Source organism: Lytechinus variegatus, chromosome 4 (genome assembly GCF_018143015.1).
Source record: "Lytechinus variegatus isolate NC3 chromosome 4, Lvar_3.0, whole genome shotgun sequence".
In the NCBI taxonomy this organism is placed as follows: Eukaryota; Metazoa; Echinodermata; class Echinoidea; order Temnopleuroida; family Toxopneustidae; genus Lytechinus; species Lytechinus variegatus.
In genome coordinates this window covers 5,677,112-5,749,200 of record NC_054743.1, presented here as the reverse complement: position 1 = coordinate 5,749,200, position 72,089 = coordinate 5,677,112, and the positions used below count along the sequence as shown (strand labels likewise).

Here is a 72,089-nt window from a genome sequence, read left to right as displayed (position 1 = left end):
GGAATTGCGAACCTGGGTGTCGTAAATTTGGTCTCAAAAGATGCGCGAGACCTAAAAGTATAGACTGAATGAGTGGCGCGGTCAAAAAAATTTGTGCGGAGGAATGATCGCAGAAAATGTTGAGGGGGGGGGGGGGGTGATTCAACGGGGTCCACCCGCCAGTCATAAGGACCACTGGACATAATACCCGCTAGTTATAAGGACCGCTAGTCATAATAGTCATAAGGGTCGCTATTCATAAGGGGCTTTGTTCATAGAGGTCGCTAGTCATAATCAACGATGGGGGTCGCCATTCATAATCAAACATGAGGGTCGCTAGTCATAATAAAGGAAGAGGGTCGCCAGTCATAAGGAGGAAAAAGGTTCGTTGATCATAAGGGTCGCCATTCATAATAGTGGATGAGGGTCGCCAGTCATAATAGTAGAAGGGGTTCGCCAGTCATAATAATGGATGAGGGTCGCCAGTCATAATAATGGATGAGGGTCGCCAGTCATAATAGTGGATGAGGGTCGCCAGTCATAATAATGGATGAGGGTCGCCAGTCATAATGGATGAGGGTCGCTATTCATAATAATGGATGAGGGTCGCCAGTCATAATAATGGATGAGGGTCGCCAGTCATAATAATGGATGAGGGTCGCTATTCATAATAATGGATGAGGGTCGCCAGTCATAATAATGGATGAGGGTCGCCAGTCATAATAGTGGATGAGGGTCGCCAGTCATAATAGTAGAAGGGGTTCGCCAGTCATAATAGTAGAAGGGGTTCGCCAGTCATAATAGTGGATGAGGGTCGCCAGTCATAATAATGGATGAGGGTCGCCAGTCATAATAATGGATGAGGGTCGCTATTCATAATAATGGATGAGGGTCGCCAATCATAATAATGGATGAGGGTCGCCAGTCATAATAGTGGATGAGGGTCGCCAGTCATAATAGTAGAAGGGGTTCGCCAGTCATAATAATGGATGAGGGTCGCTATTCATAATAATGGATGAGGGTCGCCAGTCATAATAATGGATGAGGGTCGCCAGTCATAATAGTGGATGAGGGTCGCCAGTCATAATAGTAGAAGGGGTTCGCCAGTCATAATAGTAGAAGGGGTTCGCCAGTCATAATGGTCGATGAGGGTCGCTATTCATAATAGTAGAAAGGGTTCGCCAGTCATAATAATGAATGAGGGTCGCTATTCATAATAATGGATGAGGGTCGCCAGTCATAATAGTGGATGAGGGTCGCCAGTCATAATAGTAGAAGGGGTTCGCCAGTCATAATAGTAGAAGGGGTTCGCCAGTCATAATAGTGGATGAGGGTCGCCAGTCATAATAATGGATGAGGGTCGCCAGTCATAATAATGGATGAGGGTCGCCAGTCATAAGGAGGAAAAAGGTTCGTTGATCATAAGGGTCGCCATTCATAATAGTGGATGAGGGTCGCCAGTCATAATAATGGATGAGGGTCGCCAGTCATAATAGTAGAAGGGGTTCGCCAGTCATAATGGTCGATGAGGGTCGCTATTCATAATAGTAGAAAGGGTTCGCCAGTCATAATAATGAATGAGGGTCGCCAGTCATAATGGAAGAAAGGGTTCGCCAGTCATAATAGTGGATGAGGGTCGCCAGTCATAATACTAAAATGGGTTCGCCAGTCATAATAATAGATGAGGGTCGCCAGTCATAATAGTAGAAGGGGTTCGCCAGTCATAATGGTAGATGAGGGTCGCTAGTCATAATAGTAGAAAGGTTTCGCCAGTCATAATAATGAATGAGGGTCGCCAGTCATAATAGGAGAAAGGGTTCGCCAGTCATAATAATGGATGAGGGTCGCCAGTCATAATAGGAGAAAGGGTTCGCCAGTCATAATAATAGATGAGGGTCGCCAGTCATAATAGGAGAAAGGGTTTGCCAGTCATAATAATGGATGAGGGTCGCCAGTCATAATACTTAAAGGAGTTCGCCAGTCATAAAAGTAGAAGGGGTTCGCCAGTCATAATGGTAGATGAGGGTCGTTATTCATAATAGTAGAAAGGGTTCGCCAGTCATAATAATGGATGAGGGTCGTATGCAGTCATAATAGAAGAAAGTGTTCGCCAGTCATAATAGTAGATGGGGTCGATAGTCATAATGGTAGCTGAGGTAGATGGTAGATTTTGCGTATTGACCTTCAACCCACTACATTTAGCAAATGAATCCAAAATATTTAGTACATTACAGAAACTGGCAGCTGTACCATCGAGAAATAAAACTGTGTCATCCGCATATTAAAGAACTTTGTATTCTTTTAAGCCAACATAAATTCATTTGACAGAGTATGAATTTTGAATTAACAACCCATGAATTTTAGAGCATAGCAAAAACGAATCTTAATGTCATTTGCCCATTGACTATAACACTAGAAAATGCATTCTGATAAAGTATTTTTATTCATGTCATGAAAGATTTGCCAAATTAAAAATGGAAAGCGTTTAAACAAAAAAATCATGAAAAATCAGAAATCAGGAATATGTTTCTTCTCCGTATACACAATTAAATCATACAAAATTTTCCTATTTTCACCAATAAATCGTCCAGACAAGAATCCTGATTGATTAACATGAATAATTATATGGTAATACTTTTTAAAGTCTGTGAGCAATACAACTTTACAACAGTTTATAAACAACATTCAACAATGAAATTGATCTCTAATTTTTGATGAAATGTCTTACTTTGTCACCTTAATGAACTAATGTTATCAAGCCATTATTGTTTGTGAGATGGATAATTTTCCAGAAATATAAGCAAAATTCATACTTCGTACCAAGAATATACCTAAGTCCTGAAAGAATGCTTTAAAAAAAATCAGTTGAAAATCCATCTCGTCCAGGAGGCTTATTATTTTTCATATTTTTTTAATGCTAAATCAACTTCACTGTAAGATATTTCTCCTTAAGAAGAATCGTCTTCCTCTGTAAGACTATGGAAACTCTCTTCTCTAATAAGATAAAAAAAAGTTCTTCAGCATCACTATTTGCATATTTATATAACTGTTCATTATATGAGCCAATTTCTCTTAAAATGTCTGTTTGTTTTGCAATACTGTACCATTATCATGAATCAATTCAACAAATGTTTATTTCTGCTATCCTCTGCTTTTCAAGATAAAAAAATATTTAGACGGTTTTTCTTCATATTGCATTATTTGAAGTCTTATCTAAATTGTTCTAATTATTTCCTAAGTAGCCTTAATTTTTTGTAAATTTTCTCTAGTATTTATATTTTGGTCTAGAAGTTTTTCTAAGTTAAGTATTTCAATTTCGAGGTTTTTTTCTACACTTTCTTCTTTTCTCTTCTCTCTTATTACATACAATATAGTCGCTGCTCTCAACTCCATCAACAGCAGGGGCGGATCTAGCCTTCGCCAATAGTGGGGGGGGGGGGCGGATTTTTTTCAGACATATTTTCCCCGATCGGCCACTAGAAGATGATTTTTGGTTTCTTTGAAGGGGTAATCCTAATACTCACTTCTTAGCTTTATTCCTATGAATAAACATTTATAGACAATATCATATCTTTATTTATATAATGTGAGCGCGAAGCGCGAGCTAATTTTTTGGGAAATCTTTTGTATTTTTTCTGAAAAAGATGTGCATGCAAATGAATAACTACTACAAACGTGAAGCACGAGCAGAAATGACTGAATGGCTGATTTTGTGGACAACTCTCCATTTGTTTTGTACACATATTTTCAGATTTTCCCCTTTATTTTACATATTTCACATTATCACCTCCTGACCTCCTCACTATTTCTTTTGTATTTTGTTAAATGAAATATGAAATATTTTTATTTTGTCGTCATTGTCTGTGAAATGAAGTTTCATTCCTCCCTGAACACGTGGAATTCCATTATTTTAACATTTTGTGCTTCACGCAAGGAGGACGGTCCTAATCGTCAAATTCGAAAAAATTGAAATATTGTATAATTCAAAACGATAAAAAACAAAAGAAATAGTGAGTGAGTGACATCATCGACTCTCTCATTTGGATGTAACTGGCTCGTTCATATAACTATTTTGTTGAAAATAAGCGAAACTTTGAAATGTCATAACTTTTTTATTTTACATCCGATTTTGATGAAATTTTCATCATTGTGCTTGTCTGATTATTCTCTATTTATTTAAATCAACATTTTTCTGAGGTGGACTTGACCTTTAATATAGCGAGCGCAAAGCGCGAGCAGAAATTTTTAATATATACGTTTTGATGTAATAAAAAATGATCTGTTAACGGCTGCTTGCAGTTAGCCTAAGAACGTTATATATTTCAATAATCAAATAATGCGAGCGCGAAGCGCGAGCTAAAAATTTTGACATTTCTACCTGAAAAACAAAATTCTGAGCACTTTTTGTCATCGTAAAAAGGATAAGTATGTAACTTAACAATTGATGCGAGCGCGAAGTGCAAGCGGAAAAATTCGAGATTTACACCAGTGGCGTAACAGGCGGGGGGGGGGGGCAGCGGGCAAGCTGCCCCCCGGCGGATTTCACCGGGAAAATAAAAAAAACGGGAAAAATAAAAGGGATGGAGAAAGAAAGGGAAAGGGAAGGAAAGAGAGAAAGGAAAGGAGGAAAAGGAAAGAGAAAGGGAAAAGTGGAAAGAAAACAAGGAAAAATGTATTTTTTTGAAATAGAAAAGGAAGGAAAGCGGGAAGAAGAACGAAAGAAAAACATTTGAGAAAGAACAAATCATTCTGAAATAGACCTATAGAGTGCAATAGCATGATGGGAAATAAATTAAAAGATGGCAAACAATAGCGGGAAATGAAGGTAGAATGGAATTAGTCCAAAGCTAAATTGGAAAACAAAGAAAAGGGACAAGAAATAAAAACTTAATAACACGACCGGGCTGACGAGGATAGAAAATAAAGAGCGGGAAGAAAGAGGAACTGCATACAACATTGTGCTATTAGCTTGCTAAATTTTATGCAAAAAAAGCTACCGGGGCTTTGCCCCAGACCCCAAGCAGTAGGGGCTCTTCATCTATGACCTTCAAATGGCTCTATTACGCCCCCCCCCCCTTAGTGACCCTTCCTACATTAAGCTTTACGTTCAATCAATGGCGTACAGGCGCGGGGGGTCTTGGTTCAACACCCAAGAGGAAATAAAAGAATTTATGGGAGACAACGTATAATGAAATGAATGGAAACAATGAAATGTGTTATTTGCTGAATATAATGGAGAAATTTATCACATAATTAGAATTTAATTTCAATAGGCAATTTTTTTCCAGCTAGCTTTGCTCGCTTGCGACTTCCCTCCCCCCCCCCACATTGCTATGTTTTGCCCCCTCAAAATATTTGGTTCAACTGGGTTGAATAAATGTGTTGTGTAAAAGCTATATTCTGTATATACCCGCAATTTGATTAAATAGCGGCAATCTGCGAGGTTTAAATGGCTTTGAGATCAAGAAGTTCCGGGGGCTCCGCCCCAGACCCCAACCGCATAGCACTGCCGTATATGAGTATGGAAGGGTTGGGCCATGGTCCCCAAAAGTTTTACCATGTAAAAAAAAAAATCTCAAAGTTAGATTCTCATGAAAAGGTGATTTTTTTCTCGCTTCGCTCGCTCGGGACTTATATTAAATAGCTTTTTAGCACATGCGCCATACTGCGCACCTTGATTTTTGTTTTGTTTACTCTGCACGCTACTGCCGCAAATAATCCTGTTAACAGTGGCGTACAGATCACAAAAAAGGGATGGAAAGAGAGAAGAGTGAAATATATTCTCTGGATATCATGTCAAAATCTATCACAAAATTGGATTTTTGTATTAAAAATGTCAAAATTTTTGATCGCTCGCTCGCATCGCTCTCTCGCGACTTTTTTTTAAAAGATAAATTCTGCCTGATACACAATGTCTTGCCCTTTCGAAATCGTCGCCTAATTACACCATTGCGCCTGTTTATACCATGATATGACCGGGAAATTTTTGGCTCTTGCCCCCCCCCCCCCCTTGGCCACCGACCCCTGTTACGCCGCTGTTTACACCTAAAAACGGGACACTCCATTCATGTTTTGTAAATCGTGAAAAGGATGAGTAATTGGATATCTTTCTACATCGATATTGCGAGCGCAAAGCGCGAGCACAAATTTTTTATATTGTGGATTAAAACTGGATAATGATTTATACAGAGCACAAGCTGCGTATCTGAATAAACGCGCGCGTGTTTCAGATTTAGACCTAGAATCTGAGTGGGCATTCTAAATACCTTTTTTGATCGTTAAAATCGATAAAGTGAGCGCGAAGCGGGAGCTTAAAACATTTGATATTCCGATCTGAAAAGGGTCAATTTAAGCTTTGTATTTCAAGCACTTTGTAGGAAGAATTGTGAGGTGGGTATGGATGACATTAAAAAAAAAGAGTTTCATTATTTTAATTTCATTCAAAAGTTTCATTATTATTACTTTGAGTTTTGACATAGGACCAGGACATTCCAAGAGCATTATGTCATCATATTAAAATTATGACTATATCTTCTTATTTCTCTTCCTAAGCGCAAGATAAAACTTGTCGATATTGCATTCTGAAAAAGGGACAATTTGATTCTTGAATTAATATCTTATTTATTAACCTAATAAGCCTAATGTGAGAGCGTGAAATCTATTAATATTATGGGCTGAAAACTGTACATTTAAAGCACTTTTGTATTTATGATTTATGAAGAAGATGCGTGAGTTGATAGATTTTCAACAATCAATGCGAGCGCGAATCGCGAGCCGAAATTTTAAAAAATTCAGACCATAAAACAAAAAGTTTTGCAGAGCACTTTTTAAAAATCAATTTGTAAATCAAACAAAATAATGAAAGTACGATTTCTGAGCTGAAATATGTTTTCTATGTTGACTTCAAAATTTGATATTTCAATCTCCATATTGATATGTAAATCACCTAACATGCAATGCGGGCGCGAAGCGCAAGCGATTTTTTTTATAGTGACATTAAGGATTTTAAAAATCATTTTTCTAGGCTTCCCCTCATCTTATTTTATTCACTCGTCTTCCTCTTCTTCTGTTTCCCCTTCTTTTTTCTCCTCTCTTTTCCCTTCTTTTTCTTTCTTTCTTTCTTTCTTTCTTTTCTTTCTTTCTTTCTTTCTTCCCACTTTTACTTTTTTTTTTTGGGGGGGGGGTGGGCCCCTCGGGCCCCCTAGATCCGCCTATGAGCAGTGTATAAACAAAACAACTGATATTCAATAATAAATCTGAGTTTCTCTTTTCTAACAGTTTCAAAAGCTTTATCATGAAGACAATCAATATCAAGATACTGTAAAAACATTCATCTAACACAGTCTCTAAACTGATCATTGTGTGATCGGTACGATATCCTAAATCAATATCACATTTTCTAACCAAAGAAATAATATCTGAAGATATCAAAAAATAATGTTTTCTACTTTGCTTCAATGGTGTGGACTGTCTCCAAGTATAACATTTTGAATTTGGATTTAACTGACGCCATGGATCAACTAAATTAACTCACTGACTCAAAACTTTGGACCAGGTTCCAATCACCACATAGGATTTTATGAGGATCATCATAGTCCAATAAGATATTTTCTATACATCTAAAAAATTTAGGGTCATTTTGCCTATACAATGATATCAATGAAATAAGCAACATAGTTTCCATCAGTATCGCATTTTACTCTCTTAATAACAAGTTGTATGTTTTTATCAAATAATATAGCATTGCATTAGATGATTTATATGAGAAAAAACCTTCCTCCCACTCCATTAATATGTTTTCTTCCAAATCCTTTACAAAATGAGTGTCCTGTAAACAATAAATATTTGGGGTTTTTTCCTTTTCAAAAAATGAAATATATAATATGAAGGAATAATTTCATGCTCATATCATATTCAACATCAACTAAAAAAAAGTATAATATAGATAGAAAAGACATTTTTCTGTAAAAAAAACCAACCTGAAAAAAGGCTTTTAGAAAATACTCTGGTACAGGTTTAGGTCAACACTATCTTAAATACATATATTCAAAGAAGATTTCCTTGTTATTGGAATTATTCACAATCTACACTTTTCGCCTAAAGATAATTTGATTTTTTAGGGGAGGGTATCATTTCTAACAACTTCTGCTGGTTATGATGAAAAAAAAATCGCCGTAGGTAAAAAAAAATGCCCTTTTTCAAAAGTAAAAAGCCTTTTGGCGAAATGAAAAGTGCGCTTTTTTCAAAACTAAATACTGTTCTTGAAGTCCAACATAAAACATTTCAGGATGGTCACAAAAGTAATGTCAATAACATGAGATAATCTATCTTTTTAAAGGGTGTCATTTTTAATAGCTCCTGCTGGTTATGATTAAAAAAAATCCCATTTTTCAAAATAAAAATGTGCTCTTATTCGAAATTAAATACCCTTCTTGAACTACAACATAATACATATTAGGCTTGAAAATCACCTTTTTTGTGTTCTCACGCTTTGCGCCCACCTCAGCTATTATGTAGTAAAGTTCCCTTCTACTGACATGCGAACCACTTCCACTATCATGGCTAGCAACCCTCTTCTACTAATAAGACTAGCGACCCTCATCTACTATTATGACTAGCAAACCCCTACTACACTGTAAAAATGAATTGCTAATTCAGCACTTACAGTGCTTGTATAGTGACTGCACTAGTAGTGCTGATTTTCTAGTTCACATTTAAACTAGAAAATCAACACTCCCAGTGCAGTCACTATACAAGCACTGTAAGCGCTAGATTAGCACCTCATTTTTTACAATGTACTATTATGACTGGAGATCCTCATCCATTATAAATGACCCGCGAACCCCATCTACTATTATGACTAGCGACCCTCATCCATTATTATGACTGGCGAACCCCATCTACTATTATGACTAGCGACCCTCATCTACCATTATGACTGGCGAACCCCTTCTCCTATTATGACTGGCGACCCTCTTCCACTATTATGACTGGCGAACCCTTTCTACTATTATGAATAGCGACCCTCATCTACCATTATGACTGGCGAACCCCTTCTACTATTATGACTGGCGACCCTCATCCATTATTATGACTGGCGAACCCTTTGTTCTATTATGAATAGCGACCTTCATCCACTATTATGACTGGCGAACCCCTTCTACCATTATGACTGGCGACCCTCATCCATTGTTATGACTGGCGACCCTCATCCATTATTATGACTGACGACCCTCATCCATTATTATGACTGGCGAACCCCTTCTACTATTATGACTGGCGACCCTCTTCCACTATTATGACTGGCGACCCTCATCCATTATTATGAATAGCGACCCTCATCCAGTATTATGACTGGCGAACCCCATCTACTATTATGACTAGCGACCCTCATCCATTATTATGACTGGCGAACCCCTTCTACTATTATGACTGGCGACCCTCATCTATCATTATGACTGGCGAACCCCTGCTACTATTATGAATGGCGACCCCCATCCATTATTATGACTGGCGAACCCTTTCTTCTATTATGAATAGCGACCCTCATCCACTATTATGACTGGCGAACCCCTTCTTCTATTATGACTGGCGACCCTCATCCATTATTATGACTGGCGACCCTCATCCATTATTATGACTGGCGAACCCCTTCTTCTATTATGACTGGCGACCCTCATCTATCATTATGACTGGCGAACCCTTTCTCCTATTATGAATAGCGACCCTCATCTACCATTATGACTGGCGAACCCTTTCTACTATTATGAATAGCGACCCTCATCTACCATTATGACTGGCGAACCCCTTCTACTATTATGACTGGCGACCCTCATCCATTATTATGACTGGCGAACCCTTTGTTCTATTATGAATAGCGACCTTCATCCACTATTATGACTGGCGAACCCCTTCTACCATTATGACTGGCGACCCTCATCCATTGTTATGACTGGCGACCCTCATCCATTATTATGACTGACGACCCTCATCCATTATTATGACTGGCGAACCCCTTCTACTATTATGACTGGCGACCCTCATCTACCACTATTATGACTGGCGACCCTCATCCATTATTATGAATAGCGACCCTCATCCAGTATTATGACTGGCGAACCCCATCTACTATTATGACTAGCGACCCTCATCCATTATTATGACTGGCGAACCCCTTCTACTATTATGACTGGCGACCCTCATCTATCATTATGACTGGCGAACCCCTGCTACTATTATGAATGGCGACCCCCATCCATTATTATGACTGGCGAACCCTTTCTTCTATTATGAATAGCGACCCTCATCCACTATTATGACTGGCGAACCCCTTCTTCTATTATGACTGGCGACCCTCATCCATTATTATGACTGGCGACCCTCATCCATTATTATGACTGGCGAACCCCTTCTACTATTATGACTGGCGACCCTCATCTATCATTATGACTGGCGAACCCCTTCTACTATTATGACTGGCGACCCTCATCTATCATTATGACTGGCGAACCCCTGCTACTATTATGAATAGCGACCCTCATCCACTATTATGACTGGCGAACCTCATCTATTATTATGACTAGCGACCCTCATCCATTATTATGACTGGCGAACCCCTTCTACTATTATGAATAGCGACCCTCATCTACCATTATGACTGGCAAACCCCTTCTACTATTATGACTGGCGACCCTCATCTATCATTATGACTGGCGAACCCTTTCTACTATTATGAATAGCGACCCTCATCTACCATTATGACTGGCGAACCCCTTCTACTATTATGACTGGCGACCCTCATCCATTATTATGACTGGCGAACCCTTTGTTCTATTATGAATAGCGACCTTCATCCACTATTATGACTGGCGAACCCCTTCTACCATTATGACTGGCGACCCTCATCCATTGTTATGACTGGCGACCCTCATCCATTATTATGACTGGCGACCCTCTTCCACTAATATAACTGGCGACCCCCATCCATTATTATGAATAGCGACCCTCATCCAGTATTATGACTGGCGAACCCCATCTACTATTATGACTAGCGACCCTCATCCATTATTATGACTGGCGAACCCCTTCTACTATTATGACTGGCGACCCTCATCTATCATTATGACTGGCGAACCCCTGCTACTATTATGAATGGCGACCCCCATCCATTATTATGACTGGCGAACCCTTTCTTCTATTATGAATAGCGACCCTCATCCACTATTATGACTGGCGAACCCCTTCTTCTATTATGACTGGCGACCCTCATCCATTATTATGACTGGCGAACCCCTTCTACTATTATGACTGGCGACCCTCATCTATCATTATGACTGGCGAACCCTTTCTCCTATTATGAATAGCGACCCTCATCTACCATTATGACTGGCGAACCCCTTCTACTATTATGACTGGCGACCCCCATCTATCATTATGACTGGCGAACCCCTGCTACTATTATGAATAGCGACCCTCATCTATCATTATGACTGGCGAACCCCTGCTACTATTATGAATAGCGACCCTCATCCACTATTATGACTGGCGAACCTCATCTATTATTATGACTAGCGACCCTCATCCATTATTATGACTGGCGAACCCCTTCTACTATTATGAATAGCGACCCTCATCCACTATTATGACTGGCGAACCTCATCTATTATTATGACTAGCGACCCTCATCCAGTATTATGACTGGCGAACCCCATCTACTATTATGACTAGCGACCCTCATCCATTATTATGACTGGCGAACTCCTTCTACTATTATGACTGGCGACCCTCATCTATCATTATGACTGGCGAACCCCTGCTACTATTATGAATGGCGACCCCCATCCATTATTATGACTGGCGAACCCCTTCTACTATTATGAATAGCGACCCTCATCCACTATTATGACTGGCGAACCTCATCTATTATTATGACTAGCGACCCTCATCCATTATTATGACTGGCGAACCCTTTCTATTATTATGACTGGCGACCCTCATCTATCATTATGACTGGCGAACCCTTTCTACTATTATGAATAGCGACCCTCATCTACCATTATGACTCGCGAACCCCTTCTACTATTATGACTGGCGACCCTCATCTATCATTATGACTGGCGAACCCCTTCTCCTATTATGACTGGCGACCCTCATCCATTATTATGACTGGCGACCCTCATCCATTATTATGACTGGCGACCCTCATCCATTATTATGACTGGCGAACCCCTTCTACCATTATGACTGGCGACCCTCATCCCCTATTATGACTGGCGACCCTTATGATCAATGTAGCCTCTTCCTTTTTATGACTAGCGACCCTCATCTAGTATTATGAATTCCGACCCTCATTGTTGATTATGACTGGCGATCCTTATGATCAATTACCCTTATGGTCCATTATGAATAGCAACCCTTATCTTGCATTATGAAAATTGGACCTTATGACCCATGGTCCTTATGACCTTATGACTAGCGACCCCTTTTGCCTATTATGACTAGCGAGCTTTTGGGTATAGGATTTTACACGTTATGACTAGCAGTCCTTATGACCAGTTAGTATTATGACTTATGGTCCTTATGACTGACGGGCTTATCCCGATTCAACCCCCGGCCATTTCAGGGTTAAAGGCGGTGCTGCACCATCCCGAGTTTGCTCATTCTCGAGATTTTAGCACGATCGGCTCTCTTCGCGCGATTAATCCTACAAACTAGCGCGATAATTGCGTCTCCATTGCAAATAATCTCGAGATTGTTCAGATCGGGATAAGTTGCCGGATCAGAAATACCGCGCTAATTTGTAAACTCGGGATTGTGCAGACGGCCCTATAGAGAGTTTAAATTGAAATAACAACTATTGAGAACCAACAGCGACAACATCAAAATGCAAATTTGTTAATGTGTAAAATTTACCCATCCTTTTATCGTTGTTTTGGTATTTTAGCAGGATTTATTTTTGTTTACAAATGTCATTGAGCAAATTCCCGGTGGGAAAGGGTTATGACAATGGTAAATATATTTAACGTTGATTGGATCAATTGCAACTCTTTGTAAGACAGGACCCGGGTAGCGATCGTAATTATTAGCAGCAGCATACAAACTTTGCAACATCAATTTGGAAAACATCCGTCTTTTCTTGTTTAAATCCCGCCTTTCGTTGGAGAACGCGAACGCTTATTTACGACGGTAGTTGATTTTCAAAGAGACTTTTAGGCCCGTGGTCCCGGTTGTAAAACTCTGTCCTGCAATGCAAATTGTTTGACATGATTTTTTTTCGTTTCGCATCTGCAACGGAAACATTCAATATGCGTTTCGTGTGCAAAATTCTGGTTGCTACAATGGTAACAGCGAAATATCCGATTGAGGACGACTTTCCAAAGCTACATTTGGTTCCTTCCAGAGTTTGGGAGGTCGCACGGGGGGCTCACCTCCTTGAAAAGTGGATACCAGGCGCGACCACGCGCAAAAGGTGACAGAGTGGGCAAGTACGTTACGTGTAGGCCTATGGAACGTTATAAGGGTGTCATATGTTTAAAATACTGAAAAAGGTGAAATATTTCTAATACTTGTTGGGTTTCACAAGCCAAATTCTTGTTAAGAGATGCATTTTCATAATCTGGGATAGACTTGCTTTCATTGGCTAGAAACATAAGCGCCGGACCATAGGTAATTGGTATCTACGGAAACGACTTTGGGGCCGAACTTAAATTAAACGACTAATCATACCCCATTCAAACTGGCCTCTTCCTTTTTCCCGGCAGATTCCTCCGACACGCGTTCCTTACTTCCTCGGCGAAGAAAAAAATGTACCCTTTCGTACTGACATCTATTCCCGGCGAAAGTCGACGGATGAATTGCTCGAACGGAAGTGTAGACCCGTTGTCAATGAACGTGATGAAAGTGCGCGCTTTTCTTAATTTGAATTGTATTCTTTCCTTATTAATTGCAGATACCTAATTAATTTTATCAGTGATGTTTTTGATATTTTAAGCTTATTTTCAACATGCAAAAATGCTGTAATAATAAATATCGTTTGTGAAAAAAAAGGACGATCGAGGGTATTTACATGTAACTCTATGGAATGATCGAATCGCCCATAGCTCATAAAGCGTGGCCTTCTACATTCAGCTACGGAAGTAATAGCTGAAGTTTTTAGTATACTGACAGAAAGGGAACGTGATAAGGAATGCATTTAGTGACTAATGAATAGGATACATGTCTCATCAATCGAATAGTGCGAGTGCAAAACACGAGCTGAAAATTTCTGATATTCTTACCTGAAAACTTGACATTCTAAGCACTTTTTGTAAATAAAAAAGAATGAGTACCTTAAAATAGTATATTATGAGAGCGCCAAATGCGAGCCAAATATTTCAACCTGAAAACAGGACATTCTAATCTAATCATTTTTTGTAACCAAGAACACAATGAATATCCTTTTTTACTCAGCAATTAATGATGCGAGGGTAAAACGTGAACCCAAAAATTGTGATACTTCAATCTGAAAACTGGACATTCTAAGCATGTTTGTATCGAAGAACAGGATGAGTACCTTACTAAACAATGGTTGATCATGCGAACTCAAGCCCAAAATCTTGCGATTTTTATTAAACCTAAAATGTATTATGTTTTACCCCAAGAGGGTAATTCATTTTGAAAAGGCATTTTTTTTTACTAAATAGGTTCATTATTGCGGATTGAAATAATCGCTAGAAGGTATTCATTTGTCTCGCAATCTACTATGGTCAACAAGGAAATTCGTGATCACTCTCGCAAAAAGTGTTCACTGGCTTTCTAGGAAATTCGTGATCACTCTCGCAAAAAGTGTTCACTAGCTTACAAGTTCACGAGCTTTCGAGTGCCGCTGCAACTCTTTATCAAGTGACACGGATTATCCGATATCGTACTGTATTTATACTAACCTCCAAGACCGTACGCACACACGCGAGAACAATAGGTGGGCACTGATCCGTTGTGTGATTGGTCAGGAGTTATGCAAATAAGCCGGGGGTATATGCAAATACGCCGTGGGTCGGCAATATGCAAATAAGACCAAAATTGGCGGGCTCGCTAGTTTCCCGTGGGCGGGGGTTGACTGGCTGAGCGGTCCCTCGATCGGGGCCGGGAACGATCGGGTCGGCGTGCACTGCCAGGTAAGGGGGTATTGTGCTGTCGGATGGTTCGCATCCGGAAATCGGGGATGTCGATCCCGCTGTCTCTGTTGAAATTGTTAGGACAAAGACGTATACTAATAGCCTCCTTAATCCTGCGTGTATACCAATGTCTTTCTTTGGCAATGCAATGTACACCCTCCCAATCTGGGTGGTGTTGCTTCTCCCAAGCATGTTCTGCCACCGCGGATGTGTCGGTTCGCTGTAACCGAACATCGCGCTTGTGTTCAGAAATGCGTTCAACTATCGGTCGGGCTGTCTCTCCGATGTAAGACCCGTCACATCCCTGGCAAGGAATGTTGTATACTACGCCATCACGTCTGTGATCAGGGATAGGGTCTTTGGGGCGTACAAGCTGTTTGCGTAAGGTGGTGTCCGAGCGGAAAACCGTTCGGATACCGTGACCTTCTAATCGGCGTTTAAGTTGTCATGAAAGGCCATCTATGTATGGCAAGACTGTACAAGTCTTGAAAACCTTCTGATCCCTTGGTGGTTGTTTTTTCTTGAAAGTATTCTTGATAAAACGGCGTGGGTAGCCGTTACTGTATAAGGCGCCACGTATGTGTGCTCTTTCTTTCGGGAGTTCAGGCGGGTGAGTTATAATACGTGCTGCTCTGTCAAACAGACATTTAATAAGACCCTTCTTGACCGATTTGTCGTGATGAGAATCATATGGTATGTATTGGTCTGTATGAGTGGGCTTGCGGTAGACAGAGGTGGAAAGTTTCCCGCCCTCATGTCTTTGGACTAGCGTGTCAAGGAATGCTAATTTCCCTCCTTGTTCAGTCTCCAGAGTGAACTGGATGGACGGTTGCTGGCTGTTCATGTATGCGAGTAGGCTGTCTGCTTCGGAATTATTTACAATTATGAAAGTGTCATCGACGTATCTCTTCCACACCCGCGGGCGGCATGTGGAAGGACACTTGGGCAAAGCGTTCTGTTCAAATCCTTCCATATATAGGTTAGCCACAACCGCTGAGACTGGGCTACCCATTGCTGCTCCTTCTGTTTGCTCATAGAAAGAGCCTCTGTACAGAAAATATGTGGATCTGAGGACGAACTCGAGGAGTTTGACTATTTGTTCAGGCATAAGTGCGGTACGTTCTGATAATGTGGGGTCGGATTGCATGCGTTGTAGGGCCGTACTGCATGCGCCCTCTATCGGTACGTTAGTGAAGAGGGAGACTACATCAATTGAAAAGAGATCATGGATTCTTGTTCGTTAATTGTCTGCTCCGATGTGAATTCAGCGAATTCACTGGAGTTGGTAACCGTGTGTTCTGAGCAGTTAGTTAGAGGGGACAGGATGTCCGCCAGGTACTTTGATAGGTTATAGGCAAAAGAACCTATGCATGAAACTATTGGTCTGAGAGGTATCCCGGGTTTGTGTATTTTGGGCAACCCGTATATTCTAGGTGGCTGTTTCTGTGTGGGCTTTATCTTTTTGTATGTAGCCTCATCTAGAACTTTGTCTTTCTTTAGTGCCAGTAACGTACTGGTCAGTTTGCGACACATTCGATCTGTGGGGTCTTTCTTTAGCATTTTATACGGACCAGAGCTCAGAAGCTCGGTCATTTTGTCTTCGTAGGAGGTACTATCTAGAATGATTGTGGCACTGCCCTTATCCGCTGGAAGGATTGTGATGCTATCATCATTCTTGAGTGTCGTAAGAGCATCACGCATCTCTCTCGTGGTATTCGGTTTTGGAAGACGTGCTCTCTGTAGAATAGAATCTACATCTTTACGTGCGGCATCGGCCGAAACTGGGTCAATAAACTTGACCGCGGTTTCGACCTTAGCTACTATCTCGGTAATGGGCAATTTTTGGGGTGACACGGCAAAGGCGAGGCCTTTCTTAAGCAATTGCTCCTCGGTGGAGGTGATCTGTCTCGAGGATAGGTTAACAACCCATTTATCCTCATTCGCTAATGAGGCGGTGACCTTCTTCGATTTGGGTTGTATTACCTTTTCAAATTTAGCCTGTTGCCTTTTCTTGTATTTAGCGAAAACATCTGCGTAGATATTTTCATTAACCTTCAGAATGTCTGTACTATGTTGGGCTTGCATAGTCTCTTTGATATCGGCTTTCAAAGTTTCGTATTCCGTCTTTGCCGAATCAATCGTGCATCTAGTAAGAAAGATGCGTTCTTTCAAAAAACGGAGGGCGGCCGTTTCTGCTATCTTTCTTGCTCCTTTGGTGTTCATAGGAGGTTTGACCCGCAGGTCTTTGGGAACCACTGACGCTTTAATGCAACGCACAAGAAAGGTCAAGTGGTTGGAAAATCGAGCAATCTTTTTACTACATCGTTCGTATCTTCGAGTCAACTTTAGGGCGGGGCGCCCATATGTTCGTTCAATAATACTAAATAGGTTCATTATTGCGGATTGAAATAATCGCTAGAGGGTATTCATTTGTCTCGCAATCTACTATGGTCAACAAGGAAATTCGTGATCACTCTCGCAAAAAGTGTTCACTGGCTTTCTAGGAAATTCGTGATCACTCTCGCAAAAAGTGTTCACTAGCTTACAAGTTCACGAGCTTTCGAGTGCCGCTGCAATTCTTTATCAAGTGACACGGATTATCCGATATCGTACTGTATATAAGTTCAAGGTTTATTTATCATGTGTAAAAAAAAACTAGGTTAAAGTTACAATGCAATAATATCACACAACAAATACACAAGGATTTATGCAAATTGTCAAAAAAATCTTAGATAAAGGTTATTACAAAAAAATATGGCTTGTTTAAACATGATATAAAAAATGATAAATGAGGCACCAAAAAAGAAGCAGAGCTTGTAAAAATTGTACCGCTGTGATTCAATAGAATTGAGTCATTAATTCAAAATGAAATAATATGATAAACATATTTTATTTATTTCTGCATGTCATGCCAATATTCACAATGTGACTATTGTAAAAGTAAATGTAATACATTTGTTTATGAAAATATGTGAATGATAATTTACATAAATAATTGTATGTAAGAGGCAATCATGTCAAGATCTGACAATAGTTATGCTTGGGACCTCACATAACAATTCAATTCCAGACACAGCTGCATAAGCAGAGGTCCATGTGAATAAACATTACAGTATACATCGAGACAGACATAGAGATAAAACTATGTTAAACAAAGAACAGAAAAGTAAAACAAGGTATAAAATAATCACACTGAAATATTACTTGAAATAAACACCGAATACACCAAATGAAATGACAGCAATGTGTGAAAAGTACAAAGGAAATATTAAAAAAGGCAAAACAAGTACATGTATCTTGTTTCAACAAAATACAGAATATACGTAACTATTTTAGTAGATCAAGACTCATGACTGCCATTAAATTGTTATAGCAATGCTTCCACGATTCTGATGTGTACCTCGTAGAGCTCCGCAACGGGTTAACCAATATACTTATGATAGTATTTTCAGAAATGTCAGTTCTCTCTTAAAAGTTTCTATGCTTGACCTGAGGTTACTTGAGCATCAGCAAACATTTACTAGCACGAGAGTATCTGGGTAACCGAAGAAACATTCTCATAGCATCGTCTTAAGCGTGTGTGTGTGCATTTGAGTTTTGTCAGACGTGTATCAATCAGATATGATTATTTGCGTCTGGACCGACCTTAACGTCACCATCCGAAAGACGTGACCAAGGCTCGAACATGAAACCTCTGCATCAATTTGTAACTTCCCCTCACTTTGAATTACAGGCGCACGCTACAACGCCCAGTTATAAGCTTCCTTAAACCAGGGGAGTGTTCTGCACCACAGAATATATAAGAAGACACTAAGAAAATCAAACGCACTATAATCTAATAATTACACATGGAAAAAACAAATCATTCTGTTCAACGATTGAAAATACAAATATTTACAAAATGTGTATGAGTTGGAATTATTAATTGAAATAGTCTTAAAGGAGAAATGTATTGATTATGAATGTGGTCTTATTTTATATCAATGGAAAGGTAATGAGGGGATTATCAGCGGGTCATTCAAAAATACCTAAAATAATAAAAAAGGTGAAAATCGCCGATTAAAAAACGCTAAAATGCCTCTCCGAAATATGCCTCGCATCGGTCTCTGAATTGACTCGAATTTGATGACGTCACTGTCCGTACGAGAGGCGTGATTGGCTCTCCCAAGTGAAGCTCCACTTGCATGCAAAACCTGTTCTCAACACTATCACCGAATACTTCGACCACGAAATGAAAGAAAACCCAGACTTTTATCTAGATTTGGATTTTCAAATTGATCATTTTAAAGATGAAGAGAATGATGATGAAGTGAACAACAAAGTGACGTAGTTGGAGGTAAATTGGGGGAACTACGCCGATGATGATGAAAATTCAACTTGCATGACGATCACAAGTCATGTACATGCGGATTCGCTACCAACTCATGCAGTTGCTGCTACAAGTGCTAGCTACACCGCGCGGGCCAAATTAAATCCATGAAAATGAATAACCACATCCAGACAGTGTCTATCGTAAGAAGGAAAATAATGATATAACTGTACTTACAAACAAGCGAATAATTCGACCCTGAAGGCAAATAAACTCAACGAATAGCAGCAGACGATATGCACCGATGATAAACTTCATGTGGCTGGGATAGATTGTCACTCGTTCTGTTAGATGTAATTTTTATCTCATTAATTTGACAAAATTACGAACCTCGGGGAATTATCTATATAAAAATATAGTAACATCTCTTATCATTTTTTGAATAACGAAAAAAACTTTTTTTTTGAAGGAAAACGTTGAGGTAAATTAAAATTAGATGTAAAAGATCATCCTCAAGCTCAACATGCGTAGCTTGTATGTCATTGCAAACAAACCATCTCAAACATGTCGAACACACGTACCGGTATTCCTTCCTTGCTCGCCTTGCTGATTGAGAGCTGTGCATGTGCAACACGTGCATAGATCTATTCTCTAAGCCAAGGCGAGCAAACAATACGGCATGTGTTGTTGTGATAGTTTGTTTACGACTAAAAAAAATATGCGCCAGCTACGAATGATGGGGATGATCTTTTACATCTAATTTTAATTGGTGTTTTAATTGGTGTTTGGGAAAGAACTGTTACAACCAATCAAGATGCTGTTTGGAGAACATGTCCAGAAATAATAATGGGCAAACAATGATATAACAGTATATATAGCGTATGAAACACGTATGCAATTTTTTTTCAGTTTTTACACCCTCTTTGCATCCGTAAGTGAAGTGGGACCAAGCCTTAAACATGCAATCCCCATCTTTCTACTCTTTATTTTGCCACGAATAAAATTCTTCCATGCTTTAGGGGGAGGGGTGCTCTATTGTGTCCACCCGTGACAATGGGGGGGGGGTATGTCAACCGTCCCCTATATAACAGTGTCCATGTGTTCGCCTTTATGTTATATTAATTATTCACGTACATACTTTGTATCGCAATGTAACCCTGTTAAAAATTACTTTGAATTTTTATGAATATATGTCAGAAGTCCTACCATGAGAACATACAATTGGATATAAAAGAAATCTACCTGTCTTTTTTTTTTAATGATATTTTTTCCCCAAAAAAATCTGTGTGGACCTAACCCCCTTTGCAACTAAACTGAAATGGACCCAATCCCTTTTGAAAAAACGTGATTTTCTTTGCCATTTTAGTTCTCTTTTTAATAGGAATTTTAACTTTTCTTTGGTATCATCTTATAGGGCTCAAAATCTATACATTAAGACATAAAAATCAAATTTGATGTAAAATTGACCTAACGTTTGTAAGAGAGCTCTGTTGAGAAAGGTTCAATGTGCCATCCTAATGTTACATTTCCTCCTTTTCTACAAATTCTCTGAGATTGATTACAAGTATTTAATCTCTAAACTATAAATAATTTACCAAGAGTTGCATGCAAGTGATGTTAAATTAGTGGTTGTTTATGAGAAACATAGAATCAACGATAGATGAATATTTTACCAAAGATACAATGTATCTGTAATTTACGACTGTCCAACCTGTACTACGAATAGATATTTCAAAAGTGTCAGAGATAAAATCAAAGTTTCATGTTTACAGTTTAATCAATTTACCGCCCTCACACGAGCTGATCTCCAAAATATGTACCTGCATAAATATGTTACTATATTTTTTTCTTGATATATCACCATATGAAAAGCAAGTGTAAATTCTTCAAAAAGATGTAAGCACGGGATCCGGTAGACAAGCTTAGTCAGGGTAATATAGGAGCGCCTTGATCGCCGATCAAGGAGGATGAGTGCACTATACAAATCCTGTATTATATTCTTTTGTAATTTAAGGAATAGTATAACAATACTAATTGCAAATAATAGGAAGATATTGATGATAAAATTGATGATGATGACGATGATGATAATGAAAATGGTAATAGGTTTAAAGACAGACATTTGTAATTTACCCTTTCTTGTACTTCTCTTAGTTCTCTATTATGTTTTGCTCTCTTTTAAGCGCCTTGAGCATTTGATCAAATAGAAAAGACGCCATATAAATCATATGTATTATTATTCATAATGATAATACTAAAAGTAATAACGATTGACTTGGATCCTGATCAAAATAAAATTGTGATTGTTAAATTCTGTTTAAAAAGGTCAATTTTTTGTAAATCTTCGGTATGACTCAGATCAGATCCGTTCATGAGAGGGCGCTCTACAAGTGAGTCACTTTGGGCTTTGCCCGTTCAATGCAATATAATTTTCTGTCATTTCTTTCTCAGCCCTTTATAATTTTTAACGATTAAAAAGAAAAAAAAGACAGAAATGTATAATTACGTTAATAAACAAATATACAATGACACTCGAGGATCTGGCTAAAACTATTCGCATCGAAGGAACATCACATAGTACTGTTCTCCCGAGGGCCATCGACGCGAGTTCATTGTTGGTGCAAATGTAATGTTTACACAAATTCACTATTCATTGAATTATTGGATACACGAATTTCATGAAACAAATCGACTCTCAAAGATTTCAATCATATACACTGAAAGAAAAAAACCCCGGTAAAATTTAACCAGCACGAGGGTAATTATGCGTCCAACTAATTCGGGCAGTATTCTACCCAATGTAGGAAGTATATTGTCTACTAATGTTAACGAATAAGCAGCAATTTATTTATAGAATGCGCAAAATTGTCATCACACTGAATAAATAAAAATGCCCAAAAGAAATTCCCAACATTGGCTGGACACATAATTACCCCAATCGAACATTTTGACCCAAAAATTTTTAGAGAAATGTCGTGTACTATTCTGACGTTGATTTTATTTAATACTCCACGAATGTAGTTTCATATTTACAATCTTAGTTTGAATATTAGTTCTAATATTTTACTGAATTTCCATCAGATGATGTTTGTCCTTCGCTAACATAACATTGAGAAACTGACAACGACCCCCCTGCCCCTGGGCCCCCATTCCCCATAATACTCTAAAAGACACTCTGGTCTAAGTGTGGTAATAAATCCTCCAATTAAACTCGCGCAGGGGGTAGTTTAAGCCTGGTTTAAATCCAACAAATCACAAATTTTTAGAATGTATGGCTATATTGTATTTTGAGCTACTTCCTCAGTTTTTAACCGATTCTCTTGAAATTTGGAACACACATTGGTCTTGAGGTAAGGTGTAAGAATCTTTTTGTTTGCTTTTTCGCAAATTGTGTTGCCATGGGAACAGTATATTATGGCCAAAATTTTGCCGTTTAAGATACTTTCATCAGTTTTGGACCAATTCTCAAGAAAGTTGGCTCACACATTGGTTTTGAGGTAAAGATGTGCAAGACACATTTTTTCATGTGTCGGAAATGTTGCCATGGTAACGGTATATATGGCAAAAAACTGTGTATAAATCTTGCTTTTCCAAATACTTCCTCAGTTTTTAACCAATTCTCATGAAATTTGGCACATACATTAGTCTTATTGTGAAGATGTGCAAAACATATTGTATGCCTGAAGTATATAATTGGGTTGCCATGGTAACAACATATCAAATATCGAAAATTAGGTGAAAAACTTGTTTCAATTACTTAATAATTTTTAAACCATTTCTCATGATATTTGGCACATACATATAAGTCTTGAGGTAAAGATTTGAAAGACACAGTTTTGCATGTGCCGGAAATTGTGTTGCCATGGTATCGGTATATTATGGCAACAAGTGGAATGCCTCTGGCCGTCTCACCTGCATCACGCGGTTCAATATAGCAGCAGTGCTGACTTTGAATACTACTCTAACTCGCACAAGATGTTCAGTGATACATGGTTACTCTTATGTCCACTTTTTATGAACTAGACCAATAAACTTACAGAGATATGATGGTTATTCACCAAAAAACCCCAACATGGCCAAAGTTCATTGACCTTACATGACCTTTGACCATGATCATGTGACGTGAAACTCAAACAGGATATTCAGTGATACTTGATTACTCTTATGTACAAGTTTCATGAATCAGATCCATAAACTTTCAAAGTTATGATGGTAATTCAACAGATACACCCAATTCGGCCAAAGTTCATTGACCTTTGACCTTGGTCATGTGACCTGAAATGTGCACAGGATGTTCAGTGATACTTGATTACTCTAATGACCAAGTTTAATGAACTAGCCCAATAAACTTCCAAAGTTATGATGGTAATTCAACAGATACCCCCAATTCGGCCAAAGTTCATTGACCCTAATGACCTTTGACCTTAATCATGAGACCTGAAACTTGCACAAAATTTTCAGTGATGCTTGATTACTATTATGTCCAAGTTTCATGAATCAGATCCATAAATTTTCAAAGTTATGATGGGAATTCAACAGATATCTCCAATTCGGCCAAAGTTCATTGACCCTAAATGACCTTTGACCTTGGTCATGTGACGTGAAACTCATGCAGGATGTTCAGTGATACTTGATTAACCTTATGTCCAAGTTTCATGAACTAGGTCCATATATTTTCTAAGTTATGATGACATTTCAAAAACTTAACCACAGGTTAAGATTTTGATGTTGATTCCTCCAACATGGTCTAAGTTCATTGACCCTAAATGACCTTTGACCTTAGTCATGTGACATGAAACTGTAATAGGATGTTCAGTAATACTTGATTAACCTTATGGCCAAGTTTCATGAACTAGGTCCATATACTTTCTAAGTTATGATGTCATTTCAAAAACTTAACCTCAGGTTAAGATTTGATGTTGACGCCGCCGCCGCCGCCGCCGCCGCCGTCGGAAAAGCGGCGCCTATAGTCTCACTTTGCTACGCAGGTGAGACAAAAAGTATGTGAAAATTTTGCAATTCCAACTACTTCCTCAGTTTTAACCAATTTTCATGCAATGTGGCACAAATAATAGTCTTGATGTGAAGATGTGCAAAATATGTTTTATGACTTAATTAAAAAAATCATGTTGCCATGGTAACAAATCAAATATCAAAGTAAGATGATCTAGTGATTTGAACTACTTTATCATTTTCCAACTGGTCAATTCGCTAAAAAATTTGGCGCATACATTAATATTGAGGTGAAGATGTCTAAGACATATTTTTGCCTGTACTAGAAATAGTGTTGCCATGGTAACAACATATTAATAATGAAAATAAGGTGAAAATTTTGTGGTTCGAACTCCTTCATCTTGTTTTCAACCAATGCTCATAAAATTTTGCACACACATTAGTCTTGAGTTGAAGATGTGCAAGACATATTTTTGTATGTATCAAAAATCTTGTTACCATTTTAACAACATATTACATAATGAAATTACGTGAAAATCTGAACTCCTTCATTAGTTTTCAACCAATTCTTATAAAAGTTGGCTCACACATTGGTTTTGAGGAATAAATCCGCAAGACATATATATTTGTGTGTGTGTTGGAAACTGTGTTGCCATGGTGACAGCATATTAAATTAATAAATGTGTAAACACATCAAATGGATTGAACTAATTCTTCATTTTATAACATAGGCCTATGCTCGTGAAATTTAGAACAATTTTGACTTGAGGTAAAATAATCTGCAAGACATTTTCTTATTCATCGAATTATGTGTTTGTATGGTAACTACACACCAAAATAAGATTGGTCAATGCTAACTGTTGTTGGCTACACAGAGAACTTCATGTAGCTATATGCTTTAATAGTTCTAGTTTTAAGGGGGTGCTAGACCTCTAGATCTCGAACTACAGTCCCTAGCTTTAGATCTAGAACATTTAGATCTACAGTGCGTATCAAAAAAAAGTTTACACTTTGAAAAAGCCCTGGGAATTCAAAAATATACAACATTTGGGTAATTTTTTTCACATCTAATCTTAGGTTTGGGTCTCATCTGTCCAATGAAAGTAAAAGTTTTGACAGGATTTTACACTTGAGTGAGCACTGTCTATTTTTGTAAAGCTCGCAAAAATCTGTTTGCGCAGAAATGCTCGTTTTAACGCTGTGTCAAGGGGAATTGGCGAAATCAAACTTACCCTGCAGAAACATTTCTCATACATTTCCCTTGCACTTTTAGTCAATTGAAATAAAACGGATACATTCAAGCATTTTGTAACGATTTTGCCACCCAAATTGAAATTTCAACATTTAGTAAACACAACATTTACCCTTTTTGTGCAAGCTGGATCTGAGGACATAATAAATCTGAAAAAATGCTTTTATCAGACATCTCCAGCATTTTTCACTGAGCTTTTATCATTTAAAGTGGGTTTACATTTCATTTTTTATTTAATTCTTGTTTCTCCAGACTTTCCCCAAGCTTGACAATGATTAACATAATTAAAATCAAGCCTAAGCCATTTCATGTAAATCACAGCTCAGTGTAAACAAATATCGTCTCGATGGCCTCGGTGTGTGGGGGAGTGGGGTGGGGCGCAATGCCCACTTTGAAGTTTTTTGGGCATGGAAACAAGTTTTAAAAGGAAAAAGACAACGAACGTAGAGGGCAGCAACACACAAGCATGTTGCTTTTAGGAAGGTCCACTCCGCTCAGAGTTTGTGACCACTTAAGCTCCGCCCCTCACTCAGCGCACTTTTTTTGTAGATTGTAGAGTTGATTTTTTTTCGTTTGTTCGATTTCAGTATTTTTTAATGATACTGAAAACTCCACGAAATAATGCTAAATATTATTTTATATATAATCATTTATTTTTTGAAAAAAGTAAGACAAAACGTAATCAAAGTTCTTTTAGTTTGCACGTCAATAGAAATACATAGTCCGATGAACTTGTATAACCCCTTTTCTGCTTAATTCCGCTGCCCTTACCAAGCTACGCCAGAGCCAATACCTTGATCTTCTGGCATGGCCGCGCCGAAACTTCCCGGGACACATCGGTGCGCGTATACTGCGCGAAAGCAATGCTGACCACACTAGCAGGATATCTCGACGCTACTCGACTTAGCCAGACATGGACCTGAACGACATGGGGCCGTATTCTGAAAAGTCTCGTAAGTTTCCACTTAAATTTCCTTTTAAGTTACCCATTTAATTGAGCGCTAATGTACCTCCAAATTCGTATTCTGAAAACTCTGTTAGCGCTCAATTAAGTCCCTTTAGGCCACTCCCCACTAAAACTGTTTTGACCAATCAGACGCGCTCTTACAATGTAGAATCGTCTGCTTTACGCGCTGCGTCTTTCCCGTGTACAGACACCGCGGTGCGGTTACCCTGTTGTTGTTGTACTGTGTACAAAACGCGTTGAACATACACAAGGATTATCTATTACACTCACGGGTATGACCTATCGTCATCTCTCTCTTCTTTCCGCTGCATTCTCCGTCGGTTTACATAGTGTTTCAACAAAAAGGCTTCTTTTTGCAAGGTTTCGATCTCATGCAGTTATGCCGAAAGAAAAGTCAAAAACCAACAGGAGAAGTGAGAATTTCACTCAAGATGAGATAGACATTCTGATTAGAGAGTGCATATCAAGAAAAGGGACTCTTTGTGACCCCATCAGTGCAAATTTGACACATAGTATGAAAATGCAAGCATGGAACAATATTTCAGAGGCAGTTAGCTACGCTGCCGGAAACCAGCGATCCGTCGAGGAGCTGAGGGTCAAACTTAGCAACCTAAAATCCACTGTCAAAAAGGCCTACAACAAACGGAAGCGATTGATGGGGGGTACTGGAGGTGGACCACCACCCGCTCCTCTCGAGCAGTGGCAAGATTTGTTGATCGATTTTATGGGTCAAGAGGCGCTTGATGGAGTAATCGGCGGAGTCGAGACACCGACAGGTTTCTCAGAGAGATCAGCAGACACTTCAAGTTCAAATAAGGCATGCGAATTAGGGGCTCTTACAACTTTAGCCAGCCTAGCAACTGGCAGAAAGAAGATGTCGGGTAAGTTACTCAACCGTAAATTTAAAAACATTATTGTATGGCTTAAAAATTAAAGAAAAACTCATTCAAATTGGTTTCCTGATTATGTAACACCTATATTTTCAGGGGTTGCGGAAAGAACGATGAGGAATAGATATGAATGGAGGGGCATATATCTTTAAAGTCCCGTTTTGATAGACAGAGGGCGGGTAGAAATAAAGGGGATGAAATTCCTCGATGAGGCAATAAAACTACGGATGGGAGCATCCGTGCTCCTTCTTAACAGACATTCACTGAAATCCTACTATAGTAACGGATGCCCCCGCCCCCCAAAAAAAAGACAGACAGAAAAGAAAGGAATAAGAAGGAGAGGGGGAAAGGGAAGATGAAAAGAGAGAAAAGGTGAAGGAAGTTAAAGGAGGGGAATAAGAAAAAAGTAGGAGCAGAAGAAATGGAAGGGAGAGGGGAAAGGAAGCGGAGATGGGAAAGAAAAGGAAGGGGAGAAAAAAGAAAGAAATGAGAAGATAAGAAAAGAAGTGAGAGGAGACAGGAAGAGAGAGAAAAGAAATAGAGAAAGGGGAAAAGAGATATAAGAGAGGGGAGAGAATAGGAGAGCAAAAGAAGAACAGAAAGTTGAAGACCTTTTTTTTTCTCAAATTTGTTTCTGGTACGAAATCCTTTATTTGTGGTTAAAGACCTTTTTTTTTGCTTGTCAATTATTTTTTTTTAGTTACGCCACTGGTTCCCCTGCCTTTGTCGGGGGGGAGTCAGAAAAGACGGAGCGAGTGAGAGGGGAGAGAGAGAGATCGGAGGGGGAGGGGAGAAGGGAGTCCCGGAAGGAAGTACGGGCGGGGGGGGGGGGGGTCTACGGAAGAATTTATGCCTAAATCTTAAAAATATATTGATTTAATTTTTCAATTGTACAAGTGCATATACTATTCTTTATGTATATTTGCCAGATCCCAAGTCCATGGCGGATACATCCATCGAATATGAAGAGACTGCTTCTAATTCTGCTCAATCTGCATCTTCATCCAAATCTAAGTCATCTACTCCAGAGAAATTACAATCAAGAAAGTCACCATGCAAGCCAGAGACGAAAGCAATGGCTGAGTGGCTCGAGACTGAAAAGGAGAGGCTTTCCCTGAAGCGACAGAAGATGGATGAACAAGTTAGACACAACACAAGAATGGAGGAGCTAGCAGCAGAACGGCTCACTGTGGAAAAGGAGAAGAGAGATATGCTCAGGTTCCTCATAACAACCTTTTCTAGTACCACAAATACCGTCCAGTTACTTCCTGCAAATTATATCTGTAAGTGCTTACATTCTTTTTTTCACTAATTCATACCGAATAAATACCTAAGGGTCTGTAGAATGAATTCGAAAATGGGAGCCGGTGGGGGTTGCTCTATACACGCAAATTCGCAGTCAGTTGGTCATTCTTATGTTTTGTAAATGGTTAGTGGAAAAAAAGTGGGATGTGGAAAGGGGCTGGAGTCGGCATTTGACCAATCTATTATGTAGAACTTTTACAGGGGTCCGCAGAACCGGGGGAGGGGGCATTCAGCGTCCCAACACAACTTATTTATAAAAAAGCGCAAAAGCATACCATCGATTTGTGAATTTGTGCATGTTCAGTTCATTATACTTTTAAACCAATGCAATAGTATTATGTATCAAAACGATGACCTTCTCATGACATGTATTGCCAAAGATTCGTTTATCGTAAATGATTGGAAATATTCATTACCGGGATTCATTTTAGCACTCCATATTTTAAGAGGAGGCGCAATATAAGGTTATAGGTATGGTAGGGTCGAGTTATTCGTTAGGGTAGTGTTCAGGGGCACATCCAGAATTTTACAACATGGCAAGGGGGGGGGGGGGGTTATTGCATGAATAATTTGATAAGGAAATTATTTTTTTCTTAAAGTAATCACTACAAATGGGAATTTATAATTTCGAGGAAAATTTGAACCACCCCCCGAAAAAATAAGAAAGGTCCTCATTTAATTATGAATAGCAAATATCCATTTTTTTCATGGCTCTCAAAGGGGGGGGGTGAGCAACGGGGTAAAGGCTGGATGCTCCCCCCCCCCCAGAACCGCCAGTGGAGGTGTTAATTCCAGGGTTGAAGTTTTTTTTTACTGGTAAGTGTAGTGTGGGGCAAGGGCGGATCTAGGATTTTCCAAGGGGGGGGGGCATATTTTTCCCAGCAAAAAAAGGTCATCAACAGAAAATTAAGGATTTTCGTCCCCTCCAATAAAAATTGACAATCAAAGATGTTTTTTTTTAAGTATTCAATTTCAAAACGGGAGGGCACACTTTTGTTTTCATTTTACAAATTTTTATGCTTCTCTAAAGGAAAACACGGTCCGGCTGTGCCCCCCCCCCTGGATCCACCAGTGGGTGAGGGCAATTGCTCCAGAAGCAAATGTTTTTCCGGTTAAAAAAACACTTAACCTCTCACAAATTGCCAAGGCTAATACATGCAAACTTTTTACAGAATTTCTCAGATTTAATTTACGATTGATACCATTGACAATGTACGATCAATCGTAAAAAAATGAGTGAACGATTACAAAGTCATGTAATTGCTAACCTTTGTGTTTGGGGACCAAGGTCATATTTCTTAACAGCTGTGATTCTCTTCATAAATTTTATCTTAGATGTCAAGAAAATGATCACAGCATGATAAATTCCATTATGAAATTGTTCTGTAAATATAAATTCCATTACGAAATTGTTTTGTAAATTTGATGAAATTCACATGAAAAGTAAAAGCTAGAAACGCATTTTACATCTATATTTACTGCTAAAAAAGTTGCTGTCCCTAGTTTGTGCAGGAATGATTTAATTATATTAATATTTAGGCATTATTTACTTCTCAATTCCAATGCATATGCCTATTCTCTTTTACTCTCAGGAAATCATCAACGGATCATCAGCACTCAGCAGTATTCAGCACTTTTAACTCCAAATTCTGTGATGTCAATTTGCAATCAGCATGTCACCCAATAGACTATATACTTTCAACCAGCGACTTATTAGAAACACATAAATTAAGAGGGATCTATCTTACATGTTGGATCAGCTTGGTTGACTCAAACTTGACTGTATGTGAGTTTAGTAAGTATTACAATTGTGGGGTAGCTGTGCTTTTTATATGTAATATTTTGAAATAGATCATAAAGAATTTGATTATAAAATCATTCCCTATAAAGTGTACATAAATTGTAACAGAAAAATAAAACAAGCACATTGCAGGAAATGTAATCAAATTGGACGTACATGTAAATTTTAATCTTATTGCTCTAAAGTTTGGTATAATTTCAAAAGAGTGTTGTACAACACGACTAATGTGCAAACAAAGCGTGGAATGTCATGGCCCAGTGGATTTATCTCCGGACTTTGAAACAAAGGGTCATGGGTTCGAATCACAGCCATGGCGTAAATTCCTTCTGCACTTGACCCAGGTGAGGTGAATGGGTACCCGGTAACATTTATTCCTTGAACGCTTTACAGCCGGGGTAATAATAAGTATGATACATAGTATCAAAGCGCAGTTGAGTTTTTGTATGCACATAATAACTGCGCTATATAAATTGACATATTAACATTATTGATTAATGGGAGCCAATGACAACCCCCACCAACTCATTTATTATGTTTATGAAATTGAATACTTGTATTCTACATTTCATATGATAGATGAATAATACGATGGTGGTTTACGAGTTCACCATGTATTCTGTCCTACATCTATACTCCAAATTGGGAAATAATGAGTGTTGGACATTGCTCTCTCTTTGAATATCACCTTTTTGTAAATTTGATACTATTTTGGGAAAACAAGCAAACATTTGAAATGTCATTTTACCTTTATTACAATCTCATTTTATGATTCTGATGAAAATGCCTCATTGACTTTTGTTATTTACAAATTTTGACTTATTAACATGTGATGAAATTGGCAAATAACTCTGTCAGAGAAAGGTGAACAAATTCATTTCATGAATTTTACAGGATAGGCCTCTTCACTTTTATTCATTAAATGGTGATAACGTAAAAACAACTAACAGAAACAGTACAATCAACTAATATATGTTGATGCTGCATACTTTGACCTTGTTAATAGGTAAAATAAAAACAAAAACATGAAGTTTTCTGTCTCTGAATGAAATGACTTTAACAGTGGTCCTGTGATGATCATAATTACAAAATTTGATAGAATCATAAAACTAATCATCCTGTTATGTGTATGTGAATAAATGCAGTTTGATACATACAGTTTGTGAATAAATATAGTTCCAGAAGTATGAAGTTTAGTATGGTAAATCACCTTTTACGTCATCATAGTAATACAAAAAGCACAAGTGTGATAACCATATACAGCAAACAGAAAACATACATAAAACTCATGTAATTTCTTCTATCCTGAAGTGACTTTGATGAATATTTAAATAAATTACCAAATTGTGATGTTTAAAATGTGACATCTATTCAGGGTTATTTCCATGAAACATGCATATGTGATGCATCCGTGTGTTTTGTTATTCATGTATTTCACACTTTATTTCATACAAATAGCACATACATTTAGAAATATTATTATACTATTTACATATGTGTCAATGATCATTTATATTATTTTGATCAGTTTTGTTAAGGAGACTTATTCATTTAGCTCACTTGCATGTAATTTATGATAATTATATATAAGCAATAATCTTTACTTGTACTCATGAATTCTACATTGTAATTACATTTATTATGTTTATATTGTACATATTATCTTGAATTAAAGGGTCCATGAACTTGTTAATTAAACCATGTGTTAATTAGATTCCTCCTGACTTCTTGACCTGTCTGCATATCATCAACACGATCATGATGGTCTTCATCTGGTTGTTGAACTACATGTGGTACGTCATTTGGTGGTGGTATGCCTCTGTCGATACAGATGTTATGTAACACACAGCATGAGAGGATGATCTTACAGACCCTATAAAGAACAAAGATTATGATGAAATGCAAGATTGAAGATGAGGAATACTCAGATTAATATGGACCTATTCATGGAGGATTACCTATCGTTAATAGGGGTGCTGTGACAATGCTCTGCACACTAGTAGAATAATCCTCCGTGGATAGGTCCATGCAGATAAAATGACATTCATACTCTTTTTCAAATAAAATGTGGGGGGGGGGGCCCACTTCCATTGAACTCTTTTTCAAATAAAATGTTAAAAGGGTAAAGAAACAAAGACGTTGAATATAGATACCTTGATGGTTCATAGCAAAGTGACCCGCCTGTCATATCAAGACATCTGAATCTAGATTTGAGTATTCCAAAGGCCCTTTCTACACATACACGTGTCCTTGTCAGACTTGAGTTGAATCTTTGCTCTGCAGGTGATTGGGGGTTTGTTAGTGGAGTCATGAGCCAGGGTTGAGTTGGATATCCGCTGTCACCTATTGCAAGTTAAATGTGACATACAATTATATTATTAGTAGTTCCTTAGCTATCTTCAAGTTTCATAAAATTATGATGATGTACTTACCCCATGACACCGTCAACAATTATAATCGCTAATCGGCAAATTTTCAATTAGCTATTTAGAAATGAAGAAAAATTGGAAGAAAAAAGAGAAAAGGGACCAAAAGAATGAGAGAGAGAGACACACACACAGAAGTAAACAACGAATGAAGAGAAGAAATAATTAGGCAAGGGAGAAATGAATGAAGACAGAAAGATGAAAGGAAGAATGCAAAGGAAGGGAGGGTCGAAAGAATTAGGAATTGAATGAAAAATAAAGGGTGAAAGAAGCCACAAAAACAAAGAGATGAAGGATATATCACATGAAGGAAGTGATTAAATTAATTTAAAAAAGTACGAAGTCAAAAAGAAAGAAAGAATGAAAAGTAGAAAAAAATATTACTTAGTGTGAAGACAGTTTATTGATTTTGGGGGACCATTTTGGTATAGACCATAATCAAATCCGGGTCAATTATGCCCACAATGTGTGCTATCCCAGAAAGTTCTATACATTTTTTAATATGTCGTACATCTTTCCCATATCGATCGTTGTGAGATATAGTGAGCTTTATATGGAATTAAGTTTAAAAACGCACCAACCAAAACAAACATGATCATATAGTAATGATGGCAAAAATATATATTTTTTAATATCATATACCCAGTTGTTGTGTCCGGACGATCAATTTTAGAAAGTAATTTGGAAAAATTTGCAAGCGAATGGAAGTTTCATTAATTTTTAGTACCGTACAAGATGTTAGGAAATATTAGATAACAAAAAAGAAGATGATTACAACTATTGAATTCATATTTTTAGTGTAATCCAAAGACAAAAAAGAAGGCTTCAAAAATATGAAATGTCCGGACATTCGCCCCCCCCCCATTTTTTATTTAGGCCTATACCATCATGACCGTTGTCCGTTTCGTTTGTTTGAAAGTATATACCCGGTATCCCGATATACCTTTCTTAGTTTCATTGACACAGAAATATGCTAAAAATGATCGGACTAAAAAAAATATCCTTACCTAATAACCATCCTGGTGGCATCCTTCCCATCCTAAAATCATTCAGAACATTGCTTGTTTCCCATATGTAGGAATCATGAGAAGACCCTGGCCATTTTGCCACAACGTTAACAAATCTCATTTTAGAATCCACGATTCCTTGGACATTAATTGAATGACGATTCTTGCGGTTGACGTATATGTTTTCGTTCTCCCGAGGTGCACGAATGTAAACGTGCGTACAGTCAATACATCCAATTGTATTGGGCATTCCAGCAATGGCTGCAAAGTTAGATTTGATTGTTGCAGTTGGTTCCAAAGTAAAATTGATGAAATCGGAAGCCTTTCGAGAGATTGCATCGGTAACAGCCGCAACAGCCCTACTTTGGGAAGGCTGACTGATCCCAGCAACGTCCCCTACAACCGTTTTTGAAAACTTCCACTGGCAAAAAAACGCAGTGCTGCTGCCACCTTTAATTCTACCGAAAGTACTCTTCCATTTTCCTGTCTGCGTTCAAATACTTCGTCATTACGGATGTAGTCACACAACCACTGATATTCTTCATAATTCAGCCTATAATTCTTTCGAAAATCAGAACGGTTCATTTCTCCAGGCAACAATCTGTCTACATTATGATAGCGATTCCGGTATGCCATGTGGTCATTGAGGTCAAAGAGAAAAACTGCCATTTTTATTTTTGATGATTTTCAATTTAAAAGACCTTACAGCACCATTATCTTCTTACGGTGAAAATATAGTTAATTGAGCGCTATGAGACTTTTCAGAATACCAAAAGTCTCGTAAATACTCAATTAAGTCTTCGCGCGGTCATAACGCGTACTATTGCAAGTGCGCGCAACGCAACCCTGCCAAATAAGGAAAGGGGCACTTAAGTGACTTTTCAGAATACCAAAATGCTAATTGAGCGCTAATTGACCGCTAATTGAGCTTTCAGAATACCGCCCATGGACTTGATCTGTCATTGATGTGGCATTAACTGCCAGTTGCAACGATAGATGTTCAAGGTTAGAATCCTAATTTTCCCTTACAGTGTGGATCGGAGAATGAAAATATAAAATAATTATGTGATATCAACAAATCCGACCAAACTTTTTTTGCAACTCATCAGGCAGAGATCGAATACGGACACCAGCCAAGCTCAAGCCCAGGTAAGTCCTAGTTTAAAGTTAGACCAAATTAACAGACCAAAATAACATGGCCCAGTTTCGAGCCGTATATGTAATTGACGCGCCTTGACTTGTGAACTATCAAGAGGCGGAGGTTTATGTCACAGCTGCTTTTTTCATTCTATAATTTCATCAAAACTTATAGCATGCACAAAATTTACCAGCCAATGGTATCGTACCTCCGCACCGACCGGCAGGCCGGGGCGCGCCGGCGCGTTCAGCCATGGCACTTACACTCAAGCTATGGCACTGCCGCTGGATTGTGTAGGCACATTAATGTGGTGCAGCGAAATTGAAATGAAGAATATTCAACCTCACGTATGTTTGTTTTCATATTGATATGCGAAAGTCATAATTTTTTTTTCACCACCACGTAATAGTTTAGGAAGAATAAATGAATAAATTTTAAATATTTTTAAGCGTGATGATTGCTGCAAAATTCTTTCAAGTAAAAATGTTGAAAATGAGTAAATGAAAAAAAATCAACTCTACAATTTACTAAAAAAGTGCGCTGAATGAGGGGAGGAGCTTAATAGCGGTCACAAAATGAGCTTGAATCGGGGTGAAATTAGCAGATTGGTTTATTTGATGGCTGTTTTACTGAAGAATTAAAGCAACACAAGAAAAAAATGTAATATTTTTCAATTTAAAATGTGGTACATTTTTTGTCAATCATTTTCATATTTTTGCATTTCTATTACTGTAATTTAGCCTTGTCACAATTTGTTAGTTTACCTCTATTTTGCTATTAATCTTTGAATGTATTGCGTCGGTTCATGGTTTCGTTGGCATGCCTACCAAATTGTGCGCGGATTTCAATCGCATGCGCGTATCGAGTGGACCTTCCTAAAAGCAACACTGCCGTCAACTCTGATTTCAGGCATTGAACGTAGAGGGCAGCAACACACAAGCGTGTTGCTCTAAGGAAGGTCAACTCCGCTCGAATTTTGTGACCACTCTAAAAAGTAAGGTGGACTTTTTGGAAATTTGTTGAGTTGATTTATTTTTCATTTGTTAATTTCAAATATTTTTTAATGAACAATTATTAGATCGGTTATTCTGGGTAGAAATATTCAAAATATTAATTTTATTTTTAAAGAAATTATTTAGCTTAAATAATCATGATTTTGACATTTTTCCTCATTTTGGAATATTAAGTCTAAGACGAGGATACCTCTTATCTCTTATTTTCCTCTGTTGAATTTCGCTGCACCACTAATGAATGCATAGACAACCACCGTAATAATCGAGGTCATTTTTCTGGCCTGGGTGCGCCGAGTCTGGGCCGGTCGCGTAGCTAACTAGTAACGTTGATGATGCGCTGCGGCTTAAAAATCAGTCGACTCGTCATAGGTCTTCTAGCAACGTAGACAATGACGTCTAATTTGCCTGGTCTGATTTGAAGTGCAATTGCTTGAGGGCTGATGTTTATCAACGATGATTGTTCAAGGTCAGATTTCAAATTGTAAATTGCATTTGACTTTTAAGTCTATAAATCTTAATACAAGGCGCTGAATCCCCGAAATTTGGGTCTAAATTTCAACTTCGAGTCCAAGACTATGGACGCGAAAACAAAAACCCATGCATCGGATGCATTGCATTGGCTGCGCGCTGCGCTGCTGCAGCTGCACAGCCGGCGCTGCGTCGCGTCGAAGGTCGATAATCATTGAGCAACCAAACTTCCAAAGCCAAATTAAAGCTTGAATGAAAGGCCACCTATTCACATTTTACCTGGTTTTCTTCAGTAATTTCTAAGAAAAATCAGCCAATTGAGGGAAATTGATTGCAATGTTACATCGTTTGCAGAGTGCCATCACCGTTTGCGTTAGACTTAACCTTAGATCTAGGCCTAAATTAGAAATGGGGGCTAGATAGATTAGACCATCTTAATTTCTGACTTTGGGCAGAAGATAGATTTGATAGACAGCATCCACATCTTAATTTGACCATTGATTCTGTGCAATCAATGTTTAAAGACTTTTCCGTAATTTGTTTGCCATATTGCAATTGGTAAATTTTCCTGGGCCTGGCCGGCAGAACGCGTATTTTTTGGGGAGAAATTTCGAAAGCGAAAGAGCAATGTGACTGGGATCGTCGTGATTTTAGGCATTTTCTAACCGAATTTTAAAGATTTCATGCCTAACGTGAAGGCCTAACGTAACTTGTCAACCATATAATCTTCTCGTTCTAGATCTAGACTTTACCCTGTAGGCATTTAACGGACTAAAAAATCATAACCTCCTAGTACTCCTAGCGGCTAGCCCATGCAGGCTGGGTGGCCTTAAAAAATTAATTGAACCAAACATAGCTTGCATGGACCACCAACCCTCAAATGGTCTAGATTTAGGCGTCCTATATTGATTGATTGATTGATTTTATTTGGCAAGTCACCATAACATATATACAGTAGCATTAAAACAACAGGCTTGCACAGGATGACCCACGAAAGCTCGAAAGCTTATTTCCAGTGGGGTCCTGAATTAAGATAATAAAATGGTTCACTTATACTATTTACATATTAAAAATGAAGGAAAAAAATCAGAATTTAGTATTACCAATAAATAATATATATTATAGACAATAAATTAGATATATACAAGAATATAACGAAGAAGAAGAAGAAAAGAAGGAGAAGGAGAAGGAAGAGGAGCAACAGAAGAATAATGGGGACGAGGAGTAGAAGGAGACGGAAGAAACTGATAACGAAGGAAAATAAATAAGGAGAAGAACAACAGCAAAAACGGTGACGACAATAACAACACGAAGAGGAGAATAGGAAGAGACAAAAGAAATAGAAATAGAAGAAAGAACATATCGAAGCTTCAATCACACTATGTAAAATACATAATAATACCTGGTAGAGAAGAGAAAAGACCTAGGTGGAATTCATCTGTTTTGAGTTTATTATTATTTTAGTATTTTTTTTTGCATAGAAAATCATACCAACAAGTCGTGCTAGATCTATTTCAGATCTACTTAGATATCCAGTGTGGAACAACATCTTCAACAAACAGATCGAGACTGGTCAAAGCATTTGTCTAGTTAGACAAATAAAGTTAGATCTTTAGACTTGGGTCTATCGATCATCTAGACAGGAATAACCGTCGTTTCTGGGGATTTATTCAACAATTTCTGACATTTTACTAAAATCGCTGAACTGAGCCAGCGCAGTTCAGCAGAACAACCAGAATACAGAGACTGGATAATTTTTTTAATACCCATTGGCGTTGCTGCCGGCTCTTATAAATAAATAAATGAGTCACGGCCTATATGGTCGACGCCTAGCAGAACAAGTACCAGTGCTAGACAAGGGGTTTAAATCTAAGCAGACGACGGAGCATAATGTAGCTTAGGCATAGAATGATGATGGGTTCAGCGAAGAGCCCAGAGAAAATAAGGTGGCTATATTCAATCTCGAAATGCTTTGCGAGTGGTCACAAAATCGTCTCGGCGCAAATCGCCTAATACAGCCGTCTTGTGAAATCGCTGATAACAACAATCACCGATTTGGTAATGATTTTAGTTTCCTGAAACTTGCATTTGTAAAGTTTTAAATATCAAAATATGTTTTCATATTTATGTATATCCCTCAACATATTTTTTCATGTTATCTTTGATATCGTTGTAGTCATATTCTTTCATATTCGTTCCTTGATCACTACTAATTTGTTTTTGTATTTGATCGGCATTTGATTTCGTTGTCATGAACAATAAAATATGCGCGCAGCTCAGTTGCATGCGCGTATCGAGTTGACCTTCCTTAGAGCAACACGCTTGTGTGTTGCTGCCCTCTACGTTCGTTGATTTCACGTTTTTGCATCGGCTCGCGGTTCTGAACCGCGAGCTGTAACAGCGTGTAACCGCAATGCAAGACAAACCAAAAGCCGATTCTGCATCGGCAATTGGTTCTGAACCAAAAGCCGATTAAGTGTAAACATGGTAATTGTGATATTTAAGCGCAAATCGCGAGCTCAAACTTTTGCGAGCAGTTCTTTGCTATCATGAAAAGGAAGTGTATAGGCCTAACAGAAAAGTTGACGCGAACGGGAAGCGCTAGCTGAAATTTTTAATATAGGCCTACTGACCGAGAGACCGAGTGACAATGATTTTCCTTTTCCCCCGAACCACAAAATGAACCGCAGGAAAAAGATGTATCGAGAGCGACTGTTCCCTCGGGATTTGATAGATTCTCTGGATACGGCAAGGAGACTCCTCAACAGACGACCAAGTCAATGAAATTCATGCCACCCCAACACCAATGTGAATATCATGATCTTATTGATGGAAGCATACCTCCCATCTCAAAATCAGGATTGAAATTATGCCATATCAATACAAATTCTTTACCAGCTAAAATAGATGAATTTAGCCTTCTGTTGAAAAACTTTCCGTTTGATATTATGGCGGTAACCGAAACACACTTTGATGAGACAATAACAGATTCAGAGTTAGCTATGTAAGGATTTACAATCTTTAGAAAAGATAGGTCTTGACACTGTGGAGATGTCGCATTTTACGTCAGAGAAACCCTTCACTTTAAACATTTTTCACAATTTAATAGTAGTCTGGAAGCACTTTGGATTAATTTAAAGGTTTACAATAAAAAGAATATGTATGTATGTGTCACACCCAAGTCAACCCAAGAGGACATACAATCAATTCTCGCAACCAATTGTCACACCCAAGTAACTCATGAGGACATAAAATGAATCGCATGAACAATAAAAATACAGTTCAAAGAATTTATTAAAACTGTATTCAGGTTCTTGTAGAACAATTATTCAATGGCTTTGTTTCAGAGTACAAATAAAATATAAAATAAAAGTCTTTGGAATAACTACAAAGTAACCCACTTTATAAGGTGATATAATCACTCCAGCTCAATGTTCATTGATACTGACGAATCGTTATATAGTTACATCATTCGACGACGGATCTGTCTTCCATCTGACTCTCTTTACAAATCTTGTCCATAGCCATGATAGCGGGATTTGACAGTCATAATCATGGTGGAGCCGGATCCGGAAATGGGACCGGAACGTCTACTGGAATGGCGGTTGGAACCAAACTCAGAACCAGAATTAGAACAACCAATGGAACGACCAGTGGAACCACGAGTGGAATCGGAACCCATCTAAAAGCAAACATTACCCAAACTCCAAATAATTTAAGGGATAATAATATCTTTACAATATTAATATATATATACTTCCCTAGATTAATTCTCGACTGGTAAACTATAACCAATCTAAGGAATAGTATCTGTAAATCTTCACAATATTCATACAGGTAATCCCCTAGATTAATTCCAGTATTCAAAGGATTGTCTTCCAATCTTCATAATACTCATATGTCTGTAATCTCACAACTGATTAATAAGCATGATCAGTCCTTTAAATGTCTTACATATAAAAAGAAAATGACTCCTTCCTAAAAAGCATTTCTTTTAGTACAAAATCCTTTCCGATTTCTGAAATTCAAAAGTTACTAATTCTGTGTCCTGGAACAACGCAACTTCTTCATATTAATTATTAATTTACATGACCCTAATTAAATTGGAGATAGTTTATAACTCTTCTCTTTTACTAAAATTCAATGGTCCTTTTAGTGACCTTGACTTTCTCAATGACACAATCAAAATAGAAAACGAACAGTAATTATCTAGTTACATACGCATCTTGCATGTTCATAAACATTGCCCAGAATATTCAATTTTCAGGATAAAATACATGAAATTCCAAATATTTCCAGCTCGCGCTTCGCGCACGCACTGTTTGAACAGGGCTTATGAGATTATTAAACCTTTTTAGGTTGTTTTATAAGAATAAAGCTTAAAAATGACTGTTAGGACATCGACGTTTCGCCCCCCCTACTTTTTCACGACCAAGAAAAAAAGAGAAAAGGAAGGGGACAAGGGGGGAAATATAAGCTTGTTATTTTCCAAAAATGATATGTCAAACTCTATCAAAAACTGTTATTTTTGTAATAAAAGTTTCAAAATTTTCGCTCGCTCGAAACTTCTTACTGATTTTACGCGATACGCCGTATTGAGCCCCCCTCAAAATTTTTGGCTCCTTACGCCACTGGCACAACCCTTCAAAAAACCAAACAAAAATCAACTTCGAGCGTCCGATCGGGGAAAATGTAGGTGAAAAAAATTTCGGGCCCCACTATTGGCGGGAGCTGGATCCGCCCCTGTTACAATTATCGATGTTATTGTTGTCTCGGCTTCACGAAATGTTGGTTAATTTTTAATTGTCAAACAAATCTACTACCACTACTACTACTACTTCTACTACTACTACTTCTACTACTACTACTACTACTACTAACTAACTAAACTTTCCTTTTGGGTGGAATTATCCTAAATGACGATGAAAAGTTTTCCACTCCAAAATGAAGGTGAATTTGGTAAATTTCTGCCTTTTAGAATACCGACCTGATTTCCGGAGGGGGGGGGGGTGCATCGGTAAAGGTGAATTCTGAGCTGCGGAAAGCTACTTGTATACATACACATAATATTGTGACATTATACAATCTAAAATGCAAAATTGCCAATTCATCCACTTACCACATGGCCTACCTTTATTTAGTCTAATGCCATTCCGTCCATCAACATTTCGTCTAACAACCATTAGGTCCAATAACCATATGGTAGTGTTGTAGTCGAGGCTCAAACCTCCAAGGCCAAGGCTTTAATACCCAAGGCCAAGGCTTCAATCCCCAAGGCCGAGGCCAAGGCATGGAAACCCAAGGCCAAGGCAAAGGCCTGAAAACCTCAAGGCCAAGGCATTTCGATCTTTCAATATATGGAACAATGAGACAACAATGCTTAGGCGGCAGACATGACACACAGGACACAATGTGTAAAAGGTTTGAGCGAGCGAGTGAACTGAGCGAGCAAAAAAACTTGACCCTTGTACATGTAAAACAAATTGACTTCATGATAGATCATGCAGATTTAGACATAATGTTAAAATAACAATATAGTTACCTTTGTGTATACATTTATTTATTTTTCTAGGCGACTCACATGGCAATAATTATTATTATCAAGGTGATCTGATCCTGGCACGCCCATTCTTTTTCCACTCCATGGGACAGGGGAGGCATAATGTATACTTTAAAACAGATAAGACATATATTTTGATTTAGGCTTTAATTTTAGGCTAGAAAGCGTATAGCGAGCAAGCGGTTTTGAAAAAAATCAATTCTAAAGTAAAACTCGATCTTTGGTCAATTATGGTGCTAATCACTGTTAAAAGGGCATCCTTGCGAGACATTGCCAGTACGAATCACAAGCTCAAACTTCTGGATATTTTGTGTAATAAGAAATGAAATTTAAATATTCCGAGCTGATTTTTGTAATCATGAAAACGATGTACATTTTACTGCAGAATTAACGCGAGTGCGAGCTGAAGTTTTTACTGACCAGAAAAGGAAGCTGTTCTGGACTGCATTTAGTGACTTATAAATAGGATACACAACTCTCCAAATAAATAATGCGAGCGCAAAGCGCGAACTCAAAAATTTGTGATATTGCAACCTGAAAACTGGACTTTCTAAGTATTTTTGTGTGTACATGGAATGAGAATCTTACTTAATGATTTATGCGAGCGCAATCCAAACTTTGGTGATTTCGGAACCTAAAATGAATTGTTTTTAATATTATAGAAAAGGTATTTCCTTTTTGAAAAAAGGCGTATTTTAATTTGAAAAAAGGGCATTTTCGATTTTGGAAAACAGGCATTTTTCCTACCGATAATTTTTCGGGGGGGGGGGGGGTTGGGGGCAAGAGAGCACAAAGCGCAAGTTGAAATTTTCAAATGCTGACCTGAAAATTAGTCATTTTTAGGACTCTTGTCAGTTTTCATGTTTTTTTCTGCTTACAACCACTTCTAAATTTCAATTCTCATTTCTTGTATCTTCTCCACTTATTTCACCTCAAAAACCGGAATAAAGAAATATTAACAAAATAAATTTATATTCAAACGGATATAAAATAAATGGGGCGCACTCAATACCATTAGTTGGGATGGGTAGGTTTATTAAACAATAAAGTAGTTCTCTATTAGACCACACCTGACACGAAAACAAATATTCTGTTTGTTTCCTTGAAACTGTAGTGAAATGAAATTTAATGTCGAACCATAATGATTAAAAAAAGTAACCTTTTTTTTACAGCGTTTTGTCAATCTAGGACCGAAACAAAATATCAACAATTTAATTAGATGTACTGCCTATCAACATATTAACTGATTTTGCAGCATATTTTGCCTAACCAGCCTCCTCCTTCTCCTCTCTATCTCTTTTCCCTTTCCTCTTTCTCGCCTGTTTAATAAATATCAGACCCCCCCTTAAAGAGAGAGAGAGAGAGAGAGAGACAAGAAGTTCCAACATCAAGAATAAACTCAGTCATGTCAGTGAAGGAAAGGATTTAACCCTAAAAAGACTGGGGGGGGGGGCTGATTCAGCCCCCCCCTCGACATTTTTTGCGATAAATCCGCCGCGCGAAATTTTTTGACCGCGTCGGTCGCTGACTTTTTACTTTTAAATCTTGCGCAACTTTTGAGACCAAAATTGTGACCCCCGGGTACGCGGTTCCAAAATTACGCAACATTTCGTAAGTGCATGCAGACCCAACATTACTCAAAAACATGAGTTTGTGTACAAATCCAATGCAAAGTGTTTTTAGCCAATATTCACAAATGCATCATTATTTTTCCTTTTACTGCTTAAAATCAATTAATTTTATCTTTTTTATGGTCCAAAAAAAGTCCCCGACAATTTCCATTGAAAAAACAATAAAAAAAAGTCGAAAAACAATGAAATACATAAGAAATTTAGAAAACAATAGAATACATAAGAAAATAAATGTGATTTTGAATTTTTTAAAAAATAAATTTGATCAGATGCATATCTAGAGTATGTGGAACAAAAATTAGCATTTCAGGGGCATTATTTTATTAATTAGAGCAAACTTATGATTTTACACATAAATTAGCATAATTAATGAGACATGAGATTTTTTGCAGAATTTGATGTTATAGTTTTGTAGATAATGCCATGGGTAACCTTGTGCAAATTTTCGTCACGATCGCGCGATCGATGGCCGAGATCATAAGGGGAGGCTGAATCAGCCCCCCCCCCCAGTCTTCTTAGGCGTCGAAATAGCCCAGTCTATTTAGGGTTAAATGTGATATCATTTATGTAACATGTTGTCATAATATATCACAAAATAACCTTTCCTAATAGTAAAGGGGTGAAAATTGTGCTCACTTGCTCACTTCAATCGCTCTTAACTGTTTTGGGACAGAAATGTTGCTCTGTATGCCATGCTTGGCCCCTCAAAGTTTTTCTCATCATGCCATTGACATATTATTGTCGAAATTGCAGTCAGATCTGTCAGAATTATTCTTGTCACAAAATCGCTTATTCCTGTCACAAAATCGCTATAATCCTGATTATAATCATTATTATCATTATATTGTCATTATCATCATTAGTCATGATTACAACATAATACCAATAAATAATGTTAATTTTCATCACTTCTCTTTGTTACATAATTATGTTATGATAATTCTTAATAATGGTGATAGCTGGAATTGATGGCATTGCTGCTACTGCTGACTTGTAGTATTTAGTGTCATTAGATATACAGAACAATTGAAACATTCATACTTACTTATATAACAAATGAAAGTAAAAAATACAAATGCCTTGAAAAAGCCTTGAAAATGCCTTGATTTTTCAAGGCTCAAAATCCTCAAGGCCTAGGCCTTCTTAAAGCCAAGGTTTGAATGTTCAACGCCAAGGCTTTGAAAAAATAGGCCTTAAGGCGCCTTAAGGCTAAGGCCGAGCATCAAGGCACCACAACACTGCCATATGGTCCAATAATCATTTTGTCTAATCACTAGTTCGTCTATCACCATTTCGTCTAATTACCAGTTGGTCTATTTACCCATTTACTCTTCCTTCATTTTTACAATCAACACTTTAGTTTAATTAGACCAAATGGTATATGGAATGAATTGCTATTGGACCAACTGGTTATGAGACGGAATGGCATTAGACTAAATGAAAGTAGACCATATGGTGAGTGGAAGAAGGAAGACCAAATGATAGTAGACGAGTTGGCAATTGGGTGAATTGGAGATAAACCCTATAGAATGAAGAGATTATTTAGCACCTAATTGGATTTTGTACAGTGACTGCATCTCAGAGTGCTAATTTAATCATTCAAACTTGAACTAGCATCAGCACTCCAAAGTGCTCTGTAGGCCCTTAGTGCTAAATTAGCTCTTCATTCTTTAGAGTTTTCTTAAAGCCTTGGTAACTTGTTTTTATTCATTTTTCCTATTTCTACCCTCTTCATTTCTGAGAACAAAGGAATTATCTTATAATGATAAACAAACATAATATCGAATCTAATTATTTTGCGTGACTCTACATAAGTAATTTACATAATTATTGTTACATATTTTTCAGCAAAACATACAATTTAACATTATTTATGAACCAATGAGTACTAGTGATGTCTATTCCATGAAATATTTAGTTAACTACCCCCCCCCCGTTTGTTTAATTGATCACGTTTATATTTCAGGATAATGTATTTTTTAAGAACATATGTCTCTTTTCTTCACTTTTAAGAATATCACTTTTTTTAATCATTTAAAAGTAAATTTAAGTGGAAGTTAGGTTCAGAAGAAAATGAAAATAACATTCGACGTATATATGTATTTTTTCAAAAGAGAAACAAACGACATTTTAATAGCACTAACTACACTTCTAAGCAGGTTTAACAAGAAATAACACGATGGCGGTTATAAATTTGGCAACAATCAGATTCGTGTTCAGCACTCTCAAAACGAAAATTTGCACCAAGGAGCTGTGTACAAGTATGGCTAGGCTGTAATGCATGGGGTATTCCAAAGTTGGAATTCCCCAATTGAGTCATCATATGCTTCTCCGTGCAATATATATTCATTTGCCAAATCACGGAAATGGAGAGATAGACACTCTGTCTGTTGTGACTTGTGATAGCTTTTGAGTTGAATTAATAATCTTCAAAATTGGTAAGTTACATTTTTTCATATTGATTGTTATGAAGGTTAAAATATGGTCATCATATGGTGGGGGCAAATGCAGATCAGAGAAGCAATCATATTAAGAAGGATAATACTCGGACAGTGCTATAACGAAACAGTTCTCAACTCTCAGTTCAGATACACATCTCACGCAATAGCCTTTCCAGTACATTCGAATAGAAATTTGCGAAAAAAATAAAAATGGCGGAAGTGTATAGATTTTACAACTTCTACTTGACTCTTGGTTATGTATAATATAATCACCTATACAAGGCATTTTTAATTAGGAAATCAATATCATATTTATCATATTTCGCTCGCTAATTTCAATCCGAGACCAACGAGAGGAAGATTTGCCACATTGCCCTCCCCGGGTTTTGCCCATAGAAATTCTGTACTTAATAGAGGGCAATATTGGCCATACATATCAATTTGTTTGCGCTCCTTTTTGCAGTGCGTAGCGTGTTAAGTTATTTCCCTATGGAGAATAATAGAAAATACGCCGTTTTTGAGGGATTTGCTAAGTTATCTCCCAAACGCGTCAACAAGGTGATCTATCAAAACAGAATAGAATAGAGCAGATTCTCACCTTGAACATGATATGATTTTCATTTAATTTTAGTCAAATTAAGTTCTGTCTCTTTTGAGGTTTATGGAACCTTTCTTGATGATTTTGGAAATCCATTTGTACATGAGCCAATGGGCAAGTGCGGGAAACGAAACGTTTGGTGCGAATTCACATTGTTGTAAAAAAATATATACGTCACAATAAACCCTATCAAAAAAAGACATTTTGCAGAAAATGCTGTAGATTGCAAATACCTAAGAATGATTTTGATTGGATAAAAAAACCTCTGTCACTTTTCACATTTGCAAAAGCTTTTGCAATAATTGGTCACTATAGTTTGGCGAGTTCAGCCGATGGCATTGTGTGTACACAGTATAGTACACAGTACACACGCATAGCTAGGCAACGCAGCGCGTGAAGAATTTTGCACGTTTTCATTATTCGTACAGCGACGACTTGAGTGTATGTTGGATAGGACCGTACCATTTTTGACCGGGGGGTGTGCCAATGAATGCAAGTGATCAAGAAGAGTTACAAAACTGAAGGGAGTGACAAAACAAGGAAAGTGAGAGGGAAATTTCTGAAAACAAGTAATGCGAGGAAAAATGACAAGAAAAGGAGAGAAAGGAGAAGACGTGAAAACACGCAGCTGAGTGCGCTCACGATATGTAAGTTGAACACCCCTGCACCGCAATGTAGCAGCCCGCCACTATACACGTAGACTGCCTGCACGATGCGAAGACAGCGGCGCGTATTAGTGACTGTCCCATTTCTATGCCTATAAGAGGAGCGTTTTTTGTACACAACAAATTGATATGTTCTGCCAGTACGCTAGCCCCCGGGGGGGGGGGGCACTCGACCAAAAAAATGGTGGGGGTGTGCCGCGGGTGAGACAAAAAACGGGGGCCTTGGAGCGGGCTTATTGTAAAAAGGAGGGTCCTAGGAACGGGCTTCGGAACGACAAATGTTTGTGAAAACGGGGGGCCTTGGAAAGGATCACCAGCGTGTGAGTGCGTATGCATCCCTATGGAACGGTCATGCGTGCATGATGCAGACAGCGCGGCCTCCCAGTCATTTCACAATGAAGTTTCGATACATTTCTGTCGCGTACCCTCGCAAATCATGATATTTTTGGTTATTTTCATAAGTGGGCGAGACATAAAACCGCTAACTATGCCATTACATGTTTTGTAAACCCCCCCCCAAAAAAAAAACAGCAACAAAAAATAAGTGTTTTAAAACGCATGTTTTAAAACATACCGTTTAGAACGTGCCAACTCTGCAGGTATTAAATTCCAGATTTATGATAAAAATAAAAAAATACTATTATAATAAATGCAACACGAACGACTTTTTTTGGAAAAGTTACTGTATGTCAAGAAAATCAATACTGCAAAAAGGAAAGGTTAACACGAATAAAAACCAAGAAACTAAAAACTGATTTGTAATACTTTATATAGCCCTAGTTAAAAAAATCAATTGAAAGAAAATAAATGTTTGCTTGTAATGAATTCATATTCACATGGTTAATGCATTCCACATATTACAGTATGGGTGTGTTTCTAAAGAGAAGTTTAACTGTATTTCCTTAATTCCTTTATATTCATGGTTAGAGGGAGAGTATGAACATTGATGGAGGATATGAATGTGAATTTAAATGCGTGTGTGTGTAGGGGGATACGTATGAGCATTTTGTGGATGATAACAATGAATGCAAACACAGACTGTTATTCAGTTCTTACGACAATGAAATCACACAGCCATGCAAATGACGTGAATGAAGAGTTATTTCACTTGTCACGCCACCAGCTCTCCCACGGAAAATCCGCAAGCGAGGTAAAGAACGTGAAACTAAGTACCAAATATCTCGATATGGATTCACATAGCGTATTTGCATTCGCTAACTTGTTTCTTTATGACGTAACAAGTCATATGCAAACTGTTTTGGATGTTCGACGCAAACTTTTCCCAGTGGGTAGATTTTCCTATGATATAACCATAGGGGAAGGCGAGGTAAAGTGTGACACTGTTTGCTTTTTGCATTTTAGAATTGATATGACAATTAATAATTGTCATCTTTGAACGAAAAAAACCCAGACAAACAAACCCGATGACAATTGGCTCAACTTGCACCATCAGCGGGGTAATTTGAACCACCTTCTGGGATTAGTTGAGGCTAAAAAAAAATATGTACAAAATGTATGGGGGAAAAAAACCAGCATGTATTTTTATTCTATTTTAAGTCTTTCACTTGATAATTGTTTTTATATACATTACCATACGAATTGACTCAACTTGCCCCATGTTGGCTGGCTCAACTTAGAGTCCAGGATAGGAGAGGCATAACCTTCTTTTTCATATATACAATATTTTTTTTATGGTTTCTTGTCAATTCGAGGGTGCTGATTACTAATCTGAATGATGCCAATCATGTAACCTTGAGCATTTTCCGCAAATTGGCAAAATCCAACATGGCCGCCAAAATACATGTATGCATATTACCCATTAAAATCATAAAATTGCAAGCAAATTGGCTATAAAATGTATGTAATTGTGCTGCAGGAGTGAAATACTCTCTGAAATAAACTTTATTTTGCAAATTTTGTATTTCTTGATATTCAAAATGGCCACCACACACCTCTGTATACCCTATCATGTGCAATATGAATAGGGAATATTAATTTTTCAATAAAATGATCACTAAACTGGAAGCATTTATGATCTATGGACGAAGTAATATATGAAAATCACACGACCAAGTTCAGAGGTCAACGGGACTGTGGCCATGTCGGGGGTAATTGTTGAATTGCCATCATAACTGAAAGTATATCGATATAGTTAATTATATGTTGATGTGGACAGAGGGTAATCAAATATCGATTCTCATATGGCACAAGTCTTAGGTCACTTGATCAGGGTCAAATGCCATTTAGGATCAAAGAAAGTAGTATTTTATAATTATATGAATGGTGTTTTGCCAGAGGCACTCCACCAGGCTACTTTTGCTTTTCTATTGTAACCACTATTTATTTGGTTTGCAGGTATATCATAGTCTACTTGATATCACAGTCTACATGGCCAATTAAAAGCATGGCGTTAGTAACTATAACGAGAGCCAGTTTGGGGAGGACGGCTAAGCTGGGGGCATTGTACGATATAAGGACTGAGACATTCCTGGTAAGATAATTAAAAAGGAGAAATATCATTTTTTAAATTAACAGTATTAATGGACAAGTCCACCCTAACATAAGTTGATTTGAATAAAAACAGAAAAAAAATCCAGCGAGCATAACACTGAAAATTCCATCAAAGTCGGATGTAAAATAAGAAGGTTTTGGCATTTCAAAGTTTCGTTTATTAAATTTTACAAAACATTTATATTCACATCCTGGTCGGTATGCAAATGAGGGTACTGCTGACATCATCAACTCGCTCTTTCTTTTGTATTTAAAATGAAACATTTTTTTCTTATTGCCATGTGAAACAAAGTGTTATTCCTTGTATGTGAAATTACCATTGTTTTAACATTTTATGGTTTAATCAAGTTTGTTTTTGTTGTCAAATATGTAAAATTGGAATACTGTTTGATACAAACAATAAAAAAGAAGAAAACGTAAGTGAATGGAATCGTCGACCCTCTCATTTGCATATCACTAAGTTGTGCTTATAACTTTTTTTGTGGAAAATAAGCACAAATTAACATGATTAAGGTCATAACTTTCTTATTTTACATCCGATTTTGATTAACGTTTTAGTGTTATGCTCCTTTGATTTTTTTCTCTATATATTCAAATTAATAGCATTCTGGGTTGGACTTGATCTTTATTTTTTGATATCAAGATTCCCGTGTTATCCTAGAGTAACTTTTTTTTTCGGTTGCTCCACTATCAATTCCACACACTTATGGAATGACCAATTTCAGCCCCTGATTTGATACTTTGCACTACCCTAAATAGTAAATAAACCTAACCCGAAACCTAAAATGAAACCCGATTGGAACCCTAACCCGATATCTTAAGCGAAATAAAACCCGGAGCAAATGTCACCACCTGTTCACCAGAACGTGTATTACAATATTGCGTACTTTATACTTAGCAGTTTACACAAATGATTATGATTGTTATATATTAAATTTAATATTACCATATATACATAACAACTTGACTCTTAACTGTTTAATGTAAAGACAGCCTTCCACCTTTTCGGCTCTATTTATTCAGACCAGTATGTCTACCACTTTATCAATTCCTACCATCGGCGTACGTGAGGATAACATTTTAATTTGACTGAATTTTGGACACATACCGTATCTTTTGAGAAATATGCAAGACAATGAGACGAGTGCGAGCCCTCAAATTGAAAATCAATGAATAATAATCATTTTAAGAATAGATTTGGCTTGTAGTAGGCATACTTAAGTAAAATCGGTTAGGCTTGAATATTTAAAGGAAACTTCCTGACTTTTATACACACAAAAAAACATTGAAAATACTTAATAACAAAATATAACTATTGGGATTTTTTTTTTTGGGGGGGGGTGGTGTTGCATCAATTATGAATATGCATACGTCTTCATTATAGCCTCCAACAAAAACCAAAAAAGAGAGAGTGAGAGAAAACGATGAAGTATAACTGTATACATCTGCATTCCCATAATTTAGCATATAAATTTCTTCTTTGGATTTGTAACATTGGTAGAGTTCGTTTTTATCAGTGTTTCAAATGATTCTTTTTGTAGAAAGACACTTTGTTTGCCTCAAAACTTGAAGATGATATGGTGGATACCATGGACCTTGCAGAGACAGTGATTGAGATGACAACATCAGACAGCCTGTTGGAAAAGTGCAAGAAACTCAATATAGAAGCTGAACTTGAGGTCAGTAAAAACAAATACGTACATATTACTACTAAAACCATAGATGTCACTAAACTTAATGAATAAGAGAATATAACAAAATTCGATAGAAATGATACTATAGCAGGGAAAGTCACGAGAAGTCCTATTTTTATTGCATATGGAATACATATTTTATTTGAGAAAACATTTATTACCATTTTGTTTATTCGCAAAGACTACATTTTTCGGAATAATTATTTCTTCCCGTTAAATATACTTTCTTCCTTCTATTTACTCTTAATAAGTAGCAACACATATTGACACTCTTCCCAAAAAGTGTCCTTGGGTGCAAGCAATTGCTAAATTTTACAGACTTACCTTGAATTATTCTTACAAAATGTGCTATGCAACGTAAAATAATCACTTCTATGATATCACAGAACATTGGTTATTACACATTTCATTTTTCACATGACGAGGAGAAAAATGAAATATTTCACATTTTATACAATGAAATGCAAAAGAATAGTGGGTGACGTCACCTGTCCCCTCATTTGCATACCGACCGGGATGTACAAGTAACTGTTTTGTGAAATTAAACAAAATGTTAATGCTATAACTTTCTTGTTTTACATTTGATTTTGATGGAATTTCAGTGTTTATTGTCGGAATGTTCTCTTTTTATTCAAATCAATCTTTTTTGGGGGTGGACCTGTTCTTTAAAACTTAATAGAGAACATTCGAAAGAAATAAAAATGAACGTTTAAGAAAATAAAAAAAAATACTTGAGAAAAGTACGCGAGATCTGCTGTGTAAAAGATCGCATCCTTTGTTTTGTAGAGTGATCTAGAAAGGAGAGATAGAAAGAAAAAAAAGGGGAGAGAAGTTGAACGAAAATAAAATTTTAATTTGCAAAGAAGCATAGTATGCTTCTTTGCAAATTAACATGATTCATATTAAATTGGTATTACCAATTTAATATGAATCATAAATCAGATATTATTTATAAATCACCTTACATCATTGATTAAAAGAGAAACATACAAATAGTTCTCTTGAAAGGGGTAAGTTTCTGTTTTGGTAACTCCCATAGGAACTCGGCAGGACAGCGTTTTGCTGGTAAGCGCCAAGCTGTTATGAAAACCAATTACCGATGAAACATTTTACGTCTAGGTTAATCAGTCATAGCGGCTGACCTTTTAGACGACAGATATTCCTCTCGGGCCTTTTTATCAAAGTGGAGTCAATGGCAGAGTCGGTAGTCGAACTTACAATCTTGTGATTATGAGTCCAATTCTCTAATCACATGACCACACGACCCGTAAGTTCGTCAATATTCAGTAAGATGTTTAAATGGGATTCAATATCGAGTGAGACAATCCTTTGACTTTTAAAATATGTAATATTAGTACTATTAATTTCACGGCTGAAACATATGAATACCTCAATTGAGAAAGTCTTTGTAATGAGATCTTAGTTTTTAACCTTCTAATAATTTCTTCAAGGTGTAATCTGCCTGCTTGTTTGAGTAAAGTACAGTGTGTCTGAAAAAAAAATATTCACTGTTGAAATGGTTACCAAGCAAAAATATCTAGCTTTTGGGGAAACGATATTTATATGGAAAGTCAATAAAGTCAAATTTTAGATGCCACCAAAAAGTTGGAAAATTACTCATGCTTGACTGAGCACTACCCACTTATAAAAAAGGGTAGGCCTGTATGACAATTTGGCTCGGTAGGAACTACATCCCCAATTTCTTTCAGTTTTTGAGAGCGAATACCGTAGGACTTGCAAAGTTGAGGGTGTTGTTATAAACAACATGGTCAATTTTAATTGTTTTCAGCAAATTCCATAAATTATCAAACTAAAATTTAATGAATGAGTGAAGTAAATTGCAATTTTTAGTGCATCATTTTAACTTTATCATTTTGGATTTCAGCAGTGTGTTCATGGGAGTCAGAAGAATAGGAGCGAGATAGGACTAAAGTGGATGAAGTAGGATGAGGATCAACAGAACATAGTCTCCCTCCTACAGCCCTGGCCTCCTCCTGTTGAGATCGAGACTGATTAAGTCCAGAGCGGACTGTCAAATTAATAATAAATTCTGAAAATTAGGTCATCAATTTTTACCTTTCAATAGGAGTGGGCTATAAATGGGTGATTTTGAGTTTTACTGTGCCAACAGTTTTTTTTGTATTCCTTTCACCTTATCACAACATAAAATGATATTTTTTGTCTCGGGTCCGAGAAAAAAGTGTGCCGGGCCAAAATCCTAAATGGCCGCCATGCAAAACCCCCAAAATTACAGTTTTGGCCGAATCTTCCTAATTTGGTGGTCCTTTTCTCTGGTTTTGGTGTCTATTTATATGCTTTGGGGGGCAGGCAATTTGTTTTTCCTAAAATTAGTACTTTTCAGCCAAAAATTAGGTTTCATTGTCTCATGGTTCTTGGATATTAGACAATACCAGTTGAGCAGTAGTAAGCAGCTTCATATAGATATAGAGCTTTTATATCTTTAAATTGGGGCTGACGGATATTTGCAAAATATATCTTATCAAATGAAAGAAAATGTCATTTGTCCATAGCGGCTGTATATGGGATACAATGTACTGCACATACAATGTACTGTAGCGTTTAGGGGTTCCCCCAGCTCTCGCTCTTCTCTTGCTCCCGCTCCCGAGCGGTCAATAGAATGGGAACATAACTCACGAGAGCAAAGGCTTCTCACCAAAATATATGGTATTTTAGCTTGCACGATCACTGTCTCGCTACTCTCACTCATTGCTCGCTCGCCTGGTCTGTTATTGTTCAACTAGTTTACCTAATTTTACACTACGGGATAATCAATCACAATCATCGCAATCAACATCAGATCAAACAGATCAAACGATAAACACAAAGATATCGAATCTGAATCAATAATTCATACCTTTCAACTTGTCTTTATTACTGAGAAGTTATCCTCTGAACAATCGAGGTCTTCAACAAATATGAATGTAAAGCAGAACTGTAGGGATTGCAACCTGAATTGGAGGTCTAACTGTGATAAACTCTGAACTGAAACTGACTTGAGTGCACTGCAGCATGCATGCACTGACCACTTATGTAACACAACCACCTGCACTGAATGAACTCTGTAACTCAACTGTGTACACACACAGTCCCTATGTATATATAACAACTCTGGCTGGCCCTGACACTATTTCTAGCAAGCGCCCTCTATAGGCCTATTTCGTCACAGTACTACACTGCATATCAATGCATTGACCACCATGACATATATAAACACAAGTCATGTATATGAAGTATAGTGCCATAGAAGTGAGCTCCTGAGGTTTAGAATTAAATTGTGATTTGTGAATTTGATTGCTTGTTAGCTGATATACATGATGGAAATATGAAACCGATGATAAACATAAATTGCACATAGAGTGTTAACATCAAGTACATGTACGCACATCACATTTTTAGCCATAACTTCTTCATTTGGAGCCTTGGAGGCTTGTTTTTGTCTGGTTGTGTCTTACCCTATGTTTATGTTGTCAGTTAACTACCATGGTAACGCTTATCAACGGCAAATCAGAATCAAGGATCCCATGCAAGTTACAATTATAATAATAATAATAATAGCCAATTTTTATAAAGCGCTTTTCCCAGAATTGCCCAAAGCGCGTTACAGCATATACCCCGGTCATTTGATTCATTTCAATCAAGAACGAAAAGTGCACAATTTCCACTCTCTGCGGAGCATTCCTTGCATTCGTCGCAGCCACATTATGGCGCTGGCAAAATCAAACATACAATATCTTTCGCATCCTACCGGGTACCCATTTATCACCTGGGTCGAGAGTGGCAAAGTGTGGATTAACGCCTTGCCAAAGGACGCTAGGCCATGGTGGGATTCGAACACACGACCCTTTGTTTACAAGGCGAGAGTCAGAACTACTACACCACGGCTCATCCAATTAAATGGCAAAGTTACCATAATGGTAACAGAATAGCCACAGTGTATACATGTAAATGCCATAATGTGGGGTTGACTATAATCCATTCCCCTCTCCGTCCCATGAATGAGCATATTTGACAAAACATGTCTTTAATTCCTGAGACAACACATTCAGTATCTTCAATTTCTGAGGCATCTAATTCAAGAGGTAATTTCTATGACACTATAGTACCTGTAGACCTTGTCATGCTGGTTAATGCATGGACGTTCATGTATGCAGTGCAGTATGTACAATACATTTTATAATGTATGCCCCCTAGGATATCATTTTTTGATTTAATAAGATATATTTTGTAAATATCCGTAGAATCCAAAGAAGAGGAATAAGAGCAATATAGCATATGGATATCGTATCTTCCAATATCCTTGAACCACAAGACGATGAAACCTAATTTGGGGCTGAAAAATGGGTCTAAAAATGCGTAAATTTAGGTAAAATACCCTTTAACTCTACAAATAATAGTTACTAAATTTAGGTAAAACAGATTGTCTGCCCCCCAAAACATATGAATAGACACCAAAACCAGAGAAAAAACACCAAATAAAGAAATTGGGGCCAAAACTGTGATTTTTTTTTTTTTTGGGGGGGGGGGGGTTGGTGGCCATTTTGGATTTTGGCCCGACACACTTTTTCTCGGACCCGACACTAAAAACATTGTCATTTCATGTTGAGATACATTACAAGGAATAGATAAAAAACTGTTGCCACATTAAATTAACAAAAGGAATTATTTTTTATCCATGTATACCCCACTCCTACTTTCAATTATTAAATCAACAATTAATCAGTAAATCAACTCAATTGATGTGATTAATCAAACATTTAGCTTTTTCAATAAGTAATTTAACATGTTTAATAAATCATCATAATCAGTAAGTTTCCTAGTACTCATTAAATGAAAAATATACCAATCAACCATCGGTCACTTGGCAGTTAAGTTATGAATACTATCCAGCAATAGAGAGATAGATAGAGGGTGGAGATGGATGGGTATATGGCTTGTAATTTACAAAAGAACACAAAGAAGAAGAATGAGGCCCTTTTAAAGTCTTACCCTATCTCGCCCCCTTGCATGCAACAGGTACCAGCACATTCTGACTTTTACAAAAGAACACAAAGAAGAATGAGGCCTTTTTAAAGTCTTAACCTATCTTGCCCCCTTGCATGCAATAGGTACTAACACATTCTGACTTTCACGAACACACTGCTAGGATACACATGATAAACATAAAATGCTACACTAAAATTACAATCCCTGTTCACTCATGCATTAAACTTCAATTTAGTAACTCGTTAAATTTGCTTAAGAAACCAAACTAATTTCAAATGATAACAAATTACATGTAAGCATAACACACTTAGCTTTAGAAATACCAAAGGACTCATCTCTCAAAAAACTGGAAGGCTAATTCCTGCCCATCCTCGCTAATGCTAGGTTCCCACTGCCGATCAAACCAACCCAACCAAGCCCGATCACCCATTTTTCCCCGACCAATCCCGACCACATGCCTAAACACGAGCTCTTCCCGACCGCTATTTGACCATTCACGACCCATATTCGACCATTCACGACTCCTTCACGACGTACATTCGACCATAACTTAGATCTCTTCTCGATCATTCCGATCTACATACGATCCCAACGCGATCCCTACTAGACTAGCTGGACGTCCATCCGATCTCTACACAATCTAGACCCAAGCAGATCAACTTGTTCGAAAAGAGATCCAAGATCAGTGGTGAATTGACTGTGGTTGCACAAACATTATCGTCAGCTGATGGTACAGTACTCATTTCAGGGGTCCACCAGAGGCACTACCTCAAGCGCTACTTTAATTCCCCAGCTGGTTCAGTTGATTGGCATCACGATATGATTTAGTTCACTACAGTGACTCCTTAATCGCTCTATTCTGTATATACACAGTGATATATGATTGTATGAGGAGTTCTCTTCCAAAAGGTGTATTTGCGTGTTGTTAGAAACTACCATTATGCCCCACGGAAGTACTCTATCTCAGGACTTTGAAATCACACTTAAGAAGAAAAAATCTAGGTCTCCTCATTGTTTCTTTTTCCCCCTTCTTTTACTGTTAGGCAATTTATATTTTTTTTTTGTAATTCATGGATAAGAAACTTTTCGAACAAACTGAACTGAACTTATCACTTTTTGGATCGAAACTAATTTTCTTGCATGATTTTCTTGCTTTATAATATTTGCATCAGAATTACAGTATTTTTGTAATTGAAAAGATGTTTGGTACTACAGAATCGGAAAATCGCATTGAAGAGAGACATACTAAAGCTTTTCGACTTGCACTCATCAGAGTATATCGCAAGAATGAACACAAAGCCAAATCGAACAGTATATATATATAATGTTCGATTTTGGCTTTCTGTTCATTCTTGCGATATATTTTTGTAATGTTCATGGATTGTATAAATCTGCTGCAAAATCGCCATACTCATATGAAAAAATAACTAACTTTGATTTTGAATTTATTTAGCACATTTTGGAAACAATGTTCATTTATTAAAAAAAATAATAATAAATAAGTAAGTTTGGGTTATAGAAAGTGCTATAATTATGCCCCCGTCAAAGTAATGTATCATTGTGGTGTGAAAGCACACTGCAACAGAAGTAGGTCTCCCCCAATCATTTTGACATTTTAAATTTTATTTCATGGGTTTAGCACCTTTTGAACAAAACTGATACGAATTTAGCACCTCTTTGGAACAAAACTGAAATGGATTTAGAACCTTCTGTAGCAGAACTCTTTCGTGCCTGATTTTGAAGACTTTCAATCTAATTTCAGTAATGTTCACTGTCACTGTCTAATCACTGTACTATAGGTCTACTGATTGTCCACATATTCATGTCAAAACTCACTTTTATTTTTGGAAAGGGCTGTTTAAATAGTCATAAGGACTTTAGCAATAAATAGCACAGTGATCCATAATCATGATACAGCTATCTTTTCTAATAATTTTTGTAATGTATCATATTAAGATGATATTTCGAGTTGTATGCGTGTAGGCTGGGGAGAGGTTATACAAGACCCACTTTTGATAATGGAATGATTGCTTGTTCATGATAAAGAGTTCATTGTTATGGTAGTGAAGATTAGATTACACACTACAGCATAAGAAATATATATTTTCCCAACAGCATAAAAGGTACACAAAATTTAACTTTTAATAGCACAACTTACACAGTAAAGTTTTATCAAAGAAAAGAAAACAGATTTTACATATTACAAAGTCAGTAATTGGGCACTTCTGAGCTCACAACACTGCTTTTTTTTCATCTTCTTTTTGGAACTTTAAAATATTTGAAATACTGTTTCCTGCCCTGCTTTTAGACATTCCACAGTACACTCGATATCAAATTCAACAGATATTACGTGCTCGTGGAATACCTAAAGACGGTATGATTCAAACTTCCAAAAACACAAAACTTCATAAAGAATTAATAAAGATGAAATTCTCTTTAGCTCTAACACAACAGGAAAGGAAGCACATTATCCCAACATCATGAAATAATAATGTTAATAACACAAGCTCTCTTAAACAGTGTCAACGTTTACAAAATCAACGTTCGCTTTAAGAATAAAGCCAGCATCCATTTGGGCACTTCGGAGTTCTCATTAGAGTCACCATTGACTATTCGCGGAGCTTTGAAATTTTTGTATTATAGTGTTTCTTGTGCTGCTACATTAAATAACACAAGTTCAGTGCCAGTTGAATGCATCCAGTTTGGCTTATACAGCGAATAAAAAGGTAATGATACAAACTTGAACAACAAGTCTGTGAAAGATATTATGATCTGAAAGATAACCAAGATTCAAAGTACAAAGCAATAAAAAGAAAGAAAAGAACACCAAAATTTCTTGGAATTGAAATTAACTAAACTTCTAAAAATAAGTTCCGAAACTCTACTTCGAACAAAACCTTATGTCATTCGACATCACTAGAGTGTTAATTCATTTCCTTTGATCACGAACCACATTTGCAATATCTATGAAATCATGGAAAGTTTGGGCCAAGTCAAACGTAAACTTAGCCGTGATTGTCTATGACAACTCCTTTCACTTTTAAGAAAAAAATCAACATGTTTTTAACTATGCTATGGTATTCAATAAATAACGTGATGAAGAATGTTTTTAGTTCTGATAAACTTGTAAGAAAACCCGAAGTTGGACAAATGCCATTCAAAAACACCCAAATATCAAGTCTTATTCTCTAACAGAAATGTCAAAAGTCAAAGATGTAAAACTTTGTTCAAGTACTTAAGTACTGATACCGAGTTCTTTCACAGTTCATTCACATAGGGCTTGCGCGTCCCGTGCTGCTTTTGACATGACGGTTCTTACAATGATATGCCCATTTCAGTCAATCTGATGACAGATGCTAGAGTCGTCAATGTCTGCTTCAATTGTCTCTTGGCTGAGGCTGAAGGAAGTGCTTGGTGTACAGACAATATCCATGGCACGACGGATGACAGATGTAGTGGTTGTTGATACAGCTGCAGGGAAATTGCTCTCTGGCTGTTGCGAGAGAAAAGGTTGCACATTGGGTGGCTGTAGATGGGAATAGTATGACATCTGAGGAGTGAGATGGGCTGGTGGTGCAGCTGCAGCTATGTTTGTGGCAAGCTGAAAGTCCTGAAGTTGTTGCTGCTGTCTGAACTGCTGGTGGTGTTGCCCTGCTGATCCAGCGGCTGATGAAGGGGGAGCTCGTCTTCTGTTTGCTGAGAACTGATGTGAGGGAAGATTAGGTACGGTAAACATTGATGTTGTTGCCTGCTTAGGCGCCTGCGGAGCTGCCTCCTGACCTGTCAGTCGCAATTTCTCCTCTCGGCTCTCATCCACAAGGTCGAGAGCCTGCCTAGTGACTCGGGTGATGAACGATTTCATCCTTTACTGATCCATTTGGCGCATCAAGTACACCAATAACTGGCCACTCTGAGAAGCTGCATCCCGTGCACCTGTAATGGCACCACGCAAGGACTCCAACTCAGATGTCAGCGAGGAGATTGCACTAGCTGCTTTTTGACCGCCTCCAGATGAAGTTGATGGTGCTGACAAATCAGAAGCGGCATCACCATCATCATCTGTTTCCTCTGGGGCAAGCTCCTTCCTCTTTTCAGCAAACTACAAATATATTGGACATAAAGTAAATGGAAATATCTGTATATCCATCCATATTATGCACAATGTGAACATTCATTAGAGTTGGACTACAATATCAACATTTTTATAATTGAAAAGCACACTGTAATTGGCACTAAATCTCATTGTCCCATGGTCTTTTGGCATTTTGTTTTTATCTGATAGAGTATGTTGACAGGCTATCTGGAGTACTTATTTGATACAAGGGTTTACTGGGTGTTATTCCAAAAGCCTTTTGCCGAAAAATTGAAGAAGGAAAAAAGAAAGGAAAAAGAAAGAGAGAGAGAAAAAAATCTTACATTGGATCCTCTCTGATGACGCAACTGAACCAGGTATGGCCGGATGAATTCAAATTTGTTCAGAATCCATTCCTGTCTTGCTGTTCGCTCTGCAGCACCAGATCCTGACTTGCGAGATGTCTTGATGAGTCTGGAAAACAGGGTTCTCATGTTGAGATACCAAATCGATGACAGATCTCCGGGATTCAAGTCCAATTCGTCCTCCTTTTCCCGCCATGTCCTGCTTTTTTTTCTCTCATTTTGAACTGGGCAGATGACTTATCGTACAGAAAGGTGTGCTCCCTCAGCCACGTCACGAGATCGTCCTCTTCATCCTGAGTGAGCATTCGACGCATGGACTTCCGGGTTTTGAATTCAGTCTGAATAAAATCAATGTTCATAAATTATAGGCCTACCACTGTAAATGATCATTCATTCTCTCTCTCTCTCTCTCTTTTGGGGGCGGGTATTACAAGGAAATTATACATTTATTTATTTATTTGCCACTTGTGGGACTTGTTTTTCATAGGGGTCCACGTTTAATGTATAAGGAATTTAAAGAATTGCTCTTACTGATATTTTTTATATACAAAAGTAAAAAGAAATGCATCAGTACAAGTATTTAGGCCTACCTCTTTCTGCGGGAAGCGAGGCTGTTCCTGCTCTTGACTTTCTGTGCTATTGCTTGGGGATTGGTTCCGAGGTGGAGGAGCTGCCGATTGCTGCACGTTCGTTTTTTTCTTGGTCAACCGAGGGATTTCTACAGGAGGTGAGATGGCCGAGGTTGTAGCTACATTTTCACTTTCAGTCACATCAGATGACGCAGCAGTAGCACTGACACTTCTTTTCATGTGCTCTTGTCTTCGGGTGTGTTTGGCAGGGGAGTCTTCGGTTTGAGTTGCTGCTGTACGCTCTTGGCGCCTTGTGACTGAAGATGTTGAAGATGTCGATTCATTGCCATCATCTGTATCAGCAGCTGTCGCAGCTTTACGTTTAGTTCTACGCGGCATGTTGGAGTATGTGAAGAGCTGCAAGTAGTCACCTGTTATCACTCCCAATTCCAGAACTGATTAATTTTAATATCAATAATAGGCCTACTGGTACGAAGAAAATGTGATAAGATCAGCACGTAATTGTGTCTTTGCCCTTGGTTGAGTTGCGATCCGAAAGATCGAGTGCGGTCGAGAAGTGATTGGGATGTGATCGTAAAGCTGTCGAGAAGTGAGCGAGTTCGGTCGAGTAAATGTTCAGGGCAGACATGTATCGATCGTGAAGCAGTTGAGTTGTTGATCGAGTTGATCGGGAACCAATCGTGTAGAAGTTGTGTGTGAATCGAGATGATCGGGTAGTGATCGGCGGAAAAAATCCACCCCGACCAAACTAGACCTCTACACGCTCGATTTTCGATCAACTCGATCTCTACTCGACCAGTACACGATCGCTGTACGATGGCTTGCCTTCACGACTCCTACACGATATTTTTTGGCATGCCAAAAAATGTCGTGTAGGAAGCCAGATCGATACCGATCAAGGTAGACCGACCCCGATCGCCCTTGCCGACCGAGCCCGACCAGGCCAAAATAGCTTGATCGGGCTTGGTCGGGCTGGTTTGATCGGCAGTGGGAACCTAGCATAAGCATAGTCTCTCAGGAGGGAAGAAGAAAGATAGGGGGGGGGGGGGTGACTAAATTTTCTGTTGACCTTTATCCCATCAACCTACTTCACCAACTTAAGTCCTATCTTACCCCTATCCTCACGAATCCCATGAACACACCGCTGAGATCCACCTGAAAAAAAAAACAACAACTAAAAATGCTGCACTAAAATTGCAAATCATGTTTACCCAGGGATTAGATTTCAATTTAATGATTCACAAATTTCGTTCGAACAACCAAAATTAATCATGATTGATCATTGATTTATCACAATACCCTCAACTTTGCAAGTTCCAAAGGACTGGCCTCTCAAAAACTGAAAGACATTGGAAGGCTATCTCCTATCCAGCCTAATTTTCATTCCCTTTGTTTGAGTGGGAAGTGCTTACTCAAGCATGACTATTTTCCATTTTTTTGGTGTAATTTTAAAGTTGTCTTTACTGGCTTTCCATATAAATAGGTATTTTTCCCAGAAATTGACATTTTCTTCTGTTTGGCAGCCATTTCAAATGTGCATATTTTTTTTTAGACGAAATGTATTGGTTATACTTATTTCTTTCTTCAAGGTGAGTGTGGCAACTGGAATGGTGAAACTTGATGGTTCTGGAGCATTCCTCGGAGATGAACAAACGAGTGCCAGGGCCCAAAGCATGAGTCTCATCTACAAGCTGAAGACAGTCAATGAGGAGGTCATGCTGAGACAAAACAAAGATATAATCGACAAGGAGATATTGTACGATACGAAGCCTGATGCAACACACGTCGTAGTAGGTATAGATTGGGGGGCTCAGTGTACCATCACTTGTGAGTATCAGAACGTGGAGAATGCTGATGTAACCACTGTTAGGGAGGAAATAAATGTAGAGCTAGAGAAACTGAAGAAGGAAGCGGATGCAAAGGGCACGGTAAAGGTAGATTTGGAAGATAAGATGAAACACGAGAAGAGAAAGTTAGCTTTTAAATGTAGGGCTGATGTGTCGTCTCGAGATAAGAATCTTCCTGTCACATACGAGGGAGCAGTTGATATTGCCAGGTCTTTACCTACTCTTGTCGAAAATACTAACGGTGGCAAAGGGGTCCCTGTCACGTACCATCTCATGCCTCTCGAAAATGTAAGAAAAAAATGCAAGATCCAAGTAGGCATAGAAAACGTATACAGGGAAATTGATGAAGCAACTATTAGGAGAGCTACTGGGATCCTGGAAAAGGTGAAGGAGAAACGGCAACAAGTTCATGATATACACCAAGACATGACTCATAACTGTGAATACATTTCTGATGAAACACTTAAGAAAATTGATGCAGTTTTGGGGGAGGTCAGAAACAAAGAATTCCGTTTCAAATTTGATCTTCAAAATGTGGTGAAAAGTATTCGATCCGGGAAAGGTGACTCAAGTGTTCTCGAAGAATTTCTGAGTAAGATAGATTCTCATGAGATTTCGACTTCAAATTACGAGAATGAATTCACACCATACCTAAGAAAAGTCAGAAATGTCAGATCAATGTTAGAGAAGGGAATCAAGTATGTTGGTAAGAAGGATGAGCTTGTCAAAGACGGAAGAGAAAACAGTTTTGTTTTCTATATTCCTAAATGCGGTAGTAGGGACGTTGTAGAGAAAAATAGAGTTTATTTCATGCGCCTTTTATCCTCTTTATCTGACGGAGAGACATGCCAATTCATTGTAGCAGACCAAGAAATTGCACCTAGCAGTATCTGGCCAGATTACATAAATGAACCAACAATTGAGAAGTATGTAAATGGCATGCGAACAAGTGAAGACCTTTATAAGGAAGAGGGCAAATTCCTAGAAATGTGCATGATCCAAGTTGTTAACCCGCACCCAGATGATCACATTTCCAGAGACAAAACAATTGTGAAAATTAGATGCCCAAATACTCTAGCTGGAGAAGGAAGTGGTTGTATTGGAGATCCAGATACATGGATTTGTTCAAATTGTAAACAAACAGTCGAGTATGGCACATTGTCAAAGATGTTTTACTGTAGGTGCGGAAAATCGAAACCCAAGGATTCATATTTCCGCTGCAATGACCCACATCACGGCATGGACTTTGTAAGATATCCTGAAGCAATTCTGCATGACAACCTTTCCAGACTTGAACCGGTGCAGGAAATGAACATCCTTATTCTGGGAGAGACAGGAGTTGGTAAATCCACTTGGATCAATGGGTTTCAAAACTACCTGAAATTTGCCAATTTAACTGAGGCAATGGAGACTAAGGAATTCGATGCTCTGGTTCCATCTTCGTTCATTCTTACTAAAGACGATGAGCAAAGAGAAATTAACATTGGCACACGGGATAGAAATGAAGAGCAGGAAGTAGGAAGTTCAGCGACAAAAGAACCAAGGTCATATGTCTTTAAAGTTGGGGACAAACTGCTGCGATTGATTGACACACCAGGTATAGGTGATACTGGTGGTATCGAACAGGATAAAATCAATATGAACAAAATATTGTCCTACCTAACGTACTTCTCCCAATTACATGCAATATGCATACTTCTAGAGCCCAATAAGTCGCGACTTACTCCAATGTTCCGATTTTGCATACAAGAGTTGCTTGTTCAGTTGCACAATTCGGCCAAGAACAACATTGTGTTTTGCTTTACGCATGCTCGACAGACTTTCTACCAGCCAGGTGATACTCTGCCTGCCCTTAATAAAGAGCTCGAGAATAGGAATGTTGGGATCCAGGTAACAAAGGATAAGTACTTCTGTTTTGACAACGAACCTTTTCGATTCCTGGCATGCATAAAGAACGGGGTCATGTTCAATGAAGCAGATATCGCTACCTATTCGTCTAGTTGGGACAGGTCTGTGGAGGAAACAATGCGTCTTTTAAAGTACGTCGAATCTGAGCTGACGCCCCACAACGTCAAAGAAACCATTGGCATGAATGAGGCCAGACGAATCATTCTCGCCATGGGGAAACCCCTAGCTGAAGTAGCAAACACAATAAACCAGAATGTAGAGGTAGCTAGGGAAATCACAAAAATAATTTTGAAGGCAAATAATGAAATCAGTACTCTGAAAGAAGTTCTGAAATTTAAAGGATATGATGTGTCACGTAAAGAACTTAACTATCCCAGGACAGTGTGTGCCTCCCCTAAGTGCATCAGCTACGTTCCAGTTGGTAACACAATGGTTCAGAACACAGTATATGAAACGATTTGTCACTCCCACTGTCACCTACCCGGTGTCCCAATCGAAACAACAAACAATATACAACTCTACAATTGCCAGGCCATGACAGACGGTACATGTGACACCTGTCAGCACAGTTACAAAGAGCATATGCACATTACTTACGACTTGGTGAAAACAGAAACGGAGTTCCTATCCCCTAAAATTCAAAGTGAGATCAATCGAATTCGCAACAAAAAATCCAAGATACAAACAATGATACATGAGATAAACAACAAAATTGAAGAATTGAAGGTAGAAGAAAAAATAATCATGGAAACTGCGGCGAAGTTTGGCTCTTTTCTGAAATCAAATGCTCTTATACCATACAATGATGCCGTGGACGACTACCTTGATATGTGCATAAAGCAAGAGGAAGCAAAACAAGGCAAGTATCGAAATGAGACTATACTCGACACTATGAGAAATACCAAACAAGAATACAACAAACAGAGAGAGATACTTGACATCGCCTTAAAGGAAGGAGCTAACGAAAATGTAACAGAACCGGAACACGTAAAAGAGCTCCAAGAGAATCTCTTTCAACTTAAACATTTTGGAGCTACCCTGAGGAAGTTTTTCCAAGACATTTCACTTGAGCACACAACGAGAAACCTAAATTTTGAAGAAAAGATTGTACCATCATCATCTTGGACAGAAGACAAGACGGGTAGCAAGTTTCCTCAGAAAAAGAAAATGTTCCAACGCTTTAGTGATTGGGTTCTTAGGAGGCATTAATGCTCTCCAAAATTGGAGGGTGTACACACTTATCATCATGCACCTGTGAATACAAGATGAACGATGTAGAACAAAATGAAAATAAATAAAGTCAGACATTACAAGCGCAGCAAGCTAGGAAATAGATCGGTTTGTTAGAAGATTATAACATTATTCTAATTGGCTCTTCTATACCAACGTTTATCGATATTATCACCTGATTATAATAATAATCCGCTTTTATATAACGCTTAATATATCGAACGACGCGTCGTGTCTAAGCGTTTTACATATTTATTATTACCCTGGTCATCGGATCATGAATTAGTCATTCCCCAATGGATTTACGGATGCAAAGCGGATGTAAAGCGTAAAAATCTAGCCATCCGTTGGAAAAACCTATGAGCACCTGTTGTATCCTTATTGCATACGTGTTACACACGCTATATACATCGAGCATCCGTCTACTGTGATTTCATCAGCACAAAAAAGTTTTCAGCTGCATACAACTTTTAGAACAGATTAACTTTCCGCCATGTACGATGAAAATCCGCAACATAAGCGAGCAACAAACGTCCCATGTCCGTTAACATCCGTTCATGCAGCTATTACAGAGCTCCATGATCCGTTAAACGCCCGCTGTATCCTCCCTGCACCCCTGGGCATCCTCACAACTCATATTCACTGGATCTGAACAAAGGAAATAGGGAGAAAAGATAAGGTACATGGAACGTCCATACATCGTTAGTAGCACGGAATAGAAAGGATGTAACCGTATGCATCTCGTATGTAATGCTTAGGTCACACGCCACTTACGGTAGCTGCGGATGCTAATACCTAGTTCCCACTGCCACGATTTGTGCCGCTATTAAAACGGTGGTGTTGACCGTGGAGTAATCAGAGTGATGTTATCAGATCAGTTGTGGCAATCGTATTTATCGTTAAAAAACATGAATGGTTAAAAAAAATCGCGGTCAGTTATAAGAAAGGTAAATCATGGCGTAAATTGTGACAGTGGGAACTAGGTAGTAGCATCTGTACCTACCGTAAGTAGCCATGTGACCTAAGTGACCTAAGTATTCATAACCTCGGATAACCCCTTAGGAGCTGACACTCACTTCCATCCACTTCCATCCTCTAGGCTTCCTATGAACACCCGTTGATCATCCCCGCTAAATACTACCAACATACGTTATTTTCCGTCATGTGTTTGCAAATTTGTCGCAAATTTTGTCCATTTCTGGAGCGTGTGAAAACGGATTGAGCTATCCCCGAAATGTTGCTCGTCTGCTGTGTCCATTACGTTTTGCTTCCGTCGGCCAGTGGAACCAGGCCTTTAATTTGAGTCACTGTAACGAGTTGAAATGTCCGTGAAGACGAAGTTAGTGACGATGAACAGTCGATTTCGGCAGCAACCCATTGGTTAAAAAAACGTTCGCTAGAACAGGTTGAAGATCTTGATGAGAACCGATAGTTTCTCTCACTATAATAGTTGAAAACAGTTCATTGATGGTGTGCAAATAATTCCGAGGAAATTAATGTTGTATTCCACATAGAGGTGAACTATGCAATAGCTTGGAGACTGGCTAGAAACTCTAAGCTCTGATCTGGGCCCCGTATAACAAATAATGATAATAAATATAATAACGGTTAAATATTTATATATGCGCTATGTACACAGAAATATCACAGCACTTACAATTCCCAGACATACAATGTAAACATAAATCCTAAGTAAAAAAATATATATGTATAAAATTGTGTACTTTTGAATTGAATCACCTATTTGTATTCTAAGCTGCACCAGGTGAGGCATTTTAGCCTCTTGCTTGTTGCTCCGTTTACCAAAAATTAAAGGGACAAGACGGTCAGCACATCATTCACAGAAGCTCCAGTATAACACTTGAGGCCAACAAGTCCCAGATGGGTTAGCAAGTCAAACCAAATAGTGATAACAAAAATTATCAATACATAAATTAATATAGTATACTAGCAATTTGGAAAAAGATATGACTTGCGCCGAAAATCCACAAGGAAGGGAATCCACTTCGACCAATCATTTCTACTAGGGGGTCACCAACTTACAATGTAGCTCGTCATCTTGCAACCATTACAACAACTGGTGGGGAAAAACAAAGCATCATGTGATGAATTCCTCCCACTTTATCAGCAAGCTCAAAGAGACCTCCTGAAGACAGACTGGTCAGCTTGGATGTAGAGTCACTGTTCACCAGCGTCCCAGTCCAAGAAACATGTGACCTCATAAAGAATAAATTCCAAGAAGACTCCTCCCTAGCAGACCGCACCTCCATGTCACCCGACCAAATCCACGACCTACTGCTTACATGTCTTGAGTCTACTTCCTTCCAATGGTGAGGCACATACTACAAGCAACAGGAGGGGGCAGCTGTGGGATCACCCCTTTCACCTATAGTTGCCAACCTATACATGGAAGAATTCGAATCGACAGCCATTCGATCATCGCCTCTCCTACCCAAGATCTGGCTGAGATAAGTAGATGATACATTCGTCATTTGGCAACATGGTAGACACAGCTTAGAAGATTTTCTAGTTCATCTCAATTCTTAACACCCTAAAATCACCTTCACGATGGATAAGGAGAAGAATAGCTCCATACCTTTCTTGGATGCTCTCGTTACACGTGAACCCAACAACCATCTCTCGCACCAAGTATAGCGCAAACCAACCCATACTGACAGGTATCTTCACTTCAAATCGTTCCCCCACCCGTCTATCCTACAGTCTATTCCAAGAACATTGGTCAAGAGGGCACACTCTATCAGCGATCACTACCACCTGCAACGGGAACTAGATCACATCAAGTCGACACTCGTAACTATAAATGGTTATCCTCCACACAAGATCAAGACCGAACCGACCCCGTCTCGTCCGAAGGAGTCCACCAAAGCTACGGTTATCTTGCCTTACATAGGTCCTACTTCCCACAAACTTCAACGCATTTTCAGAGCAGCCAAGATTGAAGTGAGACACCGATCTTCCAACAAGTCACATGCTGCCCTCTATACTCACAAGGACACCAAGCCCTCAGCGTCACGCCCTGGGGTGCCATGAGCCTAATTACATCAGGAGGGCTCAAGATATTCGTTCGACCCAACCCATTCGATTTTTTTTCAATTTGATGTTGCTGATTGACAAAACTGTATGAATATGATTCAAAATCTAACACTGATTCTAGAAATGGTAACTACTGAACTTCCTTCGCCCAAATTGGGAAGATAAAAAAGTGACTTGGAACTATTTTTTTGACTGGCGGACTAATTAGGGCTATTTTACTGTTTGAGTCGATGAATTTGATCCATTCATAGTTATCTTCATAAATGGCAATTTATTTTTAAAATGAGCTGGCTACGCTACCCTTTCCTGGTCAGATATGGAATGCCAGATATATATCCTATCCAATGGTAGTAAACATTCCACCCTCTAATTTCACATTTATTTTTTATGAATTTTTCAAAAGTGCCATTTTAACACACAAGTCTATGGGGAATGTTTTACGCGCGTGACATCCTGAAGTATACAAGATACTATGCTCTTGTGGAAAGGTATACATCGGTGAAACTGGATGCAATCTGACAACCAGACTCAAGGAACATCAGAACAGCTACAACAACGGGGGGGGGGGGGGGGATTGAGAGAAATCTGCGATAGCCAAACATGCAAACCAACTGCAACACAAGATTCTATGGGAGGACGCCAAGCTACTAACATCAATAAAGCACTGGCATACCAGACGGGTACGAGAGGCCATAGAGAACACCCAACACGACACAGTACCACAAGACAGCGGCCTACTCATCAAAAATTTTTTTTAACCCACTACTAAACAAGACTACCAATCAATAGATGCCTAATCTGATCAACTCCCACACAACAGAAGTCTGATACCCCCTCTCATAAACCTGTCCTTCAATTAGCCGCCTAAGAATAATGCAGATAATTTAATAAAAATTGCGTTCATAAACTCCGAAAATAATTCACACTATTTTTACGAGCGCCCGTCCTGAAAAAGGACGGGCGCTCCATGGCAATTATCCGCATTACTTTCGAAATGCGTTCATAAAGACAAAATCTGGTCCCGATACTGCTATTATTATATGCGAATAATTGCAGCATCAAAATAATGCGGATAACTCTGGTCCTCCTACGATTTTACGACCAAATTATGCTGCTATTAGCCGCATAATTGGGTTTATGAAAGGGGTATTACGTAACCACAGAAGATTAATCCGGGATTAGCACCAATTAGTCCTGCTTTCCTATTGGTTCATCTTTAATTACCTCTCCGTTCCTGCTTTCCTATTGGCTCAACCTTAATTACTTCCTTATAACCAGCTTGGTTATAAACTCAAGTGGATCTTCATTCCTGATGACTGGGCGTTGTGGCGTGCGCCTGTAATCCAAGCTGTGGGGAAGTTACAAATTGATGCAGAGGTTCGAGGTTCGAGCGCTGGTCACGTCTTTCGGATGGTGAAAGGTCGGTCCCAGACGTAAATAATCATATCTGATTGATACACGTCTGACAAAACTAAAATACACACACACATTCCTGATGACGACCAGAACACCTGGTCGAAACGTCGATTCTTTTAAGAGCTAACATATATTCAAGAAAGAATAACAAATAGTCCTTTTCAGGACTACACACATGGTGTTTACCGTAAAACCTTTCAATATTCTCTCCACTATGGAAACCTTCAAAGCTCATCTAACAGTCCCTATTGTCTGAAAAGATCATTGTATATTACAAAGATACCAGACATTGCTCTGCGTCATCTAATACATGTATGCGTATATAGCAAAGTTTAACTGAAACACTATGGAATATTCTTTAATCACACGTTCTTAGAGAGGAAAAAAATGAATGAATGTTATTTCTCTTACAATTATTAGATGTAAAACAGATAGGTTTGCTTACAAACCATTCGTAGGCGCATCGTAATGTAGTGGTTCTGACTCTCGCCTTTCAGAGGGTCGTGGGTTCGAATCCTAGCTTTAGCGTGTTTTCCTTCAGAAGTAGATTTATCCATACTGTTGTGCACTCGACCCAGGTGAGGTGAATGGGTACCCGGTAAGATTAATTCCATGAATGCACGCTGAAAGGCAGCTCGAGCTTAAGCCGGGGTAATAATGTTAATGACATCAAAGCGCCTAGGAATAGATTGCTTCTAGATTGCGCTATACAGATGCCTATTATTATGATGATTATTAAACAATTTTAATAAATACGACATTTTCTAGGGACGCTGAGACAAATTAAGTTCAAGTAAACAGTACTTAAAGGGAAACGCTGATTAAGATCAAGGGAAAAATCAAACA

The 72,089-nt window shown here is 38.1% G+C and overlaps 5 protein-coding genes across 5 annotated transcripts; 2 read left to right on the top strand and 3 right to left on the bottom strand.

Moving 5' to 3' along the window:
• Positions 1-16,334: 16,334 nt before the first annotated feature.
• Positions 16,335-17,525, bottom strand: LOC121412440. The gene has a single exon (XM_041605251.1). It carries the CDS (start codon positions 17,523-17,525, stop codon positions 16,335-16,337), a length of 1,191 nt encoding a protein of 396 aa, XP_041461185.1.
• Positions 17,526-26,739: 9,214 nt separating this feature from the next.
• Positions 26,740-30,829, top strand: LOC121412519. Its single transcript, XM_041605311.1, has 3 exons — positions 26,740-27,493; positions 28,432-28,785; positions 30,400-30,829. Coding segments are annotated over exons 1-3 (963 nt in total). The 5' UTR covers positions 26,740-26,886; the 3' UTR covers positions 30,402-30,829.
• Positions 30,830-32,218: 1,389 nt separating this feature from the next.
• Positions 32,219-34,420, bottom strand: LOC121412518 (putative nuclease HARBI1). Its single transcript, XM_041605310.1, has 3 exons — positions 34,039-34,420; positions 32,759-32,948; positions 32,219-32,478 (listed from the first exon to the last, which is right to left on the bottom strand). The coding sequence occupies exons 1-3, from the start codon at positions 34,286-34,288 to the stop codon at positions 32,295-32,297; spliced, it is 624 nt and encodes a 207-aa protein (XP_041461244.1). The 5' UTR covers positions 34,289-34,420; the 3' UTR covers positions 32,219-32,294.
• Positions 34,421-46,208: 11,788 nt separating this feature from the next.
• Positions 46,209-69,824, top strand: LOC121412439. The gene is made up of 5 exons (XM_041605250.1): positions 46,209-46,286; positions 49,908-50,043; positions 51,605-51,742; positions 63,378-66,734; positions 69,495-69,824. Exons 2-5 carry the CDS (start codon positions 49,957-49,959, stop codon positions 69,822-69,824), a joined length of 3,912 nt encoding a protein of 1,303 aa, XP_041461184.1. The 5' UTR covers positions 46,209-46,286; positions 49,908-49,956.
• LOC121413241 lies at positions 60,721-62,784 on the bottom strand. The gene is made up of 3 exons (XM_041605991.1): positions 61,789-62,784; positions 61,178-61,536; positions 60,721-60,860 (listed from the first exon to the last, which is right to left on the bottom strand). The coding sequence occupies exons 1-2, from the start codon at positions 62,164-62,166 to the stop codon at positions 61,363-61,365; spliced, it is 552 nt and encodes a 183-aa protein (XP_041461925.1). The 5' UTR covers positions 62,167-62,784; the 3' UTR covers positions 60,721-60,860; positions 61,178-61,362.
• Positions 69,825-72,089: the final 2,265 nt, after the last annotated feature.

Coding starts and splice junctions, on each gene's coding strand:
- LOC121412518 (XM_041605310.1), bottom strand. CDS start 34,288: ATGCCCAATACAATTGGATGTATTGACTGTACGCACGTTTACATTCGT. Junction 32,949..34,038: donor GCCACCAGGATGGTTATTAG/GTAAGGATATTT, acceptor AACTTGCAATAG/GTGACAGCGGATATCCAACT. Junction 32,479..32,758: donor CTTTGCTATGAACCATCAAG/GTATCTATATTC, acceptor TGTTCTTTATAG/GGTCTGTAAGATCATCCTCT.
- LOC121412439 (XM_041605250.1), top strand. CDS start 49,957: ATGGCGTTAGTAACTATAACGAGAGCCAGTTTGGGGAGGACGGCTAAG. Junction 50,044..51,604: donor TAAGGACTGAGACATTCCTG/GTAAGATAATTA, acceptor TTCTTTTTGTAG/AAAGACACTTTGTTTGCCTC. Junction 51,743..63,377: donor ATATAGAAGCTGAACTTGAG/GTCAGTAAAAAC, acceptor TCTTTCTTCAAG/GTGAGTGTGGCAACTGGAAT.
- LOC121412519 (XM_041605311.1), top strand. CDS start 26,887: ATGACCTATCGTCATCTCTCTCTTCTTTCCGCTGCATTCTCCGTCGGT. Junction 27,494..28,431: donor TGGCAGAAAGAAGATGTCGG/GTAAGTTACTCA, acceptor TATATTTGCCAG/ATCCCAAGTCCATGGCGGAT.
- LOC121412440 (XM_041605251.1), bottom strand. CDS start 17,525: ATGAACCTATTTAGTATTATTGAACGAACATATGGGCGCCCCGCCCTA.
- LOC121413241 (XM_041605991.1), bottom strand. CDS start 62,166: ATGCCGCGTAGAACTAAACGTAAAGCTGCGACAGCTGCTGATACAGAT. Junction 61,537..61,788: donor CTCGCTTCCCGCAGAAAGAG/GTAGGCCTAAAT, acceptor GATTTTATTCAG/ACTGAATTCAAAACCCGGAA.